This window comes from Glandiceps talaboti, chromosome 8, assembly GCF_964340395.1.
Source record: "Glandiceps talaboti chromosome 8, keGlaTala1.1, whole genome shotgun sequence".
Classification (NCBI taxonomy): domain Eukaryota; kingdom Metazoa; phylum Hemichordata; class Enteropneusta; family Spengelidae; genus Glandiceps; species Glandiceps talaboti.
The window spans coordinates 3,103,052-3,175,140 of NC_135556.1; the positions used below are offsets into that span (position 1 = coordinate 3,103,052).

The 72,089-nt window shown below is 35.8% G+C and overlaps 3 protein-coding genes across 3 annotated transcripts in view; 1 reads left to right on the top strand and 2 right to left on the bottom strand.

The window, feature by feature from the left end:
- Positions 1-16,854: 16,854 nt before the first annotated feature.
- LOC144438580 (uncharacterized) lies at positions 16,855-26,376 on the top strand. Its single transcript, XM_078127665.1, has 3 exons — positions 16,855-18,515; positions 20,621-22,225; positions 23,893-26,376. The coding sequence occupies exons 1-3, from the start codon at positions 17,011-17,013 to the stop codon at positions 24,341-24,343; spliced, it is 3,561 nt and encodes a 1,186-aa protein (XP_077983791.1). The 5' UTR covers positions 16,855-17,010; the 3' UTR covers positions 24,344-26,376.
- A 5,269-nt stretch (positions 26,377-31,645) lies between these two features.
- Positions 31,646-37,524, bottom strand: LOC144438702 (uncharacterized). Its single transcript, XM_078127847.1, has 3 exons — positions 36,044-37,524; positions 32,735-34,342; positions 31,646-32,078 (listed from the first exon to the last, which is right to left on the bottom strand). Exons 1-3 carry the CDS (start codon positions 37,522-37,524, stop codon positions 31,646-31,648), a joined length of 3,522 nt encoding a protein of 1,173 aa, XP_077983973.1.
- A 21,576-nt stretch (positions 37,525-59,100) lies between these two features.
- The window catches only part of LOC144438703 (folate receptor gamma-like), a 17,328-nt gene continuing 4,339 nt past the window's right edge, over positions 59,101-72,089 (bottom strand). Inside the window, exons 3-6 of the mRNA XM_078127848.1 lie at positions 69,050-69,241; positions 67,539-67,674; positions 60,291-60,469; positions 59,101-59,214 (exon numbers count right to left, since the gene is read on the bottom strand). Of these exons, the coding sequence (XP_077983974.1) occupies positions 59,101-59,214; positions 60,291-60,469; positions 67,539-67,674; positions 69,050-69,241 (621 nt within the window). The remainder of the gene's footprint in view (positions 59,215-60,290; positions 60,470-67,538; positions 67,675-69,049; positions 69,242-72,089) is intronic.

A 72,089-nucleotide genomic window follows, 5' to 3' on the forward strand; every position in this document is an offset into this window, starting at 1 on the left:
TATCACCATTCACTATCGTAATAACCCTATCACCATTTACTATCGTAATAACCCTATCACCATTCACTATCGTAATAACCCTATCACCATTCATTATCGTAATAACCCTATCACCATTCATTATCGTAATAACCCTATCACCATTCATTATCGTAATAACCCTATCACCATTCATTATCGTAATAACCCTATCACCATTCATTATCGTAATAACCCTATCACCATTCACTATCGTAATAACCCTATCACCATTTACTATCGTAATAACCCTATCACCATTCACTATCGTAATAACCCTATCACCATTCATTATCGTAATAACCCTATCACCATTCATTATCGTAATAACCCTATCACCATTCATTATCGTAATAACCCTATCACCATTCATTATCGTAATAACCCTATCACCATTCATTATCGTAATAACCCTATCACCATTCATTATCGTAATAACCCTATCACCATTCATTATCGTAATAACCCTATCACCATTTACTATCGTATTAACCCTATCACCATTCACTATCGTAATAACCCTATCACCATTCACTATCGTAATAACCCTATCACCATTCATTATCGTAATAACCCTATCACCATTTACTATCGTAATAACCCTATCACCATTCACTATCGTAATAACCCTATCACCATTCACTATCGTAATAACCCTATCACCATTCATTATCGTAATAACCCTATCACCATTCACTATCGTAATAACCATATCAACAAACACTATCGTAATAACCCTATCACCATTCATTATCGTAATAACCCTATCACCATTCACTATCGTAATAACCCTATCACCATTCACTATCGTAATAACCCTATCACCATTCATTATCGTAATAACCCTATCACCATTCACTATCGTAATAACCCTATCACCATTCATTATCGTAATAACCCTATCACCATTTACTATCGTAATAACCCTATCACCATTCACTATCGTAATAACCCTATCACCATTCATTATCGTAATAACCCTATCACCATTCACTATCGTAATAACCCTATCACCATTCATTATCGTAATAACCCTATCACCATTTACTATCGTAATAACCCTATCACCATTCATTATCGTAATAACCCTATCACCATTCATTATCGTAATAACCCTATCACCATTCACTATCGTAATAACCCTATCACCATTCATTATCGTAATAACCCTATCACCATTCATTATCGTAATAACCCTATCACCATTCATTATCGTAATAACCCTATCACCATTCATTATCGTAATAACCCTATCACCATTCACTATCGTAATAACCCTATCACCATTCACTATCGTAATAACCCTATCACCATTTACTATCGTAATAACCCTATCACCATTCATTATCGTAATAACCCTATCACCATTCACTATCGTAATAACCCTATCACCATTCACTATCGTAATAACCCTATCACCATTCAAATATCACCATAAAACAAAACTATGATTGAAATTAGACGACGAGTATTACTTCACTACTTCCTCTTGGGGTTTGCTGTCTTTAATTCGCTTGTATCTAAGGAAACCGTGTTTCTTCTTCTTCTTCTTCTTCTTCTTCTTCTTCTTCTTCTTCTTCTTCTTCTTCTTCTTCTTCTTCTTCTTCTTCTTCTTCTTCTTCTTCTTCTTCTTCTTCTTCTTCTTCTTCTTCTTCTTCTTCTTCTTCTTCTTCTTCTTCTTCTTCTTCTTCTTCTTCTTCTTCTTCTTCTTCTTCTTCTTCTTCTTCTTCTTCTTCTTCTTCTTCTTCTTCTTCTTCTTCTTCTTCTTCTTCTTCTTCCGCCATCTTGAACGGACGTGTTGAAGTGGAGCTCCGTACAATCCAACGAAATCTAGCTTGCTGTTGTTCATCCTGTGTTTTTAGCATCCTGTGGATACCGGTAGGACCGTTTATTACCTTCCTGTAAGTTTATTTTTGACACTACTTCCCCCGTTCTTTCTATTTTGGGTCTTTTTCTTTGGTTGGTTTTCGGCTTTAGCCAGTGTAGCAAAGATGGCTACCTGGCCATCAAGCCAGACACGTGATACATTTGCAGGTCTAACCAGCAAACATGGTATTAGGTGTGCAACAATTGACGGATTCAGAGTCGAGTCTTATGTAGAGAAAATCGCCGAGATTGTTGGTGCAAGCAATATTATCGCTGCTTCTCGTGCAAACGGGAGTATCATAGTTTATTTCAAATCAGTTACTTGGGTCGACACCGTATGTATGCATGGACTAACCATTGACGGTTCGTGGGTCAACGTTGAACCCGTCGTCAAACCAGCAACGAAAGTAATTCTTTCGGGCGTACCACCCTTTATCTCAAATGATACTTTAAAGGGGGAACTCTCTATTTATGGGAAAATGGTCAGCGACCTAAAACCTATACCGTTGGGGTGTAGAAAAGACAACTTGAAACACATACAATCTTTTCGCAGACAAATATACATGCTATTACACAACAAAGACGAAGTGGAAGGTCATTTCCACGTCAGACATGAAAACAGGGCATATCGAATCTACATGACAACTGGCGACTTTCGGTGTTACAAATGTGGGTTGCCAGGTCACATACAACGAAACTGCCGTCAAAATACAGAAACACCTGTCAACGAAGACAACACACAGCAGAATGAAACCCAAAGCACACGTAATGATACCATGAATAACCAAACAGAGACAACAAATGACACAAGCAACACACATACCAACGACGTGACCACAAATACCGATATACAAGACAACACAGATGACACTCGATCGAACAACAATAACAAAACTACCAATGACAATCCCGATAAACAGGTACACACAGGTGATCAATTGCAACGTGTAAATACTGATACAGACACTCAAGAAAACACAGATGTAACCATGATGGAGGACAACAACACAACACGAACAATCGACGTTCGTGGTAACGATACAAATGAAAATATCAATACACCAACAGAAAACACAGACAAAGTAACCAATGGCAACGACAACATATCAAATGATACACACACCTTTATAGACTGTAATAAAAGTGACGCACAAAAAACAGACGACTCTGTTTCATCCGTTGAAGAGAGGGTACGAACCCCTCCTTCCCCCTTCCCCTCTCCACCCTCTCTCCCTTCCTCCTTCTGTGAATCTTCAACCTCCTCATCCTCTCAGTCTCAACCTCTCTCCCTTGAACTATCTGATTCTTCGATTCCTGGAGCGTCAGAGCTTTTCCCCAATACTGACATTACAATAGGCGACTCACAAGACCTGTTTTCTCCTATTCAATCATGTACCAACCCAATAAACGAAGAAAATGCACAAGAAGAAGATGATACAGAATCAGTTATGTCTGACATGTCTGAATTCTCCCAAATAGGCGATCAAAGCCAACAATACACTTTACCAGCAGATTCAATCAGAGAATTCCTCAACGATGTAATGTACTCAAAAAAAATCGTTGAGAGAAGTGTGGACTTCTGTCCCGATCTAAAAAAATTAATCCACAGTCTGAAAAACTACCGTAATAACGAACAAATATCCAAATCACAGAAAGCTAGAATCTATAAAATAAAAGCAAAGTTAATCAAACATCTGAAAGTGACTAGTTTCACTACAAAAGGTTCATCCTCCTGAGCTCTCTTACCACTTCTATACATATCATGGTTATACACCACATCATCACATTTCTCATCACAATCATGGTTAGTCTAACTTGCACAACATTCAATGTACGAGGAGGCCGCGACTCACTCAAACGATATCAGATCTTTGCCTACCTCAAGAATAACCATGAGAGCGATTTTCACTTCCTACAGGAAACTCACACTATACCTGTCGACGAACCGTCTTGGCGTATTGCATGGAGAGGACAGTGTGTTTTTTCTCACGCAAATACTAATACTGCTGGCGTTGCAATTCTTTTCTCTCCCAAAAGAAATATAAATATTCTGTCAACAAAAAATATCGTCAATGGAAGACTTCTACATGCTCATGTCAAAGTCAATGATAATTCTTTTCACATTATTAACCTATATGCACCAAATGACGGAAATGAAAGGTTATATGTCCTTCAAAAATTAAAACAACTTTTAAATGAGTTAAATAACGACCCCATCATCCTTGGAGGTGACTTTAACTGCACCGTAAACCCTGGAATAGACCGCTCGAGTAAGAAAGAGCCGGATACTCGCACTTCTCTTTGCCTTGATAAATTAACACACATATTTAAATTAGTGGATGCGTGGCGATATCACCACGGCAACACAAGACAGTACACTTGGCATAAAAGCGATAACACAACAGCTGCAAGAATTGATAGAATTTACATATCAAAACATCTCTCTACCCGCATACACACCGCTGACATTTTCACTGGAGCACAAGCCTTCTCAGACCACTCCATTGTGAAAATCAAAATCTCTCTCACAAAAGTTCAAAACACTTCTCCCGTCTGGTATATGAATACCGACCTACTTGACGACGCTTACTACTGCGACCTCATCCGTGACTTTTGGACACAGTGGCAGAATACAAAAACAGAATTTACGAAAATACAACACTGGTGGGACATTGGCAAACACAAAATAAAACTGCTGACACAGCAATACGCAACTCACAAACGTCAACTCTTTAAAGATTCAAAACATAAACTTGAACATGAACTAAAAGAAATGGAACACAATATGAATACAAACCCCGATTTGGTTAATATATACAATGACAAAAAAGAACTTTTGAAAACATACATTCAATCTGAAAGTAAAGGCGCAGCCGTGCGAACACATCAACAACTTTTGCATGAAAATGATATGTCTGGTGATTTTTTCTCGAGGCTTGAAAAACGTAAAAACAGTCGTAAAACCATAACCCAGCTCCGCAGAAGCGACCAGACTATTACTAATGAACAAAATGAAATGTGCAAAATCACACATTCCTTCTATCAAGAACTCTTTCTACCTGATCCCACCTCCACTACAGACCAAGAAAAACTACTAGAAAACCTTCCTCAACTAAGTAAAGATGATTCAGACTACTGCGACTCAGATATTACACTTGATGAACTAACAACCGCAGTCAAACACCTTTCAAATAACCGCTCTCCTGGCATTGATGGCATTCCTAATGAATTCTACAAAACATTCTGGTCAACTTTTAAACATGACTTTCTTGATGTCTTTTCCACTTCTATAAAAGATGGCGAACTTCCACAATCCTGCCGTCGCGCAGTAATAAGTTTGATCCCAAAGAAAGGTGATAACACATTACTGAAAAACTGGCGTCCAATAAGTTTATTATGCAGTGATTACAAGATATTCACAAAATGTCTATCTTTTCGACTACGCAATGTACTTGGGAGTATTATCAATATCGATCAAACGTGTAGCATACCAACTCGTAGTATAGAAGACAACATAAATGTTCTTAGAGACAGTATATGCTACGCGAATCAAACGCAATTAACTCTTGGAATTGTCGCAATCGACCAAGAAAAAGCATTTGATCGAGTAAACCACAAATATTTAATGAACACATTGAAATCCTTCGGATTTGGTGAACACTTTACCCGTTGTATCCAACTCATCTACTCTAATGCACAATGTCTTGTCCGTGTAAACAACATGTTAACAGCACCAATCGAATTCAAAAGGGGTATCCGTCAAGGATGCTCCCTATCTGGTCAATTATACATCCTCGCATTAGAACCCTTTTTGCACAAAATACGCACAAAAAGTGAAATGAAAGGTCTCAGTCTACCCCACACACAACGTAATGTCCTTTTATCGGCCTACGCCGACGATGTCGAATTTCTTGTAACACAAGAGGACGACTTTACAAAACTTAACAAATGGATTGATATCTATGAAAAAGCTACTAATGCTAAAGTGAATGTTGGTAAATCTGAAGGATTGTGGTGCGGCAACTGGCAATGTCGTAAAGACGCCCCCATGGGGCTAAAATGGAATAATGAGGGGTTAAAATTACTGGGAATCTACCTTGGAAATTCCGATGATTACGTAAATAAAAACTGGAGTGAACTCGGTCACAGCGTCCAAACAAAACTGGAATGGTGGGCCAGATTTGCCGAAATCATGTCTTATCATGGACGTATACATGTCATAAACCAATTAATAGCTTCAAAACTCAATCATAAATTCAGGTGTCTGTGTCCCCCCAAAGAACTCGTTGAATATCTCCAAAAAACCTTCCTAGATTTTACATGGCAAGGTCACCACTGGGTGACAGCAGATGTTCTACATCTTCCTATTGAAAGGGGAGGACTGGGATTAACCCACATTCCCTCTAGAATACAGGCATTCAGATTACAGTATTTACAGAGGTATTTATACACTAATAGTAAACACCCTAATTTCGATTTCACTGACTTCTATTTCAGTAAAGTAGGCAACTTAAATTACTGTAAACAGCTACTTGTCACCAAATTTAAATATCCACTTCAACACATTCCCCCCTTTTATCAAGGCATTCTCTCTTGTTGGGAACAATTCAACTTTAAGAGAAAAGGAAATCCAGAAACGATTAATGACATTTTAGATGAACCCCTGTTTCATAATCCGTTGATCTTACACCCAATACGCCGTGAACCCTTCTACTTACACCACTTGGTAGAAGGAGGTATTACACACATCAAAGATTTGATTGATAATGAAACAAAACAATGGTATACCAACGAGAGACTACACAGAAACATCAATATACATTCAAAAAGAATTCTCGACCTTACAATTGAAATTATCCACAAAGCTATACCCCAAGAATGGAAAGACAAAATTAATCAACATATTGATGTAACACAGCCTTCTGTAGATCCAATGCCTACATACTATAGTTTTGACCTTTATGAATCTGATGACCTTAACCTCCCTCTCTACAAAATAGAGAAAGGCTCAATTTACAAATTCCTCACTGTTTGCATGCACCATCGCAGAAACCCTCAAGCCCTAGATACAGTATGGCGAGATATACTCAGCATACCAAATAGTCTTAAGCCTAACTTCAAAGCTTGCTACAGAAGACCGATATCAAAACGTGAAGGCGATTTCATGTGGCGCCTCTTCCATGGAGCATATCCAACAGGCTCCTTCTTACTACATTGCAAACTTCAGAACCATTCAAACTGTCCCTTTTGCGATGAAAAAGACACACTGTTACATGTCTTTTTAGAATGCAAGCATATCCAACCTGTCCTGCAACTCTACAATAATGTGGTAATGAAACTTCTAGAAAGAGAAAACACGCTTCCATTATGGTGGTACATACTGATCCCTAGATACTCAAAAAACTCTCCACATTTTGTTAATAAACAAGTATATAGAATATATCTTTTTCTCACCTGCACTGTCAAATTATCTATTCATTTAAGTCGCTGGAATAAATTAAAGAACAAAACTCCAACTAATCCTATTGACATTTTTCGTTCCCGTGTACAAAGAAAGATTAAGACAGAATACCAACTTAACACATCAGCAAACCATACCGATTACTTTAAACTGATGTGGGAACATAATGAAACTCTTTGTAGTGTATCATGCGACGGAGAACTGAAAATCTTAATCTAAGCTCCCGTCCCTGTCACAATTCACTCTGGGCACCGTACTCCTTATGGGGTCTGTGGATGTAGGTGTGACATGACAGATGAAGTCAAATCATACTGGCATCCACAGATCAGTGCTTTGTGACATAGTTTTAAGATGTACATACATACATACATACATACATACATACATACATACATACATACATACATGCACCTAACGAATTCTGCTTTCTTTCAGAAATCTCAACATCAATTACAACGTATGTTCAACTGAAGATAGAACAGAAATTGAAAACAAAATATTGAATGAAGATAAAACTGGTGGAAAACAAAATATTGAATGAAGTTAATCGACTGAAGATAAATCGACGTTTGAATGCAAAATATTAAATGTATTAACTCCATATAAAATTTGATAGATCGTGAAACCTTTCCGTTTATTCGTATGACACCCTATTTCCATTGTAATGTAATTTTAGCAGTAGGGATCAGCAATAAACGTTTTATTTAAAAATCAAAATCAAAAATCTTCTTCTTCTTCTTCTTCTTCTTCTTCTTCTTCTTCTTCTTCTTCTTCTTCTTCTTCTTCTTCTTCTTCTTCTTCTTCTTCTTCTTCTTCTTCTTCTTCTTCTTCTTCTTCTTCTTCTTCTTCTTCTTCTTCTTCTTCTTCTTCTTCTTCTTCGTCTCTCTCTCATGCTTTCTTAGGACACCACTTTGTATAGCATCATGACATCATTGCTGAGAATTAACGTATGTATAATAATCAATTCAATTCAGTTCAATTCAATTAACTTTATTTATCCCAAAAGTTGGCAATTAACATTGGCGCTGTGGAAACTGACATAGCTGTATAAAGTAGTAAGTAAAAAGAATGTAGAATCTATAAAACATCACACACCACAAACACTGACTTAAAACTTACAAATCATTTAAAAGACGAATTGCGTAATAAAGAATAAAGAAATGTTTGCGTCGGTTTGACCTGAAAGCTGGAGCCCTGAAACGCCGTCCAGAAGGAAGTAAAACAAACCTTTACGTGGTAGAATTGAACGAGTTTTCCTAAACACCTGTCGGCAGTAACAATGTGACAGGTTTCTCTGTGGTATGCCAATTATTTTGGAGTTAATTGAAACAATTCTATCCAATGAATTTTTATTTTTGACGGATAGGTTTTGCATCCAACCGATAAAAGAAAATGTTAAAATGCTCTCAATGAAAGTTTTATAAAAAAAGCGATAAAATCTGACTGTCAATCTTAAACGACTTCAGTTTTCTCAAGAAGTAAAAGCGTTGTTGGCCCATTTTGATAATCGGGTTGGTTTTGCAGTCCCATTTTAAAACTTCTTTCAGTGGTTTGAAGTATTGTATGGTATAAAACGTGTATTTATAATGTATTATGTACTATCAATGTATTCATGCGCCTAGGGAAAAGATCACAAGTTTACCAAATTTGCGAGGATTTTATGATATTAAATTGCAAAGATACGTCGTGTCTCTCCGCCCTCACCCACCTGCTCCAAAGAAAATAGTTGCCCGATGCCTGATGGCGCCCTCTCAAGGTGTACGAACAAGTACGATAAATTCAGAGCATAAATTAATATTTGTATGTATTTCCTAGTAAATATATATCGTCAGGATGTTTGATTCACAAACATTACACATGTATTTAAAACATTATTTGTGTCTTTGAGAGTACAGAATGAGAAATTTCAATGTAACAGTTAAAAATATCAAATTAGGTCAATCACAGACGTGATTAACGTATTGCATATTGTCCATATTTTTATATTCAATTATTGTCATTCATTTCTTTGTTACGGACAAATATTACTCTATTAGCACTTGATTTATAATAGATTTATGAAACACTTGACTTATATGAGTGTTTGTTCGAAATATCACATAATGGACCATGAAACCTAGTCCATGTAGTTCCGTGACTTCCAAGTAGTACACTGTCTGCCTGATCTTGTTGTGTGAAAGAGTTCATTTTCAATGTCACTGCTATCACTTTCAGAGTCACTTTCAGAGTCACTTTCCTCTGATTCACCCAATTCATGTATCACTACATGTCCATCTTCTGATTCACTGTCTTCGTCCATCTCATCCTCTTCATCGCTCTCCTCCTCCTCTTTATCCCTCTCATGGTTTACTCTCAGACTCAAAAATTAATTTGAATGAGTTCTGTTGTTTTTAAAGAGTTTTTAAAGAGTTTTAAAAGTGAGGTATGTCATTATATTGCCACAGCCTGAAAGTTTTATTTTTGTGATTCTGTGTTTTCTTTTTTTTACTTATTATCACCTGATCAGACAGAATAAAGACATGTTTGTATTCTGTTTTGTACATTTTTTTGTCAACTCTGTTGTTTTTTGCTATGATTCCATACAAATCTGTTGTAAAAATTGACCCCCCCCCCAAACCATTGGATATAAAATTTGATCCCCCTAAAAACTGCTTTGTAAAAGTCAACCCCCCCCCCCCCCCGAATTCCACCGACCCCCCCCCCCCCGTAAAAAACGAATGCTTCCTTAAAGACGGATATATAGAATCACATTTCAGCCTATGTTAAAGACGGATATATAGAATCACCTTTTAACCTATGTTAGACGGATATATAGAATCACCCTTTAACCTATGTTAAAGACGGACATATAGAATCACCCTTTAACCTATGTTAAAGACGGATATATAGAATCACCTTTTAACCTATGTTAAAGACGGACATATAGAATCACCTTTTAACCTATGTTAAAGACGGACATATAGAATCACCTTTTTAACCTATGTTAAAGACGGATATATAGAATCACCTTTTAACCTATGTTAAAGACGGACATATAGAATCACCTTTTAACCTATGTTAAAGACGGACATATAGAATCACCTTTTTAACCTATGTTAAAGACGGATATATAGAATCACCTTTTAACCTATGTTAAAGACGGATATATAGAATCACCCTTTAACCTATGTTAAAGACGGATATATAGAATCACCTTTTAACCTATGTTAAAGACGGATATATAGAATCACCTTTTAACCTATGTTAAAGACGGATATATAGAATCACCTTTTAACCTGTGTTAAAGACGGATATATAGAATCACCCTTTAACCTATGTTAGACGGATATATAGAATCACCTTTTAACCTATGTTAAAGACGGATATATAGAATCACCTTTTAACCTATGTTAAAGACGGACATATAGAATCACCTTTTAACCTATGTTAAAGACGGATATATAGAATCACCCTTTAACCTATGTTAAAGACGGATACATAGAATCACCTTTCAGCCTATGTTAAAGACGGATATATAGAATCACCTTTTAACCTATGTTAAAGACGGATATATAGAATCACCTTTTAACCTATGTTAAAGACGGATATATAGAATCACCTTTTAACCTATGTTAAAGACGGATATATAGAATCACCTTTTAACCTATGTTAAAGACGGATATATAGAATCACCTTTTAACCTATGTTAAAGACGGATATATAGAATCACCTTTTAACCTATGTTAAAGACGGATATATAGAATCACCTTGTAACCTATGTTAAAGACAGATATATAGAATCACCTTTTAACCTATGTTAAAGACAGATATATAGAATCACCTTTTAACCTATGTTAAAGACAGATATATAGAATCACCTTTTAACCTATGTTAAAGACAGATATATAGAATCACCTTTTAACCTATGTTAAAGACAGATATATAGAATCACCTTTTAACCTATGTTAAAGACAGATATATAGAATCACCTTTTAACCTATGTTAAAGACAGATATATAGAATCACCTTTTAACCTATGTTAAAGACAGATATATAGAATCACCTTTTAACCTAAGTTAATGACGGACATATAGAATCACCTTGTAACCTATGTTAAAGACGGATATATAGAATCACCTTTTAACCTATGTTAAAGACGGATATATAGAATCACCTTGTAACCTATGTTAAAGACAGATATATAGAATCACCTTTTAACCTATGTTAAAGACAGATATATAGAATCACCTTTTAACCTATGTTAAAGACAGATATATAGAATCACCTTTTAACCTATGTTAAAGACAGATATATAGAATCACCTTTTAACCTAAGTTAATGACGGACATATAGAATCACCTTGTAACCTATGTTAAAGACGGATATATAGAATCACCTTTTAACCTATGTTAAAGACGGATATATAGAATCACCTTGTAACCTATGTTAAAGACAGATATATAGAATCACCTTTTAACCTATGTTAAAGACAGATATATAGAATCACCTTTTAACCTATGTTAAAGACAGATATATAGAATCACCTTTTAACCTATGTTAAAGACAGATATATAGAATCACCTTTTAACCTATGTTAAAGACAGATATATAGAATCACCTTTTAACCTATGTTAAAGACAGATATATAGAATCACCTTTTAACCTATGTTAAAGACAGATATATAGAATCACCTTTTAACCTATGTTAAAGACAGACATATAGAATCACCTTTTAACCTAAGTTAATGACGGACATATAGAATCACCTTGTAACCTATGTTAAAGACGGATATATAGAATCACCTTTTAACCTATGTTAAAGACGGATATATAGAATCACCTTTTAACCTATGTTAAAGACGGATATATAGAATCACCTTTTAACCTATGTTAAAGACGGATATATAGAATCACCTTTTAACCTATGTTAAAGACAGATATATAGAATCACCTTTTAACCTATGTTAAAGACGGATATATAGAATCACCTTTTAACCTATGTTAAAGACAGATATATAGAATCACCTTTTAACCTATGTTAAAGACAGATATATAGAATCACCTTTTAACCTATGTTAAAGACGGATATATAGAATCACCTTGTAACCTATGTTAAAGACGGATATATAGAATCACCTTTTAACCTATGTTAAAGACGAAGAATATTTGAACATGGTATTCAACACCTCAATTATTTAGCAATTTTAATCTCCGGCCTTACATAAAATCTGACCTTGTCCAATTTTCACCCTATTGTATATAAGGATTTGCTGACCAAATAATGTCGTGTTAACAGGACGAACGATTGTCAATTTTGGAAATTTTTGGCTGCTCCTGTGGCTTAATTGGATTCGGAGAGATTAGAAGCAACTGAATGTCGAAAATAAGGCAAACCCCTTCACCCGCTTCTTAAAAGTGATGACTCCTCTTCTTTGACCACTAAATTGAGGTGAATCCACCCGTCTAATCTGTGCCACTCCCTGAATTCCCCCTTATATTTGGAAACAATCTGTAGTGATTTACATTTTAATGTCAGTGTTCTATAAAGTGTCATGTCATGTCATGTACATGTCATGTCGTATCATGTCATGTCATGTCATATCATGTCGTATCATATGTCATGTCATGTCATATTATGTCGTATCATGTCATGTCATGTCGTATCATGTCATGTCATGTCATGTCATGTCATGTCATGTATTCGCTACACCTTTCTTTAAAGAGTGACATGATTCCTATCCATTCCATCTTAGGGGTAGACCATTCGATATCCTGGGGGGGGGGGGCTTGGCAGATTGGTGGAGAGTCATTATTTTTTTCCCCACCTGCTTGCCTGTGAATTATTTTTTTCTCCTTCGCCTATGCTGGCAACTTTTTATTCTTTCCTTCTTTGAGATATCCAGATTGTTTTACGCCTATGTTGAACACCTACTTTTGTTGCCACAATTTTCTGTTTGGTTTTCGCACAGGGTAATACAGAGAGTAAAAAGATGCTGTTCTATCACACACAGATTATATTTAGAAAACTACATATTTCATACATGTTTGATTTTCAATTAAATAAACATCATTGACATTTTTTATGCCATGGTATGATGACACACTAAAATGCAAATCGGAAACTTGATTGGTGAGCTCAAACATTCAGATAGACCGGTCAGTTTCTCCAGCCTGTGGTTGGGGGTGGGGTTGGTCAGTGTTTTTTTCCATTGGGCCGACAAAAAGTCACTGACCCCCGTGAATACAGTTTCATAGCATCTGACAGTAAGCTGTAGAGAGAAGAGCTTTGAGACTGGAATATGTCTACCTCTTGTGTGAGTGTGTGTTAATGGGGAGGTGGGGGGGGGTTCTAGGGGGTCTCCCTAGGATATTTTTACTTCTAAAGGCAATGTTTAGGCTATTCACAGACACTTTCAGACAATAATTTGCAAGCTTTACAAGACAGCTCTAACATGTAAAAAGCAACTACACATGGTTGACACATTTTTGAAATAAATGTTCATAGCATCTTGACAGTAAGAGGTGGAGAAAAGAACTTTGATTTGAGACTGGAACATGTCTACCTCTTATGGGGGTCCTAGGGGGTCTCCCCCTAGAATCTTTTGAAGTTTTTTACCAATTTTGGTGAATCTTATTGTTGGTTTAACGAATGAGTGGCCTCTGGGGTGATGGAGTCCAGGGGGTTTCCCTCTGGCAGATCTGCAGTTTTTTGTTTCTATTTAGGCAATTATTAGGTTATTCATAGCCTCTGAGGTAATATTGCCAAGCTTCGAAAGCTAAAGTGAATAGGACTTTTTAGATATGTTGTCCATGTTAGAAGTGGGCCTGTAACATTGGTATAGGGGCATTGATATTGCATGTACAGTAAAGTCACTGATGTGTTAGAGCACTTTAGGAGGTCATACCTAGTGTACAATATAAACTTGAATTTGAGTTGTGGTGTCGATACAATGTAGTGTCTGAAATAGGAAGTATATCATCCCTTTTGACAAATTCATATTGAAGAGACTAGAACAATTTAGATTAAGTTCTTTTATAAACTATCCAATAGTATGAAGATTACCATTACAAAACCTTCAAGTTCACTTTTGCCCCAACGTGTAAGATAAGTGAAGCACTGATTGTGAAACAGCCAAACATTTACATGGCATGTTCTGTAACTAGTGTAGTAGCTATGTAAAACATGTATATATATGTATAATTTTATGTATAGTTATGTTTGAACCCGTATATGAGGTAATATTTAAACAATTTATGAAAGAAACAGAGACAAGAACAAATATATATATATATATATATATATATATATATATATATATATATATATATATATATATATATATATATATATATATATATATATATATATATAACTCGGTGAGTATCAATCTGCTAAGACAGTGCTCTATACCGCAGTGGCAGAGCGTAATAAAACAAAACTATTACGCTCTGCCACTGCGGTATAGAGCACTGTCTTAGCAGATTGATACTCACCGAGTTACATACGCTCCTCCTCCAAGTCGAGCACTCTACTCAACCAGCTACCAGACCCAGAATGGAACAGCCACGAAAGGTAAACCTGAACTACTCTCTAAAAAACATTCCCCTCCCACCTTCGAACACTTACACAAAAAAATTCATCGAAAAAAACTGAAAGCGTCATCCGGAGAATGCGATGGAAGGCATTCTTTTTTCTCAAAAAACAATCAGGCGAAAACGATAGCACCACTACAAAAACAAATTTCGGTTTCAATAGCAAAAGATGCCCGCCACAAATCGACGAACTTCGACCATTCGAGAATGATATGTTAAAACTCATAGAAGACATCAAATTCCGTAAAGTCAATGACCCGTTCCAAACCACACTTAGAAACGATGTTAGAAAAATCAAAAACTCCCGCGAAATGATCATCCCAGCCGATAAAACCAGAAACCTGTACCTCCTTCAAAAAGATCAATACAACAAACTCCTTAGAGATAATATAACCAAACACTACAAACCCGCCAGCGATAGAGCCTACAACAGCATTAACGCAGAAGCAAAAAGTATAGCACAAAAACTCGATTTAGACGATAGGACTGAAATACTCGCCAAGAAAGAAGCTTTTATAACGTTAAAAGACCATAAAGACAATTTCAAAACTATATATATATATATATATATATATATATATATATATATATATATATATATATATATATATATATATATATATACATATACAGGTTTTGAAAATTTGAACCAAATTATATGCTATAGACCCTACAGAACTGTTTCGTGAGGTGCGTAGTCCTCACTCATCAGGACTACGCACCTCACGAAACAGTTATGTAGGGTCTATAGCATATAATTTGGTTCAAATTTTCAAAACCTGTATATAATTCGCTCTACTACCCGTATTGAGCACTTTTATGTGGTTTTATCTACATCCAGTCAATTATATATATATATATATATATATATATATATATATATATATATATATATATATATATATATATATATATATAATATATATATATATATATATAACTCGGTGAGTATCAATCTGCTATAAGACAGTGCTCTATACCGCAGTGGCAGAGCGTAATAGTTTTGGTAGTACTGGAACTCTTTCTTGGGTGAAAGAGTTCCAGTACTACCAAAACTATATATATATATATATATATATATATATATATATATATATATATATATATATATATATATATATATATATATATATATATATATATATATATATATATATATATATATATATATATATATATATATATATATATACATATATGTGTGTGTGTATGTACAACATGCTAACAAAATTGACTGGTCCCTGACATGTGTTTGAAAATGTTTGTCATGATCTGACAAGTGTTCTGGTTGGAGAGGTACGAGCAGGTTAAACAGTACACTCGAACTTGTGCATAATTTCCCTGTCAAGATATTTTTTTCTAGCAGCAGTGGTCCATCTTTTTTTCCATCACCCACTCATATCCGGATTTTTTTTCCCAAGCAACTCCAGTTGGCATATTTTTCCCCCCAGAAATCTTCCAAGCCCCCCCCCCCCAGGATATTAAATGGTCCACCCCTTATTAGTGTCGTGTCTGTCCTGTCAGGTTTGCAGTATCTAAGTGTGCAAAATGCACTTTAAAATTATATTTTTACTTACAATTCAATTTTTTTTTAGCATACAAATAAAAATGAGCAGAATAGGTCTCCATTAAATACAAATCAATTCAAAGTTTTGGCGACGAACCAACACTCAGTTTTACTGTCATAACATGGTCGGGTGGATTTAACAGTGTCTCGGTCAATGCTCGTTCAACAATCATAAAATCTACCCTGGAACAAATGTCAGACCATAAGAAGGCTGACTATGGCAAGTTGCCCACAAACGAAATTTGAATCTCAATAAACTTTCGTTACGTTTCACTGAAAGATCAATAATGACGTGACCCCTGGCGACAATGCAGTATATGAAGGAGGGGTCACGCTGTGACGTCACATACCTACAATCCAGACATCTTTGGGCCTTAGCTAGTCGATTTATGGCGTAACTACATGCATATGAAAGTTGTTTTACCGTTGAATATGTCCGATTTACAAGAAAGTTGACTTTCCTGACCTGATCGGATTACAAAACGGACACTTATTAACTGTGTGTTACCAAACGTAACGAACAGACATGTATTCCAGCCTGACTTTTATTGTGTCGTTGAATATCATCTCTGTGTGCTTTACTGTGACTACATACACGGTTGCCGACCCCCTTATAAATACAACAAGTGGTACGTTACAGGGTATTACCGTATCGTTCGAAGGAGTGTCCGTGGATATTTACAAAGGGGTACGTTATGCCGAAGCTCCGATTGGGGAACGCCGATTTAGTAAGCCTACGCCCTATGCTTCCCGAGAAGGTATTTACGATGCTACGGAGTTTGGTCCATCGTGTCCACAAAGTATGGTGGGGTTTCCAGATGGCTTTCTCCCGAACACAGATATAAGCGAAGACTGTCTGATGCTCAATATCTACGTTCCAGAGACAGCAACTGATGACAACAAATTTGCTGTTATAGTTTGGATTCACGGCGGAGGCTTTACTTCGGGTCAAGGTATGCTGTATAATGGAACCCCTATGACAGTATACGGTGATGTCATTGTTGTAACAATTAACTATCGTCTTGGAATATTAGCAATGATGTCTACAGGAGACGAACACGCCAAGGGAAATTATGGCATGTTTGACCAACAGTTGGCTCTTCGCTGGGTCAAGGAGAATATAGGTCACTTCAATGGAGATACTGATCGGATTACCATTGCAGGAGAATCTGCTGGTGGCTCCAGTGTTCTATATCACGTACTTTCCCCGTCGAGCGATGGGCTTTTTCAACGGGCGATAATACAGAGTGCAGTCTTTGATTATCCCATCGAACTGAGCAAAACCACCGAGAAAACATTCAAAATCGCGTCGTATCTTAATTGTTCAGAAAACACCGACGATGCTTCTCCACGGCCCAATAGCGAGAAAGTACTGGAGTGTCTAAGAGCAGTTCCCGTAGATACTTTACTGCAAACTTTTAATGCGGTGTTTCAACCTTCAATAACTGGATATCAATTTGAACTGACTCTGGATAGGGACTTCTTCCCAGGTTCTATCAGTAGTATGATAACGCACTCAAATATGGATAAATATGACATAATGATGGGTACTGTGGCCCAGGAGGGACTTGTATTCTCTCCTATATTCCAGGATACCATCACTACTGGTATATCCAGAGAACATTTTGACGATATAGCTAAAAAGTTGTCTATAACGTATCCCTCGAACCGTAACGACATAGCAAAAGCCATTGTTTACCAGTACACGAACTGGGGTATTGAAGATGACGATATCGTGAGAATGATGCAGATTTTTAATGTACTAGGAGACACGATGTTCTATGCTCCTGCTGTGAATTTTGCAAAACGCAGAGCGTTTAAAGATGGAAAGTCCCTATTTTATTACAACTTTGCAGCTAAAGTTCCGTTTCCAATCTATCTGGGTTTAACGCAAACAGCTGGACACGGAGATGAATTAATGTATTTATGGAATGCGGTCAACCATACTGGCGTGATTCCAGCGTTTCCACCGAGAGACGTAGTGCTAAGTCGAGCAATGATGACTTACTGGAGCAATTTTGCTAAAACTGGGTAAGTTAGTATACTTGTCACGCTCATGTTGCAACGGTTGTTGTTTTGTATCAGGGGATCACTAAGATTGTTAGGAGCAGCACTAAGAAAATACACACACTACTAAAAAGACGAGTAAAAACCTACAGGAACAAACAACAAAATAAACCAAAGTGGGGTAAGAATATTGAGAAAACGAAAATACAGATAAAAATATATGCTTCAAATGTTAGCTGTCAGAAAATCTAACGGCTAAACTATTCTATATTAGTTTTAACAAAATCTTTTCTGTTTTCAATTGCTTCTAAAATAAGATATTGTTTGACAAGTTTATCAATTTGTTACAATGTTAGCAGTGCAAAGTAAGTAAATAGTCATTGACTAGAGTGTAAACAATGTTAGCAGTGCAAAGTAAGTAAATAGTCATTGACTAGAGTGTAAACAATGTTAGCAGTGTAAAGTAAGTAAATAGTCATTGACTAGAGTGTAAACAATGTTAGCAGTGCAAAGTAAGTAAATAGTCATTGACTAGAGTGTAAACAATGTTAGCAGTGTAAAGTAAGTAAATAGTCATTGACTAGAGTGTAAACAATGTTAGCAGTGCAAAGTAAGTAAATAGTCATTGACTAGAGTGTAAACAATGTTAGCAGTGCAAAGTAAGTAAATAGTCATTGACTAGAGTGTAAACAATGTTAGCAGTGCAAAGTAAGTAAATAGTCATTGACTAGAGTGTAAACAATGTTAGCAGTGCAAAGTAAGTAAATAGTCATTGACTAGAGTGTAAACAATGTTAGCAGTGCAAAGTAAGTAAATAGTCATTGACTAGAGTGTAAACAATGTTAGCAGTGCAAAGTAAGTAAATAGTCATTGACTAGAGTGTAAACAATGTTAGCAGTGCAAAGTAAGTAAATAGTCATTGACTAGAGTGTAAACAGTGTTAGCAGTGCAAAGTAAGTAAATAGTCATTGACTGGAGTGTAAACAATGTTAGCAGTACAAAGTAAGTAAATAGTCATTGACTAGAGTGTAAACAGTGGTAATTATGCAAAGTAAGTAAATAGGGAATTGTTAGAAACATAGATGTTATAAAAACATTGTATAGATCTCATTGAGAGGGAAATGTAGTCATGCTTGTGATGCTGTTTTTCACTGTAATCATTCTGATGTCGGTTAGTAGAAAACCACAGGGAACTGGAATCATATTCCATTTCCCTGTGAGAAAACAGTGTTTACATATTGACCACATTAGAAAGGCAACATACCTGACTTATAATTGAAGTGCTTGAAAAAGTATACTTTTAAACTTGATATGAACTATATAAATGAGTGTTGTGATGTACACAGAAAGTACTATACTTCAGCATTAATGGTTGTATAAACACAGCGGTCCTAGTAAGTTTTGACTTAACCAGGTGTAACTGCCATACGTTCTTATATAGGAGTGATTATTTGAATTATCCAACGGAAATTAAACCATGTATCACAAAAATGTTCTGAATGTCTCATTGTATTGGTAGAAAACAACATCATCACTATCACATAAGACCACCATCACAACAAAGACTACAATCACCCCAAGACCACCACCACCACCACCACCACCACCACCACCACCACCACCACCATCACCACCACCACCACCACCACCACCATCACCACCACCACCACCACCAGCACTATCATCACTAACAAGTTCATCAAGACCACCACCAAGACCATCACCACTTACACCATCATCAAGACCACCCTCACCATCACCATCACACCATCAGAATCATCACCACTACCACTACCACCACCCTCACCATCACCATCACACCATCAGAATCATCACCACTACCACTACCATCACCACTTACACAATCACCAAGACCCCATCCAGCATTAGCACCACCACTGCCACCACCCTCACCACCATCGCTATCACTATCACTATCACTATCACTATCACCATCATCATCATCATCATCATCATCATCATCATCATCATCATTAACAACAACAACAACAACAACAACAACAACAACAACAACAACAGGAACAACGAATAAGGAACTTTAGTATACAGTCTAAAAACTTTCCTTGACATTGACTGGTAAACAATCTATTCTTATAATATTTTCCCAGGGACCCTAACAATGGAGGAAGTACTGATGATATGGTCACATGGCCACAGTTTACCAATGAAGAACAACAGTATCTAGAACTGACCTATGACCTCACAGTAAAGTCTCATCCAAAAGCTGCTGCATACTCCTTTTGGAAAGAATACCTCGTTGACATCGGTGCTCCTGAAAATTCTTGTCCTGCTGCAATTGCGCCACCTATTCAGCCAACAGACACACCCATTACCATGGAAACAAGACCAAGTGTGGAAACTACTTATGGTAAAGTTACCGGATTCACCGTCAAATCTCACGATGCTCTGGGTGGCAAAAATGTTGATGTATTCCTGGGCATCCCGTATGCCAAACCTCCAACGGGTTCCAGACGATTCCGTGCCCCACAGACTACAGACTCGTGGACGGAACTAAATGTAACACAGTATGCGCCAGCCTGTCCTCAACCGGATAGACCAATCACCAGTGAAGACTGTCTTTATCTCAACATATTTACACCATCACGTGACAATAATAACTTGCTGCCAGTTATGGTCATTATCCATGGAGATAGGTTTACCAATGGTGATTCGTCAGATTATGCAGGTGACGTCATTGCCGCCTATGGCGATGTCGTCGTCGTAACATTAAACTATCGTCTTGGTATTTTAGGTTTCCTGAGCACGGAGAACGATACGTTACCAGGCAACTATGCTTTCCATGATATACTTTTCGCATTAGAATGGATAAGAGGTGACGTCATTAACTTCGGGGGTAACCCAGACCAGGTGACACTTGCTGGTTTTAAAGCTGGTGCAGTAGCCGTACAGTTTCTGATGACGTCACCCCTTTCTAGAGATCTTTTCCATCGTGTTATTTGTCTGAGTGGGTCTTCACTCAGTCCATTGGCTGCGAATGTTAATAAGAGTGCTTTACGAGCAGCCGAACATTTTATTACACAAGTCGACTGTGTAGAGGACAGTGAGAGTAAATTATTAAGTTGTCTACGCAACGTTAATGTGGAAGATATTATTTGGGCCACAACTGCAAATGCTACAAGTTTCCCTTACCCACCCGTTATTGATGGAGAAATTGTTATTGGAGATTCTTCATTGTCAATAGCATCACATGGCTTTTTGCAGCGTGATTTGATGCTTGGATTCACCAACGGTGAAATGACTGAGATTGTGTTGTCACGTGACACGGCCACAGCTAATGGCTTCCATATTATGGTGACGTCACTGACCGAGTCGTATTTTGAGGGAAATAAAGATCTTATCGACATGGCAATACTCAGACAGTATCCAACTACGGGTCATCAGAGTGACGTATTGGAATTGGCCAGTCAACTATTGGACATGACCAATGACTTCTCGATTTATGCCCCCATCGCCAAGACAGCAAAAATACACAGTTCAGCAGGCGGGCATGTGTACATGTATCACTTTACACAGAGACTTTCACAGTCCTTATTACCACCATGGGTTGGCCCTGCTCAAGGAGACGATCTCAGACTTCTATTGGGTGATCCTTTCATGACGTCACAGCATGAAATGATGATGTCATTCAATAACCAAGAACGAAAACTGTCTCTCTACATAATGACATACGTCACGAATTTCGTGAAAACTGGGTAAGTATCATTTTGATCTTGATAATGTATATCATCATCATTATTATCAGTGGATTTCCATAGATAATATTCTTGCTTCAATGACATACATCATCGTGCCAGGTTACGAGTTGAAACTGTTTAAAATAAGATAAACGATAAAGAGAAAATGATATTGCATGTAAGGTTAGGGTTATCGAAACTAAAAGTTGGTAAATAAACCTAGTGGTTTTTAGCACAACTGAACCCATAAAGTACAGTAGTGATATAGGCATGGCAAAGTGTCTGTCTGTCTGTCTGTCTGTCTGTCTGTCTGTCTGTCTGTCTGTTTATAAACAACTTAAAGTCAAAAACCGCTGGACTGATTACCATGACATTTGGTTTGTTCATGACATGATGATCCAATCGGTGATATGTAAATATGGGATACAAATGTGTCGCTTTGGTCAAACATTTGTAATTCCAAAAATACTTAGCTAATTTGGCTAAAATTTGACTGGGATGTTTCTGGGTATGTACAGATATTGATTACATGATGTTGCCATTAACAATATGCAAATTAGGGCTAAAATTATTTAATTTTTTTATTAAATGTCTCTCAGTAATATTTAGGCAGATAGGAGGGTACAGAAATTATTGTTTTATTGATTTCATTAAACCATTAACAATTTTATGGGGTACTTAACATCATGTAACAATTGTGTGTGAATGGCACTGGAATTAATCTCTCCTTGAGGTTCGGAAACATTCTCTAACTAAGATTAACACTGAATTACAGGTTGGTTCAAGGTAAAATACCTGCCTGTCTGTCTGTCTGTCTGTCTGTCTGTCTATCTGTCTGTCTTGTAGATGATGCAAGTGATTTTGATATTGAGCTTTACCTCAAACTACTGGGGATGAAATTCTAAAAGTGTTTGTCTGCAAATTGTGAGTGTGTCATAGTTCCGTTATTGGCCCTAGCAACCATGACCATGTCCTCAGCAACAGTCAAATGATATGTATTTTTTTTTTACAATTATAACAACAGGGATGGGTAGGCAATTGAATAAACGTTTTAAAATATGTAAATGCCCTTAGCAACAAGACCATGCCGATAGCACCAGGTAAAGTATGATGTATAATGCCCAAAATAACACCTGTGACAAGAAGGAAAATGAATAAACATTGCAAAATTGTATGTAGATATGCCTAGCAATTCACAAGACCACGTCCATGGCAACATTAAATGATGGAGTATATTGCAGATATAACACACGTGGATGGGTAGGCATGGGAATAAATCTTCAAAAAAAGTATGCAAATATGTCTAGCTATAAGACCACATAATCATTACAGAAAATTAAAGTGTAATGTCAACAGTTGTGCTACAACGCCATTGGCGCTTTTAGTATTATTGAAATTGTAGACGTAATGGTTAGGTAATCTAGAGGGCGTGAATGGCAAGACGCCAACTCTCGTCATCAAATATAGTATGATAACAATTGGACTGTCTTCAATGAATACTTGCATTTATGTTCTCTCAGTCATTTAACATTTATGAGTATGGCTTTTATAGATATCCTCTACTCTTGCTTGAAAATAGCACAGCAGCGATGTAGCATAAACCAAGTATTCTTTTATGACCTCGACTGTACACAACGAGAATGTGACAATGCAATCAATACCTGATGTTGAAATTGTACCAACAGGAACCCCAATACAGGCCGTGACGTACCCGTACACTGGTCAAAGTTCAGTATAGAAGAACCTAGCTATCTTGAACTTGACGTTTGTCCTGTCATTAAGACCGGCTTTCGGGAAGAACAAATGAGTTTTTGGAATCAATACTTGCCTCTAGTGGAGGAAATCACCAAACCCCAAGAAATCAACAATGAAACACCCACAGAAAATGACGAATTGGAAGAGGTTGAAAACATGTGTACTGGAGATAAACTTGGTATGAACATGAGTGTCAAACAAGCTACGTATTTAATTATAGGTCTAATTATTACGATCATTGTTATTACCATCGTCTTTTCATTAATCCTGGTTGCTGTCTGTAGGAAGACAGACAAACTTTCCAGTCGTAAAAAAGCATATGCGCATGTATTACATTCAAATGGTACAATTAATGAAGACACACAAACTACTCACTTTTAATTACAACAAACTGTCATGACTCTACATGTTTAGTATTTTAAAAGATAGCGTGTCTGGAAAACAATTGTCCTCAATGCATCCTTTTCTTTCAAATTCACGGACCTAAGCGTCATTCACGTAATTTACATATAGCATATAGTCATGTTTAGACTATAGACATTCCAAGTTTTCCTGTATTAGTGATTTGTAAAATTTAAGGGAGTCGAATGCTGGTTCTGGCCTTGGGGTGAGGCAGAGTCAACTCCTGGCCCTGGCCTTGGACTGAGGCCTTAGTCCAAAGTCGCCAGGGCTTTGATAAATAAAGTCTATGGTTCCAGTTCATACCACATACATCATCTCGTATGCAGTTTATCATTCTGCTACAAGTCTTGCTGACCCAAAAAGATTTGATATGGAGGAGAATCTAAACCCGTGTTAAAGGCTATCGGTGGTAGTATACCCCTCGGCAACCAAGCGAGTGTTTTCCCCATATACATATAGCAGATCGAAGAATTTCCCTGAAGACAAGCGAGTTCCCCGTAAAAAAAAAGCTACTTTCCCCCAAAGAAGACCTGCTTCACGATTCATGCTTTTCTACTTCCTACCAGACGAAGGAACGATGCCATATCTGACTCTGAAGAAATATCGACCTAACTTAGAGAACTGATAATAATGAAGCCCTAGGAACTGGAACGGCAGAGTTATTTTCCAGAGTCAGATGACTTGTATATGGACCAATCTGGAAGTTAAAAAGAGCTAAGTGAATAGTTACCAGTCGTCTGATGAAGAAAAAGAAGTATTGCGAAATTCCCTCTCTACGAACAATTCAAAGAACATTTGCGAATGTATTATGCTGCGATACTCAGCTGTAATGATTACCAACTCAAGACAAACGCGTCATCCAGGAAATCAAAGTAATTAACGCAAATATAAACTCTATCTGACAATACAATCTGGTGTCAAGAGATTTAAGCTTGTTTGTAGAAGTATAACCATGGGAACGAAGAACTAACCGAACTCTTTCGGAGAGTCAACTTGACAATTTGAACATCTACTTTGGAATGTTATAGACTTTCCTAAATATCTTTAACCGAGTTACGTGTTTCTTTGGAAAAGATGTCTGCTTGTAATTTTGTTTTCGGTAGTTATTGAAAGAGAGTATCATCTCCCGAAAGTCAATTCCAAAGTGTGTAGAATTTAAAACTTGGTTGACTTCATTATTATACTGTATATATATTTTCTTGTATTGATAATTTAGTTTAGCAATAAGATTTTTTTGTCGTCAAAAATCCATGTAAATCTACAAAATCATGTAAATACTCGTATATCGTATGTCTTGTGTTTTCTGGCAAGCTTTGACATGCCTACCTAAAATGCTGATTTTCGCTTGTGGTTGATTGTAGCGGGGTGGAGATACGGCCGGCTCTGTCTTTGCTCGGGAACCACGTTTGGAAAGTCGCGTTTGGAACGACATGCTATAAAAGTTTTCAACGAACCATACTTTCCTCATTGTTCTTTAGCTCGTCGACAGCTACTACCATGTATAAATGTTTCCTATTCTTTTAGCGTACTTCTTGATCATACTAAATCTTTTCGCACCATGTTAAGGATATAGCATATGGCTCACATGGGCGTCAAGACAATAATTTAGACGTGCTTTTATAAATTTACACCATCTCGTTTCAATAGGTATTGCTATCATGTTTCCTGAGAATAAGAGAGTTTGGAGATGAGAACATCACATTTTAGATAAGACGCAAGAATGTCATTACTCTACATGTTTAGTATTTTAAAAGATAGCGTGTCTGGAAAACAATTGTCCTCAAGGCGTCATTTTCATTCAAATTCACGGACCTAAGCGTCATTCACGTATATGTCATGTTTAGACAATAGACATTCCAAGTTTTCCTGCATTAGTGATTTGTAAAATTTAAGGGAGTCGAATGCTGATTCTGGCCTTGGGGTGAGAGAGCCGAATGTTGGCCCTGGCCTTGGGGTGAGGCAGCAGCCCGAACCGTCAAGACCTTCGGATAAATAAAGTCTATGGTTCCAGTTTATACCACATACATCGTCTCCTATACAGTTTATCATTCCATTACAAGTATTGTTGATCTGAAAGATTTGATAAAACTATGAACTATGAACTATGAACTATGACACAGACTGTCTAAAGACATTCACTCCTATACAACGTCATTCACAACGGTAATTTCAATATCGACGTTGTAATCGGATAGTGTCATATCAAATCTGACTTCATTCATTCATTCATTCATTCATTCATTCATCATTCACTCATTCATTTATCCACTCGTTCGTTCGTTCATCCATCCATCCATCCATCTATATATCCATTCATTCATTCATTCATTCATTCATTCATTCGTTCGTTTGATCATTCATTCATTCATCCATCCATTCATTCATTCATTCATTCACCCAGGCTGACTCACCCATCCATCCATCCATCCATTCATTCATTCATTCATTCATTCATTCATTCATTCATTCATTCATTCATTCATTCATTCATTCACCCAGGCTCACTCACCCACCCATCCATCCATCCATCCATCCATCCATCCATCCACCAACCCACCCACCCACCCGACCACCCACCCACCGTTCACCAAATATTAATGTAATGCACCATTCACCAATAAATCTTGGGTAAATTCATTAATATCAAACATACAGTTTTGTCATAGTTTGACTAGCTTTAGAATGTTTTATTTATATATTTATTTATTTATAAATAATAATCTTTATTTATAATAATAATAATAATAATAATAATAATAATAATAATAATAATAATAATAATAATAATAATAATAATAATGTTTATTTATACTGGATAGTTCTTTAAGTATATAAACACTTGTCTCCCAAGAAGTCCAGTGGGGGCCATCCCTCGTAGGTTCAGTGTTTTAAGCCAATGTGTATGCTATTCAGAGTCAGACGTCTTCGGGCAATAATTTTCAAACTTTACAAGGCAGCACATCATATAACTAGCAACTAAATATGGTTGAAATAATTTTTGAAAGTTTAATAGCATCTTGTTCTTGAGGGTAAAAGGTGGCGGAAGGGTGGGGAGGGGGTCTCGAGACGGAGATACGTCCACCTCTCATTGGGGAGAGTTGCTTTGTACTTTTAAAGAGTTAATTAAGGCAATTTTTAGACTATGTAAGCAATGACTATGTAAGCAATGACTATGTAAGCAATGATTTCGGGCGTACTGTGAAAGTCAGTACACGTTCTTGTACGCACTGGGTACGTTTAAGGGTAAAACATTTTGCCAACTACAGGCACTTTTAGAATTTTGCACATGAAAAACAAAAAGTGGGGTTGGAGCCCTCAATGGCAAGAGTCTGGGTAACCGAGACTAACATATATGTTGCATCAAAGGTCAATGAAATTTGGTGTAAACAAATCAGGTCAGGTGATGGGTACATTCTATGCTTTGTAATTGTGGATTTCCATCATTGGTGCATCTACCATTTACATTCTCTTATTTTGTATGCAATGTAACACATAGGCTTTGATTTTTACTTACTACACACTCTATGACATATCTACATGCGCATGCTCTGTATGAGCAGTAACTAAAATTGGAAATTAATGGCTGTCAAGCAGATATCGATTGAGCGGTTCAGAGTATTTAGCATAGATGTTTTCAACAGAATGTGAACATATTCGAGTACTTACATTGTTGAATTAGCATTTATAAAAGAGAAGGTGAAATAATATATTGCAAATATATATTCATATAAAACAGATGATGGATCTTTGGATCCGAATATGAATGTGAATAAAAAGGTCTTTACCTGACCAGGTCTGGACTGTACCCGTGTTTTGTACTGACCCATTTTCTGATACGTCCACTTTTACAGAGGAAGAAGTAAATGGTACGGCAGGTGGTATTTATATGTTGTTGAAATATTAAATTGTCGTGAAATATAACACCAATGTTTCTCACAGTTGAACTAATTTCAATAACACTTGAACAGATGTTGATGTCAGTCAGAGGCGATAGCGAATGGTACAATTTGGAACAAATTAAAATGACCTCCGTATTAGAATCGTTCAACTTCAGGTTATTTTGTGTCATACAGCACATAATATCGCTGACACCCTCTTCAACAGAAGAAACGACAGAGATAGTATCATTGTCATCAGCGAAGTCATGACGACGGATAAGCTGTCCGAGTGCCAGTGGTGATATATCGATAGATATAGTTTTATTTAAGTATGTATTATTTATATATACCACTATATAGTGGTCTGAGGATAAACATAGTTTTATTTTTAAGTATAAAGTTTATTTATTTTCTAAAGCGCCTTTTCTATTTATTAATATTCGAAAGCGCTGTACATACAATAGATTTAAAAGCGTGGCAAAACAATCAAACAAATAGTAGTTAAAAACAACAAACTGGATACAATAATTATTTTAAAAAATGCTAAAATGACAACTTTGTAAAATACACATAGTAATAAATTAACACAGCTTATAATATTGTTTAAACAGATGTGTTTTAAGTTAACATTTGAAAGTTCAACATCAGTGATCAGCTTTACTTCTCCAAGAATTGAGTTCCATAGCTTTGGTCCACAAATGGCAAGCGCTCTGTCAATTAGTGTATTATACGATCGAAGTATCTAATATCTAGATAGACACACGAGAATTAAATATATTCACAGACTCTCTGTTCATACTTAGTAATAAAATTTCTACTAACAGAGTGTCAAACAAGTCTTGGAAGCGAATCCCAGATTGTCAATAACGTCTCGTCAGCATTGTCACCACGTCCGAACCTCTCTTTGGAAGAACGAAAAGCAATGCAAGAACTGAAGAAACATCACTGTCATCAGGACTTTAAGATCTTACCTGCAGACAATGCCAAGGGGGGGGGGGAAGGCTACATGAGAAACCTTCATTCTGGTGTCAATATTATATACAATTGCGGAGTACTAACGAATTAAATGCAAGTTACATATAACTTGAAAATATCAAACTTACGTGCAATTGAGTGTGCACGGTGATTTAGTAGTAGTTGTGAGAAACTCTCGCCCTTTTTGCCGTGTCACCTCGCGTGTCAAACGAGATCTCCTTTGACTTGGGTCAAATCATCCGCTTTCTGCCGAAAATCTTGAACAGATCTTGTCTTTTTCTTACTATAGCCATTGAAAGTACACAAGAATCCATCTATTATGTGAAATTTGTCAACTTTATTCGAAAAAAAACCAAATGGGCGAAAAGCCGTGCCGAAATTTACGAGGGTCAAGTAAACGCCGAAAAATGAATATTCCTATGAATGATTCCAAAATTTATTTATCGCTTCTATAGTATCTAAAATGATTAATTCTTGTGAAAATTATGGTGAGTTGACGACTGATGAGAAGCCACCATCGTAACGTACGCAAGCAAAATGTACACAAGACATGGAGGCTCATAGCGTAGTGATGAGCTATTCACTATCACAGTTGTTTTTTCCCATCATTCTCTGTAACCCCTCCGGCCTCCTCTGAAAGAAGCACAATGTGATTGTGCCAGTTTCCTGCCACTTGTAATTTACATAAAAATACGGTGTAGAATGTGATTGTGCCAGTTTCCTGCCACTTGTAATTTACGTAAAAATACGGTGTAGAATGTGATTGTGCCAGTTTCCTGCCACTTGTAATTTACGTAAAAATACGGTGTAGAATGTGATTGTGCCAGTTTCCTGCCACTTGTAATTTACATAAAAATACGGTGTAGAATGTGATTGTGCCAGTTTCCTGCCACTTGTAATTTACGTAAAAATACGGTGTAGAATGTGATTACATGTAATTATCATTGTGTCAGTTTCCTGCCACTTGTAATTTACGTAAAAATACGGTGTAGAATGTGATTGTGCCAGTTTCCTGCCACTTGTAATTTACATAAAAATACGGTGTAGAATGTGATTGTGCCAGTTTCCTGCCACTTGTAATTTACGTAAAAATACGGTGTAGAATGTGATTACATGTAATTATCATTGTGTCAGTTTCCTGCCACTTGTAATTTACGTAAAAATACGGTGTAGAATGTGATTACATGTAATTATCATTGTGTCAGAAAAACAAACGGACAGTATAAAGAAATTAAGATATCCATTCAGTAGTACAAATTGAAAATTAAAAATAATGATTTAATGAATGCCATGTCAGTGTTTGATTTCGTTAACAATGTCGTGTTTTGATGTCTTCTTGTGGCACTTGCTTTGACACTACATTCGATTTAGTACCTTTACTTTAGCGATAATAAGATGAAAATATCACTAATATTACCACAATGCGTGATGTTCTTGCAAAACAATTCATAGTATATGTTTTGTGCGATACAATCGGTATGAGGAAGGGTTCCATGGGAACAGTTTGGGTTTGGAGGTCTCATAGGAGCTCCCTCCCCGACTTTTGATTACTTTATTTGTACAAGATTTTCAATTGGGCGAATAATTGCTATACATACATGGACTGACTGAGGTGTAGTGGACGCACTTTGGGTGGTAGCATTTACCTTACATCTTTGTTTTAACTAGAGAGTCAGAGTCAGACTACGATATAGTTTTAGTTGTTATCTCACATCAAACGTAGACTGTCAAGTAAAGATACGTCGTGTAACGCCGCTCTCACCGATGTGTGAGGGCGCCCGTCACGGCGTAGCTCACAGACTACATCAAAAGATAAAATCCACTGATAATTCCATATCTCTATTTCGTAAATGGTTGACTTGTATCATGATAGTAACCAATCTGATTAAAATCCGATGTGGTGAAAGTGGCTAGATGTCCTTATTTACCTCTATTCATCGTGTTGTGACGTTTGTTTTGTTCGGAGTGATCGCCGCCTTCATACTGGTACACAGATAGTAACTGACAGACAGGAAAATCAATTCATTTACATTGTACATTGAATATCCTTGACAAACAATGGTGTAATATCAATTCATTCTGTTATTTTGCCAAGTTACTACAGTGTTCTACATAAAGGTCAGCTGGAGGATCGTGACGTCATCATTATGACATCCCACGAATGTAATGACCCCAATACATTACATTACATTACGTCTAAGGTTTTGGTGGCATGGAACAGTCTTACCAATAATATATACAGGGTTTCAATATACCATATCACTAATAGGTTAAAAGCCCCGTACCATATGATACCACTATAGAGAATTTTCTATAGTGGCCTGAGGTACTATCGACTCTCAGTTTTTATCCAATAAATCATAATGGGTTCAGAATTCCGGTTATTGTTTTCTCGTTTTTACTACGACTATATTCTAAATTAAAACATTTAAAGTTTAGTTGAATGTGTGTCTTCATTGATATAATAAGCCCCATTATAAAGCCCGTTTTCGCTTATAGCTCGTTTGTACAAACGTTTACGTGCAAATACACTCTGGGTGTAACCACAAAATGCTACTATGACCACGATTAACGCTATTAAGAAAGCAATAATGAGACCAGCTAGAGATTTTATTAGCGTTTCTGCCTGGTTAGCAGTCATGCGCATGCCCAAACTGTCACCAATGTAAACGATTTCATCACTATCTGTCGACGATGTGGTCATTTCATCTACTTCAATCATATAACTGTTCCAAAAGGAGACCTGTTCCTCTCGTAACCTTGTCTTCATTCCAGGACAAATGTCAAGTTCAAGGTAGTTGGATTCGTCCAAGGTGTATACAGACCATTTTGTAGGTACGTCATAACCAGTATTTGGGTTTCTATAAATACAAACAAATAGAAATTGATTTTCTACAGACAAAAATGTGTGCTTGATTTATTAAATCGTAATTTTTTAACGACTGCCTTCATGAAACTAACCTGTCTTTTAAAGTCATGTCATACACAGGTAGATTGTTACGATGTATTAAATTGTGAGAATTGTTTTGAAGGCAGCATGTACAATATTTCCAAATATGAAACCTTAACAAAAATAGATATCATCTCTGAAAGAGTAGGTGGGTTTGGTTATATCTTAGCACTGCTTCAGCGCTGATAAAACAGAGTAATGAAAGTCGGCAAATATGGCTTTAATAGTAGAGGTCTGTTGTATAATGGGGTACCGTAGAGGCAATAGTCTAAGCATTGTATTGATAAATGCTTAGTTCCTATGAACCCAGAATGCCTAGTTCCAGTTTACAGCAAGACTGAATACTCTTCTAAACCAGATTTGCCAATTTTATAACTTTTATTTTCGACTTAATTGGCAAGATATAAAATTGGTGAAAACTTATTTGAATGGTCCCTAACCATAACGAAATGCAACATCCACCTTTTGTTCCACCTCCATGATTAGAATAGATTTGTCCGCTATTGCTTCACAAGTTGATGCCGCCTATCACTAGTTGTGTAGTTGCAGTGGTCAACTTGAACTTACCCAGTTTTCACAAAGTTCGTGACATATGACATTATGTCCAATGACAACTGTCTCTCCTGGTTATTGAATGACATCACTACGTCTTGTGACGTCATGAAAGGGTCACCCAATAGAAGTTTGAGATCGTCTCCTTGAGCGGGGCCAACCCATGGTGGTAATAACGACTGTGAAAGTCTTTGTGTAAAGTGATACATGTACACCTGTCCGCCTGCCGAACTGTGCATCTTTGCTGTCTTGACGATGGGGGCGTAAATCGAGAAATCATTGGTCATGTCCAATAGTTGACTGCCCAATGTTATGTCGTCATCTTCATCTTCCTTGACAGCACTTGGATATTGTCGATGTATTGCCAAGGCGATTAAATTTGCGTTTCCATGGAAATATGATGCAACTAGTGATTCAACTTTGTCATTGTACTTAGAAGGAGTGACATTGCCATCGGATAAGATTGTCATAACTTGTTCACTGCTGGTTGAGCCAACTATCATGTCTAAGGGATCGAAGTCTCCAGTTGTCATCAATTCAGTAGGGTCATGTACGAGAATATCGCCATCAACGACTGGTCGATGGGGAAAATTATCGCCATACATAACTATCATATTTATCATCAGTTCCACATCTACTCGCTGTAAACAACGAATCATTTGTTTGGCGGTATCCCTAACACAACCAACATGTTTGATGAAACGTTCAGCTCGTTGTAGAGGATCATTATTACGGTTCTCCACAAGTGGACTGAGTGAAGACCCACTCAGACAAATAACACGATGGAAAAGATCTCTAGAAAGGGGTGACGTCATCAGAAACTGTACGGCTACTGCACCAGCTTTAAAACCAGCAAGTGTCACCTGGTCTGGGTTACCCCCGAAGTTAATGACGTCACCTCTTATCCATTCTAATGCGAAAAGTATATCATGGAAAGCATAGTTGCCTGGTAACGTATCGTTCTCCGTGCTCAGGAAACCTAAAATACCAAGACGATAGTTTAATGTTACGACGACGACATCGCCATAGGCGGCAATGACGTCACCTGCATAATCTGACGAATCACCATTGGTAAACCTATCTCCATGGATAATGACCATAACTGGCAGCAAGTTATTATTGTCACGTGATGGTGTAAATATGTTGAGATAAAGACAGTCTTCACTGGTGATTGGTCTATCCGGTTGAGGACAGGCTGGCGCATACTGTGTTACATTTAGTTCCGTCCACGAGTCTGTAGTCTGTGGGGCACGGAATCGTCTGGAACCCGTTGGAGGTTTGGCATACGGGATGCCCAGGAATACATCAACATTTTTGCCACCCAGAGCATCGTGAGATTTGACGGTGAATCCGGTAACTTTACCATAAGTAGTTTCCACACTTGGTTTTGTTTCCATGGTAATGGGTGTGTCTGTTGGTTGAATAGGTGGCGCAATTGCAGCAGGACAAGAATTTTCAGGAGCACCGATGTCAACGAGGTATTCTTTCCAAAAGGAATATGCAGCAGCTTTTGGATGAGACTTCACTGTGAGGTCATAGGTCAGTTCAAGATACTGTTGTTCTTCATTGGTAAACTGTGGCCATGTGACCATATCATCAGTCCTTCCTCCATTGTTAGGGTCCCTATAAAAATCAAAAGTAAGTGTATCAATGTTTACTGGGTGTGTCGGTGACCTAAATTGTATAATTGCAACCCATGTGTTTGATAGGGCATTGGGCTTTCTTTAGTACCCAGGGTTTAATTATAGGGTTATACCGGTATGTAGTGTAGTGCAATGGTATGGCAAGGAATAAACATTATTTTAGTCCAGAGACTTGGTATGACTTTGCTGTCCTTTCCAAATCAAAGACTCGATGAAGAGTTAGCGGCACATAAGATAAGGGAATCGTCAGTAATTACAAGGGGCAGGGGTGGGGGAATTCGGGTGGGATACCTTTTTACAGATCGGATCTTGGATGAGGGCCATATTTTAGAAAATGTTACTAACATTTTGCTTTTGACTCATTTCGTAATTTGGCATCCCACTGCTGCCACTGATTCCACATCGCTTATGGTTTGGATTAGGACATATCAGTAGAATTGCTGCTGACACACTATGCAGCAAAGCAATGGTCAGTTGTGATGTCAGGAGCGGAATAGGTCTGACAGGAGTGAAATAGGAGAACTAGGCTAATATAAGATAGAGGAGATAATGTTGTTGAGTGGAGATGTTGACCACAGGTCCCGACAGCGTCGAAAGTTTTCCCGTTTAGTCTTTGGGAGTGCTGGTTTTCATCTCAATCAATAAATCCCAAGCACATGTATTGATTTGTGCAGTGCCTTCACACAAATGGCATGTGGTGGTTGTAATGGGAAATAACCAATAGCTCTAAACCTATTAATGTGGTGGCAGCGGTGGGACTAAGTCTTTAACATTGCTTCTTGGACTCGTATCCTGTAAAGCGACATACACTCAGTATCAACCCTGAGAGTCAATACATTAATAAATATAGCCATATTGGCTATACTAACTCTAAATTGGTTATATAAGTTTTTAATGTATGCTTTCATAGTCATATATCAGACATTTCAAGGCTAAAAATAACTTTTGATATGTTGAACTCAGTCAACCATAAATTATTCAAATATATGTAATGTAAACATTTATCTTTTTGTTCAAAACAACATTGTAAACTTTAGACTTGCGATTGGTAGTGGTGGTGATCATCATTATTATTATTATTATTATTATTATTATTCTACCACAATTGAAAAAAATATGAATACATGGTGATTGACATTTGATGAATTGTTCCACTGATTCTGGCTACTGGCTTGAAACGTATAAACAGATTTAGATCGAGGAATCGTTTTCATTGTTTATGTAATACCTATAACAGATAAACTGACACTGGCTTAAAAATTACAGAGTGTGCCGGCAAATGGCAATAAAGTTATATTATATTATGTTAAGTTATGTTATGTTATGTTATGTTATGTTATGTTATGTTATGTTATGCTATGTTATGTTATGTTATGTTATGTTATGTTATGTTATGTTATGTTATGTTATGTTATGTTATATTATGTTATATTATAATATATATGTAGCTTCAGACAACGCCATAAATTGCAGTTGTCAAGTGAGTACAATGACGTCATACATTGCAGCTGAGTACAATGACGTCATACATTGTAGTTGTCAACTGAGTACATAATATTAACAGCTATATTTCATTTCGAGTGATAAGGGTTTTTTGGGAACTCAATGTAAACCTAAAAAATATCGTCACCATTAATCTACAACAAAAACGCCTTATCGTCAAATATAGTTTATGACTTACCCAGTTTTGGCAAAGTTACTCCAGTACGTCATCATAGCTTTACTAAGCTTCACGTCTCTCGGGGGATACACTCCCGTTTGGTTAAGAGCGGACCAAAGGTATAATAACTCGTCTCCGTGACCAGCTGTTTCCGTTAAGCTCGGGACAATTGGAAATACAACGGTGGGGGCAAAATTATAATAAAATAATGACCTGTCATTTTCACGCTGTGAGATGCGTTTTGCAAAGTCGACAACTGGAGTATAGAATCCATGATCTCCTAAAGCTTCCACAGTCTTTGAAAGTCTTCTCATATTGTCATCACGATGCTGCCAGTCAGTGTATTTTTGAATGATAGCATCGCTGATCAAATCACGGTTTGCGTTGAACGTTGCGGCCACCCTGTTTGCAAATTTCTCAAACGTTTCTTCTGATATTCCTTGTGTTGGATCTCCCGAAATATAAGAAAGGAGAACTATTCCATCCTGATCTACTGTTCCTACTACCATATCGTATTTATCCTGGATATCACTGTGTGCTATGAGACTGGAAAGAGAAGCCTGGAAGAATTCTCCATCTATCGTGAAACCAAACATATTGTCTAACGGATACTGAGCAGATCCAAGGTAAAATGCGGCTTGTATGAAGCTTTCAACTGGAGCTGTTCGTAGGCACTCCAATATAACCCTACTATCCTCTGTAGAAAGTGGGCAGCTCATGAATGAAGCCAGTCGTTGCAGTGAAGTTCTTACTTTACTTAATTGTACAGGTTCAAATAACATGGCACTTTGTACAATGGCTCGTGCAAAAAGCCCATCACTTGAAGGTGAAAGTGTGTGATAGAGAACGCTTGAACCACCTGCGGATTGCCCAGATATGGTAATCCGATCAGCCTCTCCATTGAAGTGACCTATATTCTCCTTGACCCAGCGAAGAGCCAACTGTTGGTCAAACATACCATAATTTCCCTTGGCGTGTTCGTCTCCTGTAGACATCATTGCTAATATTCCAAGACGATAGTTAATTGTTACAACAATGACATCACCGTATACTGTCATAGGGGTTCCATTATACAGCATACCTTGACCCGAAGTAAAGCCTCCGCCGTGAATCCAAACTATAACAGCTAATTTATTGTCATCAGTTGCTGTCTCTGGAACGTAGATATTGAGCATCAGACAGTCTTCGCTTATATCTGTGTTCGGGAGAAAGCCATCTGGAAACCCCACCATACTTTGTGGACACGATGGACCAAACTCCGTAGCATCGTAAATACCTTCTCGGGAAGCATAGGGCGTAGGCTTACTAAATCGGCGTTCCCCAATCGGAGCTTCGGCATAACGTACCCCTTTGTAAATATCCACGGACACTCCTTCGAACGATACGGTAGTACCCTGTAACGTACCACTGGTGGTATTTACGAGTGGGTCTGCAATGACGGTGCATACGACATTAACGGCAGCGAAATATACACACAATATAAGGAATTTCTTTGGCTCCATGTTGAGATTTAAGAATCAGACAGGTGGTTGTAGGAGAACGTTCCTTGACTCGATAATGGGCGCTGCGGCGAGAGAATCCCTGCCAACTCAATAATCGGAGTTCACACTGTCATCCCAGTAATTTGACGATCTAAAATCGACTGATATTCCAGAGGAAATAATTCGAACGTTTATAATGATATTCTTTCAGTTCGTTTATACCTCCATGCATGGTATTGACGATAACCAGGTAGCCAAATACCGTGTGGCTGTACAGTAGCACCTTCGTACACTAATCTTCTAGGTTTGAATTGCTTTCTATGTGTCTACCGCCTTCACTGTCACCTTTTGTTCCGACAACTATTTACCAATTCAAATGATTTGCCAATGAAAGTACCTTGTTTTGTACAATAAGATTACATAAGTAACCCTTTTGTCGATTTCGTAACATTTTGCGGCATGTTACAACAAATCATGTATCCGTTGGTGATATCGATGGCATGCACATTGTCGAACAGATAACTAAACCGTTACATAGAAATATATAGTTAACACACCTTTTGATAAAATTATTCACAATTTTTGAATTGCCGGTACGTATTCATGGAAGATTACGTAGTTTCAATTTTCAGATTCATTCCATGTTGTCGGAATCGCGCGCATGAGCATATTCACATGTATTCACACACTCACAGGTTTGTCACAGGTGGCGCTCTTCACTAAGCTGTGAAATGATCATGATCTTGTTGACTATTACTATAGTTACCAATAAGATATCAATATGTAGCTTTATATATTCAAACATGGACGATTGAAATTGCAGCTACACATTAACATACAAACAAACATAAAATGCATAACACAATGACTAAAATACAAAAAAAACAAAAACACATTCACAACAGATTAATCAACTGATTTTAAGCCGAGTTACGAATACGTTTTGGGATATAATTTTGATACGTATGAAAAGACACATGCGGTATTCTATTTAATAATATCTTAGTATTTGTAGAACTCAAATCTGGTGTACGGGTAGAATATATAAACGAGTGATTTTGCTGGCATAATTTACAAGAAGTATACTAAGTTGTTCAGGAAATGAAGACAATTTTAATACTTTGAAAGGCATACATTAAGTATTTTCACTTGCGCCACTTTAGATTTGTACAGTATAAACATCCACAGTATACGTACGTAATACTAGTGTACACTATAAACATCCACAGTACGTTATACTAGTGTACAGTATAAACATCCACAGTACGTAATACTAGTGTACACTATAAACATCCACAGTACGTTATACTAGTGTACACTATAAACATCCACAGTACGTAATACTAGTGTACACTATAAACATCCACAGTACGTAATACTAGTGTACACTATAAACATCCACAGTACGTTATACTAGTATACAGTATAAACATCCACAGTACGTAATACTAGTGTACACTATAAACATCCACAGTACGTTATACTAGTGTACAGTATAAACATCCACAGTACGTAATACTAGTGTACACTATAAACATCCACAGTACGTTATACTAGTGTACACTATAAACATCCACAGTACGTAATACTAGTGTACACTATAAACATCCATAGTACGTAATACTAGTGTACACTATAAACATCCACAGTACGTTATACTAGTATACAGTATAAACATCCACAGTACGTAATACTAGTGTACACTATAAACATCCACAGTACGTTATACTAGTGTACAGTATAAACATCCACAGTACGTAATACTAGTGTACACTATAAACATCCACAGTACGTTATACTAGTATACAGTATAAACATCCACAGTACGTAATACTAGTGTACACTATAAACATCCACAGTACGTAATACTAGTGTACACTATAAACATCCACAGTACGTAATACTAGTGTACACTATAAACATCCACAGTACGTTATACTAGTATACAGTATAAACATCCACAGTACGTAATACTAGTGTACACTATAAACATCCACAGTACGTTATACTAGTGTACAGTATAAACATCCACAGTACGTAATACTAGTGTACAGTATAAACATCCACAGTACGTAATACTAGTGTACACTATAAACATCCACAGTACGTAATACTAGTGTACAGTATAAACATCCACAGTACGTAATACTAGTGTACACTATAAACATCCACAGTACGTTATACTAGTGTACAGTATAAACATCCACAGTACGTTATACTAGTGTACAGTATAAACATCCACAGTACGTTATACTAGTGTACACTATAAACATCCATAGTACGTTATACTAGTGTACACTATAAACATCCACAGTACGTTATACTAGTGTACACTATAAACATCCACAGTACGTAATACTAGTGTACACTATAAACATCCACAGTACGTAATACTAGTGTACACTATAAACATCCATAGTACGTAATACTAGTGTACACTATAAACATCCACAGTACGATCTACTAGTGTACAGTATAAACATCCATAGTACGTTATACTAGTGTACACTATAAACATCCACAGTACGTTATACTAGTGTACACTATAAACATCCACAGTACGTTATACTAGTGTACACTATAAACATCCACAGTACGTAATACTAGTGTACAGTATAAACATCCACAGTACGTTATACTAGTGTACACTATAAACATCCACAGTACGTTATACTAGTGTACACTATAAACATCCACAGTACGTAATACTAGTGTACAGTATAAACATCCATAGTACGTTATACTAGTGTACACTATAAACATCCACAGTACGTAATACTAGTGTACACTATAAACATCCACAGTACGTTATACTAGTGTATACTATAAACATCCACAGTACGTTATACTAGTGTACACTATAAACATCCACAGTACGTAATACTAGTGTACACTATAAACATCCACAGTACGTTATACTAGTATACAGTATAAACATCCACAGTACGTTATACTAGTGTACAGTATAAACATCCACAGTACGTAATACTAGTGTACACTATAAACATCCACAGTACGTAATACTAGTGTACAGTATAAACATCCACAGTACGTAATACTAGTGTACAGTATAAACATCCACAGTACGTAATACTAGTGTACAGTATAAACATCCACAGTACGTAATACTAGTGTACAGTATAAACATCCACAGTACGTAATACTAGTGTACACTATAAACATCCACAGTACGTTATACTAGTATACAGTATAAACATCCACAGTACGTTATACTAGTGTACAGTATAAACATCCACAGTACGTAATACTAGTGTACACTATAAACATCCACAGTACGTAATACTAGTGTACAGTATAAACATCCACAGTACGTTATACTAGTGTACAGTATAAACATCCACAGTACGTTATACTAGTGTACACTATAAACATCCACAGTACGTTATACTAGTGTATACTATAAACATCCACAGTACGTTATACTAGTGTACAGTATAAACATCCACAGTACGTTATACTAGTGTACAGTATAAACATCCACAGTACGTTATACTAGTGTACACTATAAACATCCACAGTACGTTATACTACTGTACATTATAAACATCCACAGTACGTTATACTAGTGTACACTATAAACATCCACAGTACGTTATACTAGTGTATACTATAAACATCCACAGTACGTTATACTAGTGTACAGTATAAACATCCACAGTACGTTATACTAGTGTACAGTATAAACATCCACAGTACGTTATACTAGTGTACAGTATAAACATCCACAGTACGTTATACTAGTGTACACTATAAACATCCATAGTACGTTATACTAGTGTACACTATAAACATCCACAGTACGTAATACTAGTGTATACTATAAACATCCACAGTACGTTATACTAGTGTACAGTATAAACATCCACAGTACGTTATACTAGTGTATACTATAAACATCCACAGTACGTAATACTAGTGTACAGTATAAACATCCACAGTACGTTATACTAGTGTACAGTATAAACATCCACAGTACGTAATACTAGTGTACAGTATAAACATCCACAGTACGTTATACTAGTGTACAGTATAAACATCCACAGTACGTAATACTAGTGTACAGTATAAACATCCACAGTACGTAATACTAGTGTACAGTATAAACATCCACAGTACGTTATACTAGTGTACAGTATAAACATCCACAGTACGTTATACTAGTGTACAGTATAAACATCCACAGTACGTAATACTAGTGTACAGTATAAACATCCACAGTACGTTATACTAGTGTATACTATAAACATCCATAGTACGTTATACTAGTGTACACTATAAACATCCACAGTACGTAATACTAGTGTATACTATAAACATCCACAGTACGTTATACTAGTGTACAGTATAAACATCCACAGTACGTTATACTAGTGTATACTATAAACATCCACAGTACGTAATACTAGTGTACAGTATAAACATCCACAGTACGTTATACTAGTGTACAGTATAAACATCCACAGTACGTTATACTAGTGTACACTATAAACATCCACAGTACGTTATACTAGTGTACACTATAAACATCCACAGTACGTTATACTAGTGTACAATATAAACATCCACAGTACGTTATACTAGTGTACACTATAAACATCCACAGTACGTTATACTAGTGTACAGTATAAACATCCACAGTACGTTATACTAGTGTACACTATAAACATCCACAGTACGTTATACTAGTGTACACTATAAACATCCACAGTACGTTATACTAGTGTATACTATAAACATCCACAGTACGTTATACTAGTGTACACTATAAACATCCACAGTACGTTATACTAGTGTACACTATAAACATCCACAGTACGTTATACTAGTGTATACTATAAACATCCATAGTACGTTATACTAGTGTACACTATAAACATCCATAGTACGTAATACTAGTGTACACTATAAACATCCACAGTACGTTATACTAGTGTACACTATAAACATCCACAGTACGTAATACTAGTGTACAGTATAAACATCCACAGTACGTAATACTAGTGTATACTATAAACATCCACAGTACGTTATACTAGTGTACACTATAAACATCCACAGTACGTTATACTAGTGTACACTATAAACATCCACAGTACGTTATACTAGTGTACAGTATAAACATCCACAGTACGTAATACTAGTGTACACTATAAACATCCACAGTATACGTACGTTATACTAGTGTACACTATAAACATCCACAGTACGTTATACTAGTGTACAGTATAAACATCCACAGTACGTTATACTAGTGTACACTATAAACATCCACAGTACGTTATACTAGTATACACTATAAACATCCACAGTACGTAATACTAGTGTATACTATAAACATCCACAGTACGTTATACTAGTGTACACTATATTTAACATCCACAGTACGTTATACTAGTGTACACTATAAACATCCACAGTACGTTATACTAGTGTACAATATAAACATCCACAGTACGTAATACTAGTGTACAGTATAAACATCCACAGTACGTAATACTAGTGTACACTATAAACATCCACAGTACGTTATACTAGTGTACAGTATAAACATCCACAGTACGTTATACTAGTGTACACTATAAACATCCACAGTACGTTATACTAGTGTACACTATAAACATCCACAGTACGTTATACTAGTGTACATTATAAACATCCATAGTACGTTATACTAGTGTACACTATAAACATCCACAGTACGTTATACTAGTGTACACTATAAACATCCACAGTACGTTATACTAGTGTACATTATAAACATCCACAGTACGTTATACTAGTGTACACTATAAACATCCACAGTACGTTATACTAGTGTACACTATAAACATCCACAGTACGTTATACTAGTGTACACTATAAACATCCACAGTACGTTATACTAGTGTACATTATAAACATCCACAGTACGTTATACTAGTGTACACTATAAACATCCACAGTACGTAATACTAGTGTATAGTATAAACATCCACAGTACGTAATACTAGTGTACACTATAAACATCCACAGTACGTTATACTAGTATACACTATAAACATCCACAGTACGATCTACTAGTGTACAGTATAAACATCCACAGTACGTTATACTAGTGTACACTATAAACATCCACAGTACGTTATACTAGTGTACACTATAAACATCCACAGTACGTAATACTAGTGTACACTATAAACATCCACAGTACGTTATACTAGTGTACACTATAAACATCCACAGTACGTAATACTAGTGTACACTATAAACATCCACAGTACGATCTACTAGTGTACAGTATAAACATCCACAGTACGTTATACTAGTGTACACTATAAACATCCACAGTACGTTATACTAGTGTACACTATAAACATCCACAGTACGTTATACTAGTGTACACTATAAACATCCACAGTACGTAATACTAGTGTACACTATAAACATCCACAGTACGTAATACTAGTGTACACTATAAACATCCACAGTACGTTATACTAGTGTACAGTATAAACATCCACAGTACGTAATACTAGTGTACACTATAAACATCCACAGTACGTTATACTAGTGTACACTATAAACATCCACAGTACGTAATACTAGTGTACACTATAAACATCCACAGTACGTAATACTAGTGTACACTATAAACATCCACAGTACGTAATACTAGTGTACACTATAAACATCCACAGTACGTTATACTAGTGTACACTATAAACATCCACAGTACGTAATACTAGTGTACACTATAAACATCCACAGTACGTTATACTAGTGTACAGTATAAACATCCACAGTACGTTATACTAGTGTATACTATAAACATCCACAGTACGTTATACTAGTGTACAGTATAAACATCCACAGTACGTTATACTAGTGTATAGTATAAACATCCACAGTACGTTATACTAGTGTACAGTATAAACATCCACAGTACGTAATACTAGTGTACACTATAAACATCCACAGTACGTAATACTAGTGTACACTATAAACATCCACAGTACGTTATACTAGTGTACACTATAAACATCCACAGTACGTAATACTAGTGTACACTATAAACATCCACAGTACGTTATACTAGTGTACACTATAAACATCCACAGTACGTAATACTAGTGTACACTATAAACATCCATAGTACGTAATACTAGTGTACACTATAAACATCCACAGTACGTAATACTAGTGTACACTATAAACATCCACAGTACGTTATACTAGTGTACAGTATAAACATCCACAGTACGTAATACTAGTGTACAGTATAAACATCCACAGTACGTAATACTAGTGTATACTATAAACATCCACAGTACGTAATACTAGTGTACACTATAAACATCCATAGTACGTTATACTAGTGTACACTATAAACATCCACAGTACGTAATACTAGTGTACACTATAAACATCCACAGTACGTTATACTAGTGTACACTATAAACATCCACAGTACGTAATACTAGTGTACACTATAAACATCCATAGTACGTTATACTAGTGTACACTATAAACATCCACAGTACGTAATACTAGTGTACACTATAAACATCCATAGTACGTTATACTAGTGTACACTATAAACATCCATAGTACGTTATACTAGTGTACACTATAAACATCCATAGTACGTTATACTAGTGTACACTATAAACATCCACAGTACGTAATACTAGTGTACACTATAAACATCCACAGTACGTTATACTAGTGTACACTATAAACATCCACAGTACGTAATACTAGTGTACACTATAAACATCCACAGTACGTAATACTAGTGTACACTATAAACATCCACAGTACGTTATACTAGTGTACACTATAAACATCCACAGTACGTAATACTAGTGTACACTATAAACATCCACAGTACGTTATACTAGTGTACACTATAAACATCCACAGTACGTAATACTAGTGTACACTATAAACATCCATAGTACGTTATACTAGTGTACACTATAAACATCCATAGTACGTTATACTAGTGTACACTATAAACATCCATAGTACGTTATACTAGTGTACACTATAAACATCCATAGTACGTTATACTAGTGTACACTATAAACATCCACAGTACGTTATACTAGTGTACACTATAAACATCCACAGTACGTTATACTAGTGTACAGTATAAACATCCACAGTACGTTATACTAGTGTACAGTATAAACATCCACAGTACGTTATACTAGTGTATAGTATAAACATCCACAGTACGTTATACTAGTGTATAGTATAAACATCCACAGTACGTTATACTAGTGTACACTATAAACATCCATAGTACGTTATACTAGTGTACACTATAAACATCCACAGTACGTAATACTAGTGTACACTATAAACATCCACAGTACGTTATACTAGTGTACAGTATAAACATCCACAGTACGTTATACTAGTGTACACTATAAACATCCACAGTACGTTATACTAGTGTACACTATAAACATCCACAGTAAGTTATACTAGTGTATACTATAAACATCCATAGTACGTTATACTAGTGTACACTATAAACATCCACAGTACGTAATACTAGTGTACACTATAAACATCCACAGTACGTAATACTAGTGTACACTATAAACATCCACAGTACGTTATACTAGTGTACACTATAAACATCCACAGTACGTTATACTAGTGTACAGTATAAACATCCACAGTACGTTATACTAGTGTACAGTATAAACATCCACAGTACGTTATACTAGTGTACAGTATAAACATCCACAGTACGTTATACTAGTGTACAGTATAAACATCCACAGTACGTTATACTAGTGTACAGTATAAACATCCACAGTACGTTATACTAGTGTACACTATAAACATCCACAGTACGTTATACTAGTGTACAGTATAAACATCCACAGTACGTTATACTAGTGTACAGTATAAACATCCACAGTACGTTATACTAGTGTACAGTATAAACATCCACAGTACGTTATACTAGTGTACAGTATAAACATCCACAGTACGTTATACTAGTGTACAGTATAAACATCCACAGTACGTTATACTAGTGTACACTATAAACATCCACAGTACGTTATACTAGTGTACACTATAAACATCCACAGTACGTTATACTAGTGTACACTATAAACATCCACAGTACGTTATACTAGTGTACACTATAAACATCCACAGTACGTTATACTAGTGTATAGTATAAACATCCATAGTACGTAATACTAGTGTACAGTATAAACATCCACAGTACGTTATACTAGTGTACACTATAAACATCCACAGTACGTAATACTAGTGTACACTATAAACATCCACAGTACGTTATACTAGTGTACACTATAAACATCCACAGTACGTTATACTAGTGTACACTATAAACATCCACAGTACGTTATACTAGTGTACACTATAAACATCCACAGTACGTTATACTAGTGTATAGTATAAACATCCATAGTACGTAATACTAGTGTACAGTATAAACATCCACAGTACGTTATACTAGTGTACACTATAAACATCCACAGTACGTAATACTAGTGTATAGTATAAACATCCACAGTACGTTATACTAGTGTATAGTATAAACATCCACAGTACGTAATACTAGTGTACAGTATAAACATCCACAGTACGTTATACTAGTGTACACTATAAACATCCACAGTACGTTATACTAGTGTATAGTATAAACATCCACAGTACGTTATACTAGTGTATAGTATAAACATCCACAGTACGTTATACTAGTGTACAGTATAAACATCCACAGTACGTTATACTAGTGTACAGTATAAACATCCACAGTACGTTATACTAGTGTACAGTATAAACATCCACAGTACGTTATACTAGTGTACAGTATAAACATCCACAGTACGTTATACTAGTGTACAGTATAAACATCCACAGTACGTTATACTAGTGTACAGTATAAACATCCACAGTACGTTATACTAGTGTACAGTATAAACATCCACAGTACGTTATACTAGTGTACACTATAAACATCCACAGTACGTAATACTAGTGTACAGTATAAACATCCACAGTACGTAATACTAGTGTACAGTATAAACATCCACAGTACGTAATACTAGTGTACACTATAAACATCCACAGTACGTAATACTAGTGTATAGTATAAACATCCACAGTACGTAATACTAGTGTACACTATAAACATCCACAGTACGTTATACTAGTGTACAGTATAAACATCCACAGTACGTTATACTAGTGTACAGTATAAACATCCACAGTACGTAATACTAGTGTACACTATAAACATCCACAGTACGTTATACTAGTGTATACTATAAACATCCATAGTACGTTATACTAGTGTACAGTATAAACATCCATAGTACGTTATACTAGTGTACAGTATAAACATCCACAGTACGTTATACTAGTGTACAGTATAAACATCCACAGTACGTTATACTAGTGTACAGTATAAACATCCACAGTACGTTATACTAGTGTACAGTATAAACATCCACAGTACGTTATACTAGTGTACAGTATAAACATCCACAGTACGTTATACTAGTGTACAGTATAAACATCCACAGTACGTTATACTAGTGTACAGTATAAACATCCACAGTACGTTATACTAGTGTACAGTATAAACATCCACAGTACGTTATACTAGTTTACACTATAAACATCCACAGTACGTAATACTAGTGTACACTATAAACATCCACAGTACGTTATACTAGTGTACACTATAAACATCCACAGTACGTTATACTAGTGTACACTATAAACATCCACAGTACGTTATACTAGTGTACACTATAAACATCCACAGTACGTTATACTAGTGTACACTATAAACATCCACAGTACGTAATACTAGTGTACACTATAAACATCCACAGTACGTTATACTAGTGTACAGTATAAACATCCACAGTACGTTATACTAGTGTACAGTATAAACATCCACAGTACGTTATACTAGTGTACAGTATAAACATCCACAGTACGTTATACTAGTGTACAGTATAAACATCCACAGTACGTTATACTAGTGTACACTATAAACATCCACAGTACGTTATACTAGTGTACACTATAAACATCCATAGTACGTTATACTAGTGTACAGTATAAACATCCACAGTACGTTATACTAGTGTACAGTATAAACATCCACAGTACGTTATACTAGTGTACAGTATAAACATCCACAGTACGTTATACTAGTGTATACTATAAACATCCACAGTACGTTATACTAGTGTACACTATAAACATCCACAGTACGTTATACTAGTGTACACTATAAACATCCACAGTACGTTATACTAGTACAGTATAAACATCCACAGTACGTAATACTAGTATACAGTATAAACATCCACAGTACGTTATACTAGTGTACAGTATAAACATCCACAGTACGTTATACTAGTGTACACTATAAACATCCACAGTACGTTATACTAGTGTATACTATAAACATCCACAGTACGTTATACTAGTGTACACTATAAACATCCACAGTACGTTATACTAGTGTACACTATAAACATCCACAGTACGTTATACTAGTGTATACTATAAACATCCACAGTACGTTATACTAGTGTACACTATAAACATCCACAGTACGTTATACTAGTGTACACTATAAACATCCACAGTACGTTATACTAGTGTACAGTATAAACATCCACAGTACGTTATACTAGTGTACACTATAAACATCCACAGTACGTTATACTAGTGTACAGTATAAACATCCACAGTACGTTATACTAGTGTACACTATAAACATCCACAGTACGTAATACTAGTGTACACTATAAACATCCACAGTACGTAATACTAGTGTACAATATAAACATCCACAGTACGTTATACTAGTGTACAGTATAAACATCCACAGTACGTAATACTAGTGTACACTATAAACATCCACAGTACGTTATACTAGTGTACAGTATAAACATCCACAGTACGTAATACTAGTGTACACTATAAACATCCACAGTACGTTATACTAGTGTACACTATAAACATCCACAGTACGTTATACTAGTGTACACTATAAACATCCACAGTACGTTATACTAGTGTACACTATAAACATCCACAGTACGTTATACTAGTGTACACTATAAACATCCACAGTACGTTATACTAGTGTACACTATAAACATCCACAGTACGTTATACTAGTGTACACTATAAACATCCACAGTACGTAATACTAGTGTACACTATAAACATCCACAGTACGTTATACTAGTGTACAGTATAAACATCCACAGTACGTAATACTAGTGTACACTATAAACATCCACAGTACGTTATACTAGTGTACACTATAAACATCCACAGTACGTTATACTAGTGTACACTATAAACATCCACAGTACGTAATACTAGTGTACACTATAAACATCCACAGTACGTTATACTAGTGTACAATATAAACATCCACAGTACGTTATACTAGTGTACACTATAAACATCCACAGTACGTTATACTAGTGTACAATATAAACATCCACAGTACGTTATACTAGTGTACAATATAAACATCCACAGTACGTTATACTAGTGTACAGTATAAACATCCACAGTACGTTATACTAGTGTACAATATAAACATCCACAGTACGTTATACTAGTGTACAATATAAACATCCACAGTACGTTATACTAGTGTACACTATAAACATCCACAGTACGTTATACTAGTGTACACTATAAACATCCACAGTACGTTATACTAGTGTACACTATAAACATCCACAGTACGTTATACTAGTGTACAGTATAAACATCCACAGTACGTAATACTAGTGTACACTATAAACATCCACAGTACGTTATACTAGTGTACAGTATAAACATCCACAGTACGTTATACTAGTGTACAGTATAAACATCCACAGTACGTTATACTAGTGTACAGTATAAACATCCACAGTACGTTATACTAGTGTACACTATAAACATCCACAGTACGTTATACTAGTGTACACTATAAACATCCACAGTACGTTATACTAGTGTACACTATAAACATCCACAGTACGTTATACTAGTGTACACTATAAACATCCATAGTACGTTATACTAGTGTATACTATAAACATCCACAGTACGTTATACTAGTGTACAGTATAAACATCCACAGTACGTAATACTAGTGTACACTATAAACATCCATAGTACGTTATACTAGTGTATACTATAAACATCCACAGTACGTTATACTAGTATACAGTATAAACATCCACAGTACGTTATACTAGTGTACACTATAAACATCCACAGTACGTTATACTAGTGTATACTATAAACATCCACAGTACGTTATACTAGTGTACAGTATAAACATCCACAGTACGTTATACTAGTGTACACTATAAACATCCACAGTACGTAATACTAGTGTACACTATAAACATCCATAGTACGTTATACTAGTGTATACTATAAACATCCACAGTACGTTATACTAGTATACAGTATAAACATCCACAGTACGTTATACTAGTGTACACTATAAACATCCACAGTACGTTATACTAGTGTATACTATAAACATCCACAGTACGTTATACTAGTGTACACTATAAACATCCACAGTACGTTATACTAGTGTATACTATAAACATCCACAGTACGTTATACTAGTGTATACTATAAACATCCACAGTACGTAATACTAGTGTATACTATAAACATCCACAGTACGTAATTCTAGTGTACACTATAAACATCCATAGTACGTTATACTAGTGTATAGTATAAACATCCACAGTACGTTATACTAGTGTACACTATAAACATCCACAGTACGTTATACTAGTGTACACTATAAACATCCACAGTACGTAATACTAGTGTACACTATAAACATCCACAGTACGTTATACTAGTGTACAGTATAAACATCCACAGTACGTTATACTAGTGTATACTATAAACATCCATAGTACGTTATACTAGTGTACAGTATAAACATCCACAGTACGTTATACTAGTGTATACTATAAACATCCATAGTACGTTATACTAGTGTACACTATAAACATCCACAGTACGTTATACTAGTGTACACTATAAACATCCACAGTACGTAATACTAGTGTATACTATAAACATCCACAGTACGTAATACTAGTGTACACTATAAACATCCACAGTACGTTATACTAGTGTATACTATAAACATCCATAGTACGTTATACTAGTGTACACTATAAACATCCACAGTACGTTATACTAGTGTACACTATAAACATCCACAGTACGTAATACTAGTGTACACTATAAACATCCACAGTACGTTATACTAGTGTACACTATAAACATCCACAGTACGTAATACTAGTGTACACTATAAACATCCATAGTACGTTATACTAGTGTACACTATAAACATCCATAGTACGTTATACTAGTGTACACTATAAACATCCACAGTACGTTATACTAGTGTACAGTATAAACATCCACAGTACGTTATACTAGTGTACACTATAAACATCCACAGTACGTTATACTAGTGTACAATATAAACATCAACAGTACGTTGATGTTTATATTGAACACAATAGTACTAATGTAATGAAAGACACTCATTAACTAACCATCCAATGAACACACTAGTGCTAATGTAATGAAAGACACTCATTAACTAACCATCCAATGAACACACTAGTGCTAATGTAATGAAAGACACTCATTAACTAACCATCCAATGAACACACTAGTACTAATGTAATGAAGACACTCATTAACTAACCATCCAATGAACACACTAGTGCTAATGTAATGAAAGACACTCATTAACTAACCATCCAATGAACACACTAGTGCTAATGTAATGAAAGACACTCATTAACTAACCATCCAATGAACACACTAGTACTAATGTAATGAAAGACACTCATTAACTAACCATCCAATGAACACACTAGTACTAATGTAATGAAAGACACTCATTAACTAACCATCCAATGAACACACTAGTACTAATGTAATGAAAGACACTCATTAACTAACCATCCAATGAACACACTTGTACTAATGTAATGAACGACACTCATTAACTAACCATCCAATGAACACACTAGTGCTAATGTAATGAAAGACACTCATTAACTAACCATCCAATGAACACACTAGTGCTAATGTAATGAAAGACATTCATCAACTAACCACCCAATGAACACACTAGTACTAATGTAATGAAAGACATTCAACAACTAACCATCCAATGAACACACTTGTACTAATGTAATGAATGACACACATTAAATAACCATCCAATGAACACACTAGTGCTAATGTAATGAAAGACATTCATCAACTAACCACCCAATGAACACACTAGTACTAATGTAATGAAAGACATTCAACAACTAACCATCCAATGAACACACTTGTACTAATGTAATGAATGACACACATTAAATAACCATCCAATGAACACACTAGTGCTAATGTAATGAAAGACACTCATTAACTAACCATCCAATGAACACACTAGTACTAATGTAATGAAAGACATTCATTAACTAACCATCCAATGAACACACTTGTACTAATGTAATGAATGACACTCATTAACTAACCATCCAATGAACACACTAGTGCTAATGTAATGAAAGACACTCATTAAATAACCATCCAATGAACACACTAGTGCTAATGTAATGAATGACACTCATTAACTAACCATCCAATGAACACACTAGTGCTAATGTAATGAATGACACTCATTAACTAACCATCCAATGAACACACTAGTACTAATGTAATGAATGACACTCATTAACTAACCATCCAATGAACACACTAGTACTAATGTAATGAATGACACTCATTAACTAACCATCCAATGAACACACTAGTACTAATGTAATGAAAGACATTCATTAACTAACCATCCAATGAACACACTTGTACTAATGTAATGAATGACACTCATCAACTAACCATCCAATGAACACACTAGTGCTAATGTAATGAAAGACACTCATTAACTAACCATCCAATGAACACACTTGTACTAATGTAATGAACGACACTCATTAACTAACCATCCAAAGAACACACTAGTGCTAATGTAATGAATGACACTCATCAACTAACCATCCAATGACCACACTAGTGCTAATGTAATGAAAGACATTCATCAACTAACCATCCAATGAACACACTTGTACTAATGTAATGAATGACACACATTAACTAACCATCCAATGAACACACTAGTGCTAATGTAATGAAAGACACTCATTAACTAACCATCCAATGAACACACTTGTACTAATGTAATGAACGACACTCATTAACTAACCATCCAATGAACACACTAGTGCTAATGTAATGAATGACACTCATCAACTAACCATCCAATGAACACACTTGTACTAATGTCATGAAAGACACTCAACTAACCATCCAATGAACACACTAGTACTAATGTAATGAAAGACACTCATTAACTAACCATCCAATGAACACACTAGTACTAATGTAATGAAAGACACTCATTAACTAACCATCCAATGAACACACTAGTACTAATGTAATGAAAGACACTCATCAACTAACCATCCAATGAACACACTAGTACTAATGTAATGAAAGACACTCATCAACTAACCATCCAATGAACACACTAGTACTAATGTAATGAACGACACTCATTAACTAACCATCCAATGAACACACTAGTACTAATGTAATGAAAGACACTCATCAACTAACCATCCAATGAACACACTAGTACTAATGTAATGAAAGACACTCATCAACTAACCATCCAATGAACACACTAGTACTAATGTAATGAAAGACACTCATCAACTAACCATCCAATGAACACACTAGTACTAATGTAATGAACGACACTCATTAACTAACCATCCAATGAACACACTAGTACTAATGTAATGAAAGACACTCATCAACTAACCATCCAATGAACACACTAGTACTAATGTAATGACAGACACTCATCAACTAACCATCCAATGAACACACTAGTACTAATGTAATGACAGACACACATTAACTGAACTCATTACCGTTTTTCATTTCAATTTATTTACTTCAATGAATTTTAAAATAAAGAAATTTAACTGTTTCACAATTAAACTAATTGGCAAGGTATCACATAAAAGAGTTGAAAGTAAATTCCAGAAATTGGTAAAGAATAATTATATCATCGAAATTTACAAATCACACTTATTAATAGTAGTAATAAAATCTATCAAATATACAAATCACACTTGTTAAGAGGATAAAACCCTATGTATTAAACCCAAAGACATGATTATCTGATAAAATACTGTCTCTTTTCCAGACGAAGCTGTATGTGTCTCTATGTTGCATACTGTGATATTTACCTCCCATCCTGTGTAACTGAGTATTGAATGACAAGTAGAAGTACTCTATTCTAGTACAATAAAACAAACTCTATTACATGATTTTGGTGAGTAACAAGTCTCTGGTTTACTATGTACTTAGTATTCTACAAAAACAACCTTCCCACAATGCCTTATCTTCCATAACTTTGGGTTCAAAATGATGGCTTTTTATATGATGTTCACACTTTCTTGGCCGTGTGACTTGAATGAATTCAACTTTATTTCACCTTTAGATGGCATTTAAGTATTGAAAAGGTCTATTGTATACACTACTGGTCTATTGGCTTATCTTCATCAACCTGCTTCACTTTACTTCTCTAGTCTACCACTAGAGGGCATGATTTATTAGAAAGTTTTATATTATACATTTACATAACTTCTTTACTTCACCACTAGAGGGCATACTTTATTGGGAAAACTTCAAAACTTTTCCTTAGCCAGTTACCTAGCTCCTCATCTGTACTAAAAGATGTCACAATATTTTGGAATGCTTTCATAAACTTTTTTCATTAGCCATATACACCACTTCTCTACTTCAGATATTTTATTGGAAAAGACTTGTCTTCCAACCCATCTACATCTCTATACTACTTTAGATCAAACTGTTATCATTCCACTACATCCAAGGAATAATTCAAAACATCAACTTCAATATCAAGGTGAAATTAATCAGTTTCCCATCTCTGAATAAAAGAATTTCCTCTACTTTCTATTAGTTGCATATAAAATGGCAGTTACCTTGGTTACAACTAATATTTTACTAATGATACATATTAACAACCATTTTACTAATAATTATGCAGCATTTACGTTCACTTTCTGAAACATGACATACAATGTCTTCTCCTGACAAGTATTTGCTTAGATGCAAGCATAATGTCACAATGTTAAATGTATTCAAGTTGTCTTTGCTCCACAATTTCAATACAGAAGATAGAACTAGAATCAAGGAATCAAGTAATACCTGACTACATTAAATCTCAAACTTTGCTAATGTAGATTTCATATCTAATGAATGATTTTGTAGTTGCATTGTAGACAGACACAAAGCAAAACTATTGTTGTTGTAGGTAGTAGACTAAACAAGGTGACATTACGATTTACTTATGCTAGCTCTTGTAGGTCACAAACCCTGACAAGGCAGGTACAATTTATCTGTTTGCATCTCTAGAACTGTTTGCAATGTCACAAATTAGAGGATTAATAAAACTGATAATAACTGATACACATCAAGCGTACATTGACTGATTTGATTTACTCCTTCACAATAACCTTGAACTTGTAACTACACTCTTTGGTTATAGTGATATTGATGAAAAAATACGATGTATATGACAATTTGAAATATTCAATTTGCTTTCAGTCAAAATAACGAATGTGACTTGAAAAGGAATCAACTTCTTTCTTGCATCAAATTGTTACAAATTCCAATGACAGTGATGAAACACTATGGAGGAACATATTGATGCACACACCCATACCTATACAGTACTATTGCAATAAAGTAGGCAGGTCAGAATTTTATTTTTATTTTACCCTAAATTTTAACAAAAGTATTTTCTATACTCACGCTACCCTATGCCACTGTTGCAAATGCAAAAGAAAAAGTCAAATGGTGAAAAAAAATTCAAAGTTGTTTGCCACAGTGGCGATTCAAAATTCTCACCAACTGAGCATCAATGCCATACCCCCTGACTTTTTCATATGTGTATACTAATTTGACTGGCAGTCACCATATTTCTTTTGATGTACAGAAATCACAGTCGTCATTTCAGCGACGTAGGTACCAAGTTTCATACATTGTAACTATGATGTCTGTTAGCATGTTGTATCAAGTACGGTAAGTTAGAAATGGTTACACTCTTTTGAAAGCCTGTGGCAAGTAGGCCTATGGTTGGCCTAAATGAGCTGCTTTTTTAAAAATAACTGTTGAGTTATGTAAGACCCATTATCACACTTGTAATATTAGCAAAACACACCGAACTGTGATAAGCAAGTGATAAGGAACTGCACTTGTTGGCTAATGGAAACAAACTGTCATGGTGATAACGTTGCCTTGGTTATGTGGACATAATCACCCTGTAAGCAAGGTAGTACAAACATTACATGAGGTGGCTTTAATGGCCACATGAGAAAATGTTGTTAGTAGAGATACCATGGTAACTGAGAGTGGAGTTACAACTTACAACAATACATTAATAACTTATGTCAACCTGTGTAAACAATGAAGGAGGTTGAATGTGTAACCACTTCAGGAAACTCACTACCAGAGATACCATCCTACTGTGAGTGTAACTACATCAATGTCCATTGATTGCTTTACTAATAGAAATTACTTTGTGTCTATCTTAGTTTGCCTATAGTCTGATTTCCATAGTAGTATATCAACAATAGTTTTAGTTTGTAGCTATCTTAGTTTGCCTATAGCTTGATTTCCATAGTAGTATATCAACAATAGTTTTAGTTTGTGTCTATCTTAGTTTGCCTATAGCCTGATTTCCATAGTAGTATATCAACAATAGTTTTAGTTTGTGTCTATCTTAGTTTGCCTATAGCTTGATTTCCATAGTAGTATATCAACAATAGTTTTAGTTTGTGTCTATCTTAGTTTGCCTATAGCTTGATTTCCATAGTAGTATATCAACAATAGTTTTAGTTTGTGTCTGTCTATCTTAGTTTGCCTATAGTCTGATTTCCATAGTAGTATATCAACAATAGTTTTAGTTTGTGTCTATCTTAGTTGGCCTATAGCTTGATTTCCATAGTAGTATATCAACAATAGTTTTAGTTTGTGTCTATCTTAGTTTGCCTATAGCTTGATTTCCATAGTAGTATATCAACAATAGTTTTAGTTTGTGTCTATCTTAGTTTGCCTATAGCCTGATTTCAATAGTAGTATATCAACAATAGTTTTAGTTTGTGTCCATCTTAGTTTGCCTATAGCCTGATTTCCATAGTAGTATATCTCCAATAGTTTTAGTTTGTGTCTATCTTAGTTTGCCTATAGCTTGATTTCCATAGTAGTATATCAACAATAGTTTTAGTTTGTCTCTGTCTTAGTTTGCCTATAGCTTGATTTCCATAGTATATCAACAATAGTTTTAGTTTGTGTCAGTCTTAGTTTGCCTATAGCTTGATTTCCATTGTAGTATATCAACAATAGCTTTAGTTTGTGTCTATCTTAGTTTGCCTATAGCTTGATTTCCATAGTAGTATATCAACAATAGTTTTAGTTTGTGTTAGTCTTAGTTTGCCTATAGCTTGATTTTCATACTAGTATATCAACAATAGTTTTAGTTTGTGTCTATCTTAGTTTGCCTATAGCTTGATTTCCATTGTAGTATATCAACAATAGCTTTAGTTTGTGTCTATCTTAGTTTGCCTATAGCTTGATTTTCATACTAGTATATCAACAATAGTTTTAGTTTGTGTCTATCTTAGTTTGCCTATAGCTTGATTTCCATAGTAGTATATCTCCAATAGTTTTAGTTTGTGTCTATCTTAGTTTGCCTATAGCTTGATTTCCATAGTAGTATATCAACAATAGTTTTAGTTTGTGTCTATCTTAGTTGGCCTATAGCTTGATTTCCATAGTAGTATATCTCCAATAGTTTTAGTTTGTGTCTATCTTAGTTTGCCTATAGCCTGATTTCCATAGTAGTATATCAACAATAGTTTTAGTTTGTGTCTATCTTAGTTTGCCTACAGCTTGATTTCCATAGTAGTACATCAACAATGGTTTTAGTTTGTGTCTATCTTAGTTTGCCTATAGCTTGATTTTCATACTAGTATATCAACAATAGTTTTAGTTTGTGTCTATCTTAGTTTGCCTATAGCTTGATTTCCATAGTAGTACATCAACAATAGTTTTAGTTTGTGTCTATCTTAGTTTGCCGATAGCTTGATTTCCATAGTAGTATATCAGTTTAATAACTGCTGTATCTTGTGTCAATGAGTTTTAAAACACTGTATCACCAATCATACCTAAACAAACACTTGTGCTTGGTCTGATTTCAAAAATACCTCAATTATCTACATTTTAGATCAAATATAATAATAATTAGTAGTTATTTGAAAACCATTTATATCTTTCATCAGATTGTTCAAAAGTACTCTAAAAAATAATCCCTCTAAAAGAAATGATTGGAGGAAGATTCCAGGTGGTGACAGCTTATTACAACTTAATGATAACAACCAGGAGTGTAGCAATTAGATAAGTGACAAGTGACAAACTTTGGACACTAACTGTACCACCTACTGTTAATTCATTGGCATAGTACTGTGCAACCTGTGAATAAAACAAAACAAATGACGATTTTCACAAAACTGATTTATACAGAGCATGATTGATTATTCCTAAATTGTGAATGATTTCACATGCAAACAAGGAGATGTTGAATAACTGAATTAATTTTTACATATCACTTTCTGAATTTACTTTTCATTCCTGTAGGAAACGTGAATAATGTGTATAAATTGATAAACATAAACATGTATTTATCTAGTATTAGTAAACGTGTATTTATCTAGTAAGCATGTAATATAAAGATGTCTGCCAACCTGCATAGTACACACACTACAATACTGAGTGCAACACAGTAAGCCATATTCTGGTTATTCAAAAGACAGAAGATTGTACAGTCTGGCCACTAGGGGTGCTGTTCTTTGGTTTTGGTATCACCAAAATTTTGGTATAGTGCATAAGCCTTTGTTTTGGCAAACAGTATATTTTGGTAATGCCCCACTGCCATATGTTATTGTATATACCCTGTGCATCTGTGATTCTGTGTCTACTTAGGGGGTGCTATTACAATATACCCTGTGCATCTGTGATTCTGTGTCTACTTAGGGGGTGCTATTACAATATACCCTGTGCATCTGTGATTCTGTGTCTACTTAGGGGGTGCTATTACAATATACCCTGTGCATCTGTGATTCTGTGTCTACTTAGGGGGTGCTATTACAATATACCCTGTGCATATGTGATTCTGTGTCTACTTAGGGGAGTGTCTTTTATCAAGATTTGTTTCCATATCTGCTTCATTTTCTGTTGGATTTTAATTGTGACATTTTCATGTCTGTTAAAATATGTCTAAAACACAATGTATTTTTTTTTCTGCACTGGATTTGTTTTAACTGAAGATGAGAAGAAGTTTTGTCAATAGAAAATAATTCCTGCTAACATTAAGTACATTATGACCTTTTAGTATTCTGTCTATGTAATTCTTGTGAAACTTATCAACAACAGTTGAACTGAAAATGCCATGTTGTCAAATTTTTATGCACCAAAATAAAGACATTCACTATAAGTAGGGAATTATGGTAATTTCAATCAGAATTTGAGTCTACAAATACTTCACTCACCTCATCATTGGGGTTATCCTCACCCTCTTCCCAGAACATTTTCATACAAGGCATGTCTGGATTATCATCAGGAACTACAGTGAAAGAGCCTCCCCAAAGGTTCCGACAAAAATTGGTTGAATTATGGAAATAGTCTTTGAAAGTTTTACACTCTTTATCATCTGGACATGCAGCAGTTTCTGATTGCAAATCAATAAATAAATAAACAGACAAATGAGGAAATCTTTTGGGAAAATGTTAGGAATTGTTATTCATATTCAAAGTGATAATGCCATATCAAACTGAACAAAACAAATGAATGCAAAATGTGTCTTTTTTTGGAAACAATCATGTTCTTTACTAATTAACAAAGGGAAAATTAAAGTCACCCCCCCCCCCCCACCCATGTCAATTGAAATGAAATGAAAGAAAGAACAAGAGAACTCAAACTATGTTGGCATTAAGGTGGTTATATGGTTCGGTTAGTGTAATGACAGCCATCATTTAGAACAACCAGTGAATGGATACACAGTGCCTCTGTGATGATTAACATATATTAGAAAATCTCAATCATGTATATATATATGAATGTCCTGGGTTCCAGTGAATGTAATTACAGGTTTTTGGCACTGGAGTTTCAGAAAAAATAGCACCAATGGTGTTGTAGCTTGTATTTGGGTCTTGCTATGGACATGGCCTTGTTGCTTGGGATATCTGGAAACATTTTGGGAATCTTTAGTCACTTACTTACCCATCCCTGTTTTTATCTTTGTAATTATTACATCATCATTTCTGTTGCTAAGGGTGTGGTCATGATTGCTTGGGCCAATTGTGGTAACTGCAGAATAATACCTCCAGAAACATCCCCACCAAGTTTCAACTCATTCACCATGCAGTTTCAAGATATAAGTTTTTGACCAAAATTAAGATGCATCCCCATTAAATTTCAGTCCAATCTGCTCTGTAGTTTTGAGACTATACATGTTTATACCTAATGAACCATGAACAATTATTAATCTAAACACCCCTAAGAAAGCTCCCACCAACTTTCAGCCTAATCTGCTCAGTTTTGGAATGATAGATTTTTGACCCAAAAGACACATGCTTATACCTAATTTGCATATCACTGATGGGATCATCTTGTCATGAACAATTCTTAATCTAAACACCTCTAAGAACGTTCCATCCAAATTTCAGATCGATCTGATAAGTAGTTTTGGAGTTTAACTTTTTGTCCAAAAATCACATTTTTTGACCCAAATCACTTTGGTAATATCATATTGATTTGATCAATTTCCCAACTAGACACCCAAGGTAATACACCCACCAAATATCATGGCAATCGGTCCAGTAGTTTTTGATTTTGTTGTGTGTCACACACACACACACACACACACGCACGCACGCACGCACGCACGCACGCACGCACGCACGCACGCACGCACGCACGCACGCACGCACACACACAGACAGACAGACAGACAGACAGACAGACACTTGCCATGTCTATAGCACTACTGAACCTTATCAGTTCAGTTGTGCTAAAAATGGTATCAAACAGCCACCAGATCCAAAATTCTCCCATACGGTCTACAACCTGCTACAGCACTTGTATCTGAGCCCTCTTGTAAAAACATTCTAGGGAGAACACAGAGGTCAAAGGTCAAAGGTATTCTTTACTAGTCAATATCCCATATTATATTATATCATGCTACTATGTGCCATTCTGATTGGATAATAACTGTGGTAAAATCCCATTTTACCACGGCTGGCAGTGGTAAAATGGGCCCCTAAACTAGCATATGAATAGTACATACAAGCTGAATGTGGAAACCAAAGGGGGGGGGGGGGGGTTGACTATTAGGAAAATATCCTGTCCAATAGTTTGGGTTACAGTAGTCCAAATATTTCCACTGATGACCTTGCGATCGAAAGCAACGATCGATCAGTGGCTTCAACATCACTGGCCATGGCCAGTTTGCGAAATTAATGCCGGTCCTTCGGCCCGAGACCAACAGATTTCCGTTCGGACCAACAGTTTTTCAGAATTACAACAACGTATCGGTCCTTAGGACCGATTGAAATTTGGAGTAAATAATAACATTTATTCAAAGATATATCCAATTTCACCTACATGAATCTGATCTTGTGTTACCTATTTTACTCTCGACATCTCGTTCAAGTCAAGCGACACAGAGCTAGCTCGCTACGTGTTGTTGCCAATGTTGATATCATGTCTACATGACGTAGCATACAGCGTCTAATCAGAACGTCTTAGACATTCAGACTCATTTTACGCATTCAGCGCATGCGTCTTTTTCCACCATGATATCGTAATCATTTAATCATTGTTGTAAAGTTTACTGCTCGAAGTGTATGAAACTTTTAACGTGTTTGAGACAGTTCCACGTTGCATTTATAAAGTATGTGGCGATATTTAGGAGGCGGCAATGAGCTTCCGAAGAAGAAGACGAAACATACACTGTTTTTTTAAAGGCTGGTATAGCCGGTAAATGTTAGCAGGTTTCCCGATCAATTTACCGGAGTTCCCCATGTCTGTTGCCATGATCGAAAATGCATTTTAACTAATAAAGAAGGCAGCTACACTTCGTAAAATATCTTCAGTACAATAGGTTTTTTTTTGTAAAAATAGTAAAAAAAATGCATAGTCTGATTGCTTTCAATTTGATGCATATGATAATGTACGTACTGTCATGTTGTAATCAACGTATAAACTTAGAAATGTTGCATTTTTGTTGCCATTGTTGTATCTAATTACTGCATCATGCCAAACATGGGTACATCATGACACATTATAGTACAGTTACCATATCACGTTCCCACGTCAAAAAAACTCACACTGTAAGACATGTTTAGCCATAGTTCTTTTCATCATGGTCAGATTTCTTACACAAACAGTCAGAGACGATACTCAATACACCACAATAGGGTATACGGGTAGGGCTTTATGGGGGGGGGGGGGGCTTCATTACATATGTAAAGACCGAAGGAAGACGAAACCTCTCTGTGTCACTTTGTGGATGGAAATTGAAATAAAGCAAATACAGTTTTCAAGAGGGATAGTTACGCGATAAAACTTTCTGCTATGATGTGAATGTGTGGGTCTACGTTCGCTAAGAGTTGGAAAGCTACCTTAGCTGTTGCCACAGATGATGAATCTGACTTTGGATTAATGTGATTCAGAATTTAGTGAATCATACAGAGAGGAAGGAGAGGACTGTGATCTCTTAGAGATTGCAGATAATGTAGATTTATTGATTCATTCACCCATATTATCTACAATCTATGGATCTGTATTTCTATGGTGTAATGAATACATTCAGTCTCAGACCACTATAGTCTATAGGAACAGATTATGCGAGAATGAATATGCATTGTCTCTGGGTTCATAGTTACAAATGAAAATCTCTACTCACAGAGTCAAAAATTACTTGGTTGGGAATCCAAAATTTACTTCCAAGTTATTTTTTGACTCTGTGAGTGGAAATTTTATGAAATAATAGTGGATAGTGAACAATTTGTTGTACTCTCTTTTACTTTTATATCTAAAGATATGCTGTATCATATTAAGTTCAAAATCATTTAATCTGCAAATGGGGGTGTAGATACAGGTCGTGAACATGAACTGCATTGAGTATGGACCAGCAGTTTTCCTTAAGGACCAGCAGCATTTGCTACATGTCGGTCCTTATGACCAGTAGTCATTTTCCCTTAAGTTCACACACTGGCCATGGCTGATAAGGTACAAGTTCTCCCATGCAACGAGCCATCTCAGCATCCTGCTCTCGTTGAATCAAGCAACACCAATTTAACTTTTAACCATCAGTCAAGTGCGTCAGGATTATTTCAAAAGTGTACATTTTCAGGTTCAGTCAATGTTCAATTTGTTAACCATTAAATTAAAGTAGATTGTGTAACGTCGCGTCTCTGATTTACTGTCTCGAGCTTTCTCCGATTCAACTGATTCAACGCCGAGACATCTATTTTTAGCAGTGTACAAGATTGTATTGTTCTTATGTAAATATCCAAACAAAATTGTTACTTTCTTTGACCTCTTGCCCCGTTTTCTTTGTTGCTAGTTTTCAACGCGTTTTCGTTATGCATTACATGATGTAAATAAAGTAATTTATCAATGCATTGCAATGCAGTGTATGGTTTGTGTTCATGCAGTGTGTGTGTGTGGGCGACATGAACGTATCCACTCATCAAAATATGCTCGTTCCCGACGATCTATTACCAACGATCTTTTTCTGTACGTGCGAATTCGCCTTTTCAGGCATATAAATAACTACAGAATCACATTTAGAAGAAATAGACACATATTTTGATATAATATAATAGCAATAACCCCCGCCGAAGGCGGGTATACACTCGAATTTGGTACAATTCGCTCCATATTCGCTCTATATGTAGTGCTATATGTAATTGTACCAAAATCTCGTGTATACCCGCCTTCGGCGGGGGTTATTGCTTAATTATATTATACCAGTATATCGATGGTGTGAATTAAGAGATCTGATTGGTCAAGACCTCAAACTAACACTAAAATAGTGATATATGCAGCGTTAGCATGACTCTTTAGTGGCCCTGAATGAGAATAGTATATTTTTTGATCACTGTTGTCTACATCCATTATGCATGGCTGCCGTATCCATATACTGTTGATTGCCTGTACAACACTAATTTGTTCACACCGAATGCTAATTGAATAAGATATCCAAAGCCCTAGAATTACCCGATGTTTCCTCAAAACTATCACCTTCATAGAACAGCTCAGCATAAGTCTATAGTGTCGTTCTTGGCCCACAAAATGTGGACACAGGATCATGTACATAAATCCATCACAAAATGAATTTAACTTAAAGTGTACATGCAAAGGTACATACTCTTTTTTTCTTAATTATGTTTATTTTGCCATAAAAATAAAGGAAATCGGGTTCGTAATAGTACAATATAATTCTAACACGAGAAATTGCGCGAAAAATGAGGCACTCTCGGCTCAGCCACAGAGCACCCTCAGGTAAGTACCTCTCATTTGCATATGGATAGGACAGGATTTGGAACTTTATGACGTCAATGCAGGAACACAAACGCATTCGTCAGTGTATCTTTACATGTAAAGCCATTATGGTCGAACCAGAAGGTCAACTTCAAAACCCGTTTTCGCCAGAACCCGACGTTGAATATTGATCAGATTCCTCAAGCGTAGAGCAATACACTCCAGCATTAACATCTGATGGTGTGATTTAGCCAAATTCATTCGAACCGACCGCTAGCAGTAACGATAGTTCCTCTGGTAGTGAATGAGTATGTCCTAGTGAAGCCGTGTTGTTTACATAAAGTGAATGCTGTTATCAGCGTCCTTTGTTGACATAACTATTCAATGGGTGGAAAACAGCTCCTGCAGACAATGTAATCGAAACGAAAATTATGTAATATTTCCATATCCATCAAACATACAGAGAATGAGAATGGCTTCAAGAGTTCCCCATAATATTCTCTCAAGTTGTTCAAATGTAGCATGTGTCGTAACAGTACATTCAATCTATGACCATTCAAAATCTTCGCGAAAGTAGACCCACAAATTCGTTAGAGCAGAACGTTTTGTTGGATCATGTAACCGTCAATCTTGAAAGCTAGGTGTACACGTACTTTATTTCATTTTTGACTGCGTTCATTACCATCCACACAGTGACATGAAGTGGTTTCATCTTCTTTCAAAGCACAGCCCATGTTCACTGAAGCCGGCCGTACTGTGGTGTATTGTGTATTGTCTCCGACCATTTTTGTTTGAGTTTTTTATGGGTAGACATGTCTTACGTTGTGGAAGTTATTTGACCTGGGAGCGTGAAGCTTAGTGCTGATTGTACTTTGCTGTGTCCATCCACTTTTGACATGTGATTGGCATGACACAGTAATTGTTCATGTAGACAAAACAATGGAAACAAAAATAGCAACATTATAATGAGCGTTGCGTCTTTTTACTTTGATATGATTCCGACGATATATGTGATGTATCACAATGAAAACGATCGACTCCCAGCAACATGGAAATCAAAACATACAATCGGACTACGCATTGTTTAAAAACAAATGCTATCGTAATGAAAATATTTTATGAAGCTAACTTGCTTTCTTGAAAACATCATTTCAAATTATTTTATTTGTCTTCCTTTTTTCGCTTTGATCATGGCTACACCGGTGGCGTGGAGAACCCCGGCCCCGGTAACATTTACCGACTTTCACTGTATGGCGTCACTGTCCAGTTTTTACGTGATTTCAACTGCCTTCACCCATTATTACCTACTCAGTTATATCACTCGGAAATGTGTGTAGGGTGATGTTTCACTGCGGGTGCTGCCGACAAAACACCAAGGAACCATTGTTGTCGGAAGACTAAACTGGTACACCACAATACACAATATGTACAGTTACAGATAATACTATATGGCAAGCGTAATTAGTAATTCATAAGTAAACATTACACAAAGGCTTAGAAGGCTTTTGTAACACGTGGGACCTCGACACCTTTCGTGAGCTGGTTGCGGTGCCGAAGTTAGTCGAAGCACAGGGGATTAAGGGGGCAAGTATTTTTGTGACTTTCTTGCCAATGCGCGCAATATTTAGAGGTATGAATGCAATTTCATTTATTTTTATGGCAAAATAAACATAATTACGAAAAAAAGTATGTACCTTTGCATGTACACTTTAAGACCATTCAGAAATGAACTTACCACTATACAAACTGAGTAAAACTACATATTTACACTGCATAATATTAAACTATTCATTGTTTAAATTTAAATTTAGTGACTGTCTCCTTGATTTCATATTGTGAGATTGCCAGTCCCTGTCATGGAAGGAATCATGCTTGAATTCAACAGATATTCAGGTTCTGGGGCCAATCTATCTCCTTGATTTCATATTGTGAGATTGCCAGTCCCTGTCATGGAAGGAATCACGCTTGAAATTCAACACATATTCAGGTTCTGGGGCCAATCTATACCTGCACTTCATTTTCATTCCAAAGTGCACTTTGTTTTACTTTTACTGTTTTTTAAAAAAAAGTTTTGTTGCAAATTTTAATAAACCAACCCTGGGGATGGTATACCCCTTAGTTTTGATCAGTTAATGACATATATGCATTCCCTGATGTCCATGTGTCCACTTGTCAAAATCTCAAGGTATACAATCATCCCCAGGGGTGGTTTATTGCTGAATAATGTTTAATTATGCTAATATCCCTACCTGATGACCAATCCCAGCCTTTAGCCCAGTTATCAGAACAGGTCAGGTCAAATTTGCATGCATCCCACCATGCATTGCACTCACTGGCACACAAAGGAACATCCACAAAACGTTCATTTCGAATTGAGATTTTATGCTGTGTGTGAGAAAATGTTGGGTTTGTGAGTGTCATTTTATACAACTACAAGCATACACACATACATGATTTACTGACAAACATAATAAATCTGTATATGCATGCATGCATGGATAGATAGATAGATAAATAGATAGATAGATATGATAGATAGATAGATAGATAGATAGAGATAGCATAGATAAAGAGATAGATAGATAGATAGAGAGACAGACAGATAGATAGCTAGATAGATAGAGATAGCATAAAGAGATAGATAGATAGACAGAGACAGACAGATAGATAGCTAGATAGATAGATAGATAGATAGATGCATACATACATTTCAATATGTAAATACTTATACATAAATTTCAATAATACATGTACATGTGAAATCTGTTTAGTCAGAATGATATGTTTTCCATAATATGCAATAGCTAGACAATTCTTGTCAGGTTCTTTAATCATCCTGTAAACAAGCCATCATAGATGACATAGTCCCCACTGTTTGGGAGCTATTGAGCCCTGTTTGGATTTCAAATGGCTCCAGACATGAAAAAATCATAACAGAATGGCTGCCTAGCAATCCTGTTGGATCATATCATGACATAAGTTGACATACATATATACATCATAGTACATTGTCTTAATTTTAAAATAAAGTTTTAATGGAAATTGTTCATGCATGTCAGTGTAATGGTCCCAAACATGGAAATATTAAAAAAATGTTCAAAGGCATGTCTGCATAATGGATTTGAAATGAAAACTTTGTAACGAAATGGCTGTCTAGCAGCCATATTGGATTGTATAACAAAATAAATTGACATACATATGTATGCCATAGTGTGTTGTCCTTGTACCAAGTTTGATAGGAATCGGTCCAGTCATGTCCAAGTAAGTGGTTCTGGACATGAAAAAATTGTTCAAAAAATGGCCACATATGGTGGCCATATTGCATCATATCATCACATAAATTCACGTGCATATGTATGTAATAGAACATTGTCCTTATATCGACTTTGAATGAGATCTGTTCAGGCATGTCTGCGTAATGGCTTTGAACATGAAAAAATCATAACAAAATGGCTGTCTAGCGGCCATATTGAATTGTATCACAAAATAAATTGACATCCATATGTATGCCATAGTGTGTTGTCCTTGTACCAAGTTTGATAGAAATTGGTCCAGTTATTTCCGAGAAATGACTACGCACGCACGGACGCACGCATGCATGGACGGACAGAACCCAATCTATAAGTCCCCCCTCCCCCCATCTATAAGTCCCCCCTCACCCCGGACTTCGTCCGGTTGGTAATAATTAGGAGATATTCTAAATTTAATTATCAAACACAAAATAAAGATTCTAGATGTCTAAGAACATTTTCATACAAACCTCAACAAGCCAAGGTCCAACATTTGGTGTGCACTCATAAAAACAGCTATCTTGTACCATAAATTTATGACATGATGTTGACAAAGCCTCAGAACCACAGTGGTACCAATTGATATCATGCCACACTCCGTCATCATGTATGGCTTCACTCACATTGGAGAAACAACAACTACGGTCTGACCATTGTGTACACTACCAAAAATAGAAATATAAAACATTGGAATGTGACAGTGTAAGTCTTAGTAACTTGAATACCTATTTAACTCATATACTTTGTCTTAAAGAGGAATGCCATTTTCATACACTATGGGTTCTAGAAAGTCAATAAATTGATATTTTGCCTTTATAGGGTATCTTTGCTATGGGCTATTGCATCATTATTGCATCATGGGAGTCAGCAGAAATAATATATAATAATATATTCAAGTTGTAATTGTAAACTGAATATTCATGAGAGATGTTTTACATTGAAGGGTATAGGCATTTTGGACTTATGAAGATTCATTTGAGTTTATTCAGTCCAATTTTGGTGAAATAATGATAACATTCATGAAACATGTGACATTAATCAGCTTTCCTCCTCTCTATCACCAGGATCATACTTGTACAGTGATATCATTAGGGTAATCCTTTGTCCTCTTTAACTCCTTCAAATATTGGTTATCCTAGTGGTTTTGAATGAGACTAGTAACTTTTATATGGGTCTTTTGAATCACCCATTCATGTATACATTCACTCAGTGCATGTAGTAAGGACTTGATCATTTTATGTCTGTTGGACTCACTTAATACGGTCAGAAAATACTGTTGCTACAAGAGAATAGCCCTATAAACAGGCATATCTAGTCATATTGGCAGTCGTTCACAGTGACAAGTCAGGTATATTAGTCAGAATATAAATATAAATATAGTTGTCGATCAGCGTTAAATACATGCTTGACTGCAGAAGGTATGGATTGTCATGACGTCATTACTCATGAATATTTATTACTAGGCTGAAATAACACTTTCACAGCTCTAAGACACCAGAATTTATTTCGCAATGTCACAGAAGAAAATAACAATTCTGGTTTGCTAAAATGTGTTGTTACAGCTTTATAATTCAGAGTTTATAGGTTTATTAAATTATCATATAGAGGTCAAAGGCAATACGTTACTCTATATATAGTATTTAAATCTACAAAGTCATGACTTTACTAACATATTTAGTAAATACGGAAAAATAAAATAAAATTTATGTGTTTTCGATAACCCAACCAACCCTAGTTTAAGCTGCCAACGCTAAACATTTTTCAAACATTTAAAACAAAAAGATGAGAAATTCCCTGTCTTCTTGACCTTCATGCACGTCTGATATCTACATTCTCAAGCCTTTTTCTACAAGTTTTACTACTGACAGGAATCATGCAAACCTGTTATTTGATTCACATACAGATTAAGTGTGATATTTGATGGATGTTAAAATTGAAGGCAGAAAAAACCTCATTATGCTATCAGTTCAATCTACTCTGCAAGGTCAAAGTCATTTCTCATGAACATTTAGATTCAGTAAAGATGCAAGATGTGACAGTATTTAACAACCAACGTACAATTAATTTTATGTATATATACTTTTCACACTTTGTTAAGATGTTGTAGTTATGGTACTACACTGTCAGTATACTAACGACTGTAGAATTGTAAAATATTGGTTGAGGATTTTGAAAATGGATGATGAAAGACTTGTGTGCAGATGTTACGAGTTTCATTTAAGTAAAATTGACATAGTTAAATATAATTTTTGGGCTAGAGATGTAAGACATTTACTCTAAAGCTATGGCTTTGGGGAGGTATGGGATCATTGATCAACAAGGTGTTGGTGATGAATTGAGATTCCTAAAAATATTTAAACAGAGATGCATTGATATCGATATACAATTATGGTCTGAAAGTATGAATACGTCTAAAAAACTTGATTGTTATGCTTCATTTAAAAAGGAATTGTCTCTGGAACCTTTATATTTAACCTCTCTTGATAAACCAATATTCAAACTGATGCTTTGTAGATTTACAACTTCAACACATAATTTGAAAATTGAAACTGGTTGTTGGAATGATACTCCAAGAGTAGAGAGACTTTGTGAATTGTGTAATTTAAACCAAGTAGAGGATGGATTCCACTTTTTACTTGTATGCCCATTTTATACTTGTATAAGATCAAAATATATTGCCAATTACTTTTATAATCCCCCTCTGCAACACAAATTTGTATTACTTCTGTCGTCTCGAAAGTTGACATGCTCAGAAAACTTAGTAGATATATATTTTATCAAGTAGATATATATTTTACTAAACTTAGAAAAGATGGAAACTCTGAGATTCAAAGGGCCTTTTTCTAGTGATCCGTTCATTTTTGTATATTTAAGGTTTGTATTTTTAGGATGGTGGCCAACAGTACTGAATAAATGATTGATTGATACTAACGACTCCTACACAAATACTACAGGTATCAACATTTCTAACACCAACTCAATTTATATATAATGATTCACTTCATTAGCTTCTTTTAATTTGATTTTTAAATACTAGTGATGAGCCACCACTATGTTGGCCAATCCAGTGGTGCTGGTGGGTAATATATGCATTAAGTTTATAATGCTAGCCTTAGAACAACTTATTGGTCTGATGCACACATTGTATACACTACCAGATATAGAGATAGACATAGTATTGAAATATATAATTCAGATACTGATGCACACATTGTATACACTACCAGATATAGAGATAGACATATATAGTATTGTTATATATAATTCAGATACTGATACACACATTGTATACACTACCAGATATAGAGATATACATATATAGTATTGTTATATATAATTCAGATACTGATGCACACATTGTATACACTACCAGATATAGAGATAGACACATATAGTATTGTTATATATAATTCAGATACTGATGCACACATTGTATACACTACCAGATATAGAGATAGACATATATAGTATTGTTATATATAATTCAGATACTGATGCACACATTGTATA

Bases quoted from the DNA above. Each gene is read 5' to 3' on its own strand.
- LOC144438702 (XM_078127847.1), bottom strand. From the start codon at position 37,524: ATGGAGCCAAAGAAATTCCTTATATTGTGTGTATATTTCGCTGCCGTT. The intron at 34,343-36,043 runs GTAAGTCATAAA...TGATTTTTATAG, and splicing joins AGTAACTTTGCCAAAACTGG to GGACCCTAACAATGGAGGAA. The intron at 32,079-32,734 runs GTAAGTTCAAGT...TTGTATTTATAG, and splicing joins ACGAACTTTGTGAAAACTGG to AAACCCAAATACTGGTTATG.
- LOC144438580 (XM_078127665.1), top strand. From the start codon at position 17,011: ATGTATTCCAGCCTGACTTTTATTGTGTCGTTGAATATCATCTCTGTG. The intron at 18,516-20,620 runs GTAAGTTAGTAT...ATATTTTCCCAG, and splicing joins AGCAATTTTGCTAAAACTGG to GGACCCTAACAATGGAGGAA. The intron at 22,226-23,892 runs GTAAGTATCATT...TTGTACCAACAG, and splicing joins ACGAATTTCGTGAAAACTGG to GAACCCCAATACAGGCCGTG.